The sequence below is a fragment of the Harpia harpyja genome, chromosome 1 (genome assembly GCF_026419915.1).
Source record: "Harpia harpyja isolate bHarHar1 chromosome 1, bHarHar1 primary haplotype, whole genome shotgun sequence".
In the NCBI taxonomy this organism is placed as follows: domain Eukaryota; kingdom Metazoa; phylum Chordata; class Aves; order Accipitriformes; family Accipitridae; genus Harpia; species Harpia harpyja.
Window position 1 is genome coordinate 101,351,929 of NC_068940.1, and position 72,089 is coordinate 101,424,017.

General features: G+C 43.2%; 2 protein-coding genes across 2 annotated transcripts in view; both read left to right on the forward strand.

Annotated features, from left to right (window-relative positions):
• Positions 1-17,883: 17,883 nt before the first annotated feature.
• On the forward strand, positions 17,884-32,958 carry XRCC2 (X-ray repair cross complementing 2). The gene is made up of 3 exons (XM_052807132.1): positions 17,884-18,000; positions 22,743-22,824; positions 28,568-32,958. The coding sequence occupies exons 1-3, from the start codon at positions 17,962-17,964 to the stop codon at positions 29,281-29,283; spliced, it is 837 nt and encodes a 278-aa protein (XP_052663092.1). The 5' UTR covers positions 17,884-17,961; the 3' UTR covers positions 29,284-32,958.
• Positions 32,959-71,866: 38,908 nt separating this feature from the next.
• The window catches only part of KMT2C (lysine methyltransferase 2C), a 201,057-nt gene continuing 200,834 nt past the window's right edge, over positions 71,867-72,089 (forward strand). The window contains exon 1 of the mRNA XM_052807044.1: positions 71,867-71,889. The gene's annotated coding sequence lies outside the window, so the exon portion shown is untranslated. The remainder of the gene's footprint in view (positions 71,890-72,089) is intronic.

Genomic DNA, 72,089 nt, shown 5'->3' on the forward strand with positions numbered 1-72,089 from the left:
ATCTGACAGTTCCTTCCCTCCCTCCGACTTGAACTCACTGGGAAACTTCAGCCAAGCTTGAGTCAAAGGTAGAGGCCTGAAAGATGTAAACATTTCCAGTAGCTGTGTAAAGATAATAGCCGAGAAGCTTACAGAGAAAGGCCAATATCGCCCTCACAGAGAGATTGCAGCATCAGCACAGCTATATTATTAACAAATAAACATGGCAGAGGCAACTTCCCAGGTGCCACTATCTAAAGGACTATTTGCTTAATTTGCCCAAAACGGCTACAGAAAGCCAGCAGAACAGTGCAGAACGCAGCAACACAGTGATGAATTTGTCATCGTTGGAGCACGTGTGGCCACCCAAATCTTTATCTGCTGGGGAACAGATGCATTACAGCCAGTTCCAAAAATGGCAATTCAGGCTGTTTAGACACACCAAGAAAGAGAGAGATTTAAGTTCTTCCAGGGGTACTCCAGGGTGCAAACAATAACACAGCTCCACACTATATAGAACCACCCCCACTATGAGAAGTGCGTCATTCAAAAGCAACTGCACACATATGTATATGCAGAACCTCCTATCCAATGGTTTCCATCCTTAAATAAAATTGCCTGCAGATTGAACTAACCCTCTATTACTGTAGCTTGAAAACTGCACATCTTGTCTCCTGTACACTGAATGGAATATTCTCTATTACTGTCTGAGTCATTAAAATACCATTCAGTTAAGTTTTATGCAATGTAGTTTTTATCAATATCAAACATGCTCAAGTTTCATGGTTTGGTAAGTTTCCCCTAACATGCTGTTCATAAAGTGTAGCTCTGTGTGTCACAACGATGCCATATGAAACCTCATCTGAGGCCCAGAAGAGTTGATGGTAATACAGAACTGATTTCTTCATACGGACTATGAAGCAAACAAGGGATCACAATAATCTGATGAGAGACGATCTTGACATCCTCCAGCCCAGCCTACCTCTGCAGATATGTCAGCTAGACTCGTTTGGACAAGCAAATCAGTTTGTTGTTTGTTTTCTTTTAAAATACATCAAATGAGTCAACACATCAACAAAGCAGCAACATATTTTTCCAGTTACTAAATGTATTTGTAATCAGCCAAACCAGAGATATGAAGAAGCCTCTTTGTGGAGATGAAGTCTTTGGTTCTCCAAGTCACCACAAGCACTGTCACACACAACACAAACATCATTTTGATCTAATCAGGCTTTACGAAAACATTCATTGTAGCAGAATACAGCTGTCCAAAATCATGGACATCCAAACTACACGTGACAGGATCAACCCCAGAGGCACAAAAAGTGGTCTGACGAAGCCTTGCCGCAGGAGCAGGGCACTAGCTGGTCTGAAGCACCATTAAAAGCAACATGACATTCCTCATGTCCTAAACCCCTGCTATTTATACCAAGTATCTTTCTGAGTCTGTTTTTAACTTTCTCAAGCAGCAGAACTGTTTTTAAAAAAGGCTTTTGAGGAAAATCTTGTGAATTTTTCAGGTTGCAACAAGTCACACACCAGAAGGGCTCTGAGGCTGGTACTGGCACACAGTACTCAGAGGTGGAAACCCAGCCTTCCATGGAGGCCAGGGGCTAGTTCTTTTCAGTAATACGAAAATCTTGGCATATTCTTTCTGCCATCAGGGGAATGGGCTGTTTCCTTCTCTAAGGCCTTCCCACAAAAAGATTCACAAAAACTGGAGCTGGACCTTACTTCAGACTTAAGCAAATATACCTTTATTGGGCATTTGCATATTAAAACTGGTGAAGAATCCCCCAGATCTCTAGTTGGACTTAACTCATTGCAAGTATTCATCCATTTAGCAGTAAAAATGCTGAGTATGTGGTGTTGTTTTGACTCTAAGTTCACAGGTCCAACATCCAACAGCTGTCACTTACTGCAGAGTGCTCAGACTTACGGTAGTCGCCCTACTGTCCATTGATTTACACTTTTTTTGCTTCTCTACCTCAAGCACCATAAAGGTTTATGCCAGCTCAGCGTTTCTAAGTTACACAAGCTCAGTCACCATCAAAACTTAGTATTTCTCTACATGAGATATCAAAGGAAACCCATCTTCCCAAACTATTATTTTCATCTTCTGCTATATGGAAAAACATCATTTTGTCCAATACTCTTTGCTGCTTCTTTCCCCTCAGCTCCTGTGTCTCCACTAATACCTACCTGCATCCAGCTCCGCTTGTTTTTGAGGGCTGAAATATACATCAACTAACAGACGAACCAGGTCTTTTCCATAAAGTACAGAATTTTGCTAATGAATTACAAAATGTTTTGATACGACTATAAAAGCAAACCCCCATGTTTCAAGTCACCTATATCACAGCATCAGCATTTGTAAAAACAAAGACTTTCATGTCTGTGGACACCTGGTTTCACACAATATCTTCACATACACCACAAAGCAACACGTCTGTTCTGCAACTGGAAAAAAAAAATACAGTTGCAGCACCTGTAAACATATGCAAACTGTTCCTAATCTACATATCTCAGCTATGGGTAGCAGTGACGACGCAGCAGCATGGAGTGGGCTGTGGGTGATTAACCAAGTGGGTGGCTCTTCCATTGATCTCTTCACCCTGCTTGTTGCCCAAGCAAAGTAGATCAAAGCTAAAGCAAATGTATTTACCCACACTACAAGCAGACCCCCAACTGAGGCAGACGTGCACAGCCACTCCACTGTTCTGAGTCCTTGCATACCAAATTTCCTCTTGCCTATACTCCCACTCCGAGAAACATTAACGTTTGTAGCAACTTTTTACAGCAGCTAAGGAAGTAGTACTTCTCTGGTACTTGTGTGGGTGCCATGCCTTTCCTCAGCTGGTTTTGTTTTGTTGTTTGTGGGGGGGGGGGTTTGCATAAAGTCAGCTATCGTTACGGTAGCTGAGACTATCACATCATGAGGTTGAAAGTAAGAAAGACTATCAGTAGTTGCAAGCAATGAGGTGAAGATTCAGTACAAATAATCTCAAAGCCTGACAACAAGAAAGTGGATATCACACACTGACAAAATAAGTAGATGCAATCGAGCAGCTGCACCCTTTACAATAGAGCAAGTTTTTCATCTTATCTATTTATTGCAGACCCACTATTACTTTTCCACTTAGCCAGGCACTCTAGCTCCCTCAGGAAAGGTATGGAATTGGCATGAAAAAAATAGGAAAGAAAAATGTTTCTTACTGTTTGAAAAATGTATCTGCTTCACAGCTTTACAGATGAAATATGAGATTCTAATGTAATTCAGGAGCTCAGAGTTACATAGAGTGAGGCAATAGTTTAAAGATTATCCAGCAGTCACAATCTGCCGGGCACACTGCAGGAACACAGCCACTGCATCATCACTTTGTAAACCCTTACTTACTTTCTAATGACAAAGTCATGGCTCATCTCTGTGCACCACACCCCTGCCCCCAGCCATTCCTGCTGGAAGGAGAATAAAGGGAAACACAAGGGGCTTGTTCTATATTGTACTTCTCGAACACAATTCAGTTTTAAAATAAAAAAAAAAAAAGCCTGCCTGATTTAATATCCAGAAGGCCAGATCCTCCCCACGTACATCACCAGCAAATCAGCCAGTTTGGGGGTACTCACTCTCAGATAGTGATTCAGACCACTTACTGCAGTACCAAATAGCTCCCAGAGGAACTAAATATATACATATATACGTGTGTGTATATATATGTATCAACTGTTGCCATCGCTTTGGAATACAAACTTACTCAAGGTCTGAAAAAGGAGAAACATGCTGAGCCCCAAAAGGCTGCCTCAAAATTGCTGTAAAGCTTCTGTGCTTCCTGCAAAACTCCCTGGGGAAAAAAAAAGTTTATCTTAGTATATTCAAGTGAGTCTTACACAGGAGTTTGCTGCAGAACACAGGTGGAGATGATGGTGGTAGCCTTTCGTATCATAACTCAGTGTCTGCAGCACACTCCTAGGATGTTAAAGACCCAGACTCCTCTTTCCCACAGCTCCCACTTCTCTAGCAAGATCTTCCAGCCATCAGAATACAAAATGCTGAGTCCCGCTCCCATGCATCTCCTACTGCAACTGGTGCACTGAGCTGCAAAGACGACAACATTCAACGGGCCAGTGAGAAAGTAAGCATGAATCTGACTCCTTACTGATGAACATCTCCAGAGGGCAGGAATCTGGTTCTTACTCAGGGAGTGCTTGTATTTTTCCATTTCAGAGTCCACCTATCATTACCTACCTTCCTAGAGCTCAGTATTCTGGATCTGTAAGGGACAGAGACATCCCCTAGGCAGTCCCAAGTCAGGCACTCGGTCTCAGACACATCTTCATCCATCATTTCTCATCGGCTAGCCCAAGAGCTTCTTCCTCAGCCCGCAGGCTTCATCACCCTATAGGTTCATTACACACAGAAGGAGAGGTATTGCCTCTGGCACACTGACATGCCCTCTGAGCTATCTGTCTTCACTTACTATGTGGAGACCCACAGGACTTGGGTCAGCTGCTTGGAATCACTGCCTAATGGTCAGGACTTAGTTTTGAAGCATTATTTCACTTTAACCCAGTGCCTGAATCTACTGGGTATATTCGAGTCCTTGGTTGTGTTTTCTAAAGCACTTGTGTGACCTCAGATCACCAGAGTAACTTTCAAACTGACTCATTGAAAACGTTCTCTACAGCCTCCACTTATCTCTTCAGGCCAAGAGGTAAGTAGGACTGAAAAATAAAAGAGGGGAGGAGATGTGGATGTTATTTTCCTTGACTTCAGCAAGGCCTTTGACACTGTCTCTCATGGCATACTCCTTGAGAAGCTGGCGTCTCGTGGCTTGGACAAGTGCACTCTTCGCTGGGTGAAAAACTGGCTGGATGGCCGAGCCCAGAGGGTTGTGGTGAATGGGGTGAAATCCAGTTGGCAGCGGGTGACAAGTGGTGTTCCCCAGGGCTCAGTGTTGGGGCCAGTTCTGTTTAATATCTTTATCGATGATTTGGATGAGGGGATCAAGTGCACCCTCAGCAAGTTTGCAGACAACACCAAGTTGGGAGGCAGGGTCGATCTGCTTGAGGGTAGGGAGGCTCTACAAAGAGATCTGGACAGGCTGGATCGATGGGCTGAGGCCAATCGTATGAAGTTCAACAAGGCCAAGTGCCAGGTCCTGCACTTCGGTCATGGCAACCCCATGCAGCGCTACAGGCTTGGGGAAGAGTGGCTGGAAAGCTGCCCGGCAGAAAAGGACCTGGGGGTGCTGGTTGACAGCTGGCTGAATATGAGCCAGCAGTGTGCCCAGGTGGCCAAGAAGGCTAACGGCATCCTGGCCTGTATCAGGAACAGTGTGGCCAGCAGGAACAGGGAGGTGGTTGTTCCTCTGTACTCGGCACTGGTGAGGCCGCACCTCGAGTACTGTGTTCAGTTTTGGGCCCCTCACTACAGGAAAGACGTTGAAGAGCTGGAGCGTGTCCAGAGAAGGGCAACAAAGCTGGGGAAGAGTCTAGAGCACAAGTCTTATGAGGAGCGGCTGAGGGATCTGGGGCTGTTTAGTCTAGAGAAGAGGATGCTGAGGGGAGACCTTATGGCTCTCTACAACTACCTGAAAGGGGGTTGCAGTGAGGTGGGTGTTGGTCTCTTCTGTCAGGTGGCTGGAGATAGGACAAGAGGAAATGGCCTCAAGTTGAGGCAAGGGAGACTTAGGTTAGATATTAGGAAAAATTTTTTTACTGAGAGGGTTGTCAAACATTGGAATGGGCTGCCCAGGGAAGTGGTTGAGTCACCATCCCTGGAGATATTCAAAAAGCGAGTGGACAGGGTACTCCATGACACAGTTTAGGGGGCATGGTTAATGGTTGGACTCGATGATCTTGAAGGTCTTTTCCAACCAAAATGATTCTATGATTCTATGATTCTATGATTATATATATATATATATGCACATAAACATAATGATAATATTTAACACCACAATAAAAAAGCCTAGAAAGATATTTTACAAATTACATAAACCATTAAGTTTCTGAGTACAAATGAGGTACTCCTTCCTCCTTGGATATAAACCAAGGAGACATTTCCCTTTTGGTAGATGATTCTCTAATGGTCCACTTGTTTCTCTTATCAGTGCTTTGAACTAAATGGCAGTTCCTCTGGTTGGGGGTAGCAAGGTTCAAACCATGAAGAGCTTCACTAGTTAAAACCTGTTATTTTAAACTGAACTATATGCCAAACAACAATATAAAAGATCTTGACTATCACTTGACAGTTTCTTCTAAATTCCCCTTTGATGCCCAGTTTGGAGTCCAGAAATTGTGAGCAGGTTATTTCCTCTCTGTCCTCACCACGCAAACTGTAATGGGGCTGTCTTGTCTCCTTGCAGGTGGCAGGAAGAAGTCATCACAAAAAGGAAATCCTATCATAGCCTGATGAGCATTATTTTCAGCAGCTCTGTCTGCTTAAGGAGTTCCTGCTCCTACATGATTCCTCCTTGTACCTCCTAGGTTGCTGCAAATAAATCAGAGCAGGGAGCTGAGCTGGCTAACCCCCCCCCCCCCCCCTTCTTTTTCAGCCAGGATTTTTTCAGCCAGATTAGTTCTCCCTTTGCACTTCACCACATGCCCAAATGCTTGTGCCAGCATAGCAGAAGGAGGAGGAAGGGAGTGGGAAAGAGTGGCTGGAAGTAGGAGGAGGTGAGGGAGCAGAAGGGACTGCTTCAGCGGGTCTGAGGCCCGCAGCCTAAAAAAATAACTACCTCGCTGGGATCAAGTACTCCTAAGGTGCCCTTGTGAGGATGGTTGTGCTGTCTCCCAGAAATGCTTCACTTGATGAACGTTTGTGTGCTAGTGAGTGCCTAATTCCCTGTAACGGAGAACTACCACTGAATGCACTCATTATTTTCCAGCAGGGACATTACCTGCTAACAGACAGAGGGTTTCAGGTTAACGCTGCCAACATCTCCTTCAGTGTGTTAGCCTTTGGGCCTTTGTATGTCTCTAACTTTGTCTTAGGGCACTAAACAGATTCTCACCTAAAGCAACACTGCAAGCGGGAGTACTGTTGCCTGCAGATTTCACACAGCCTACAGCGCAATCACAGAACCTGCAAGCGGCTCGGATATATTTAGAATCCCACATTGTCATTACTTTCATCGTGCAAAACGGAGGGGGGAAAAATAAAGAATAGAAGCAGATGATAAATGCACAGCTGGAGAACGTCAGCAGACATCTCAGCACTGGCTGGGCCTGGTTTACCTCTTGTTTAACTGAAAGGGAGTGCATGACCCTGAGAAAAAGAAAATCAACTTTTATTTCTCTTGCTGTGGTCAACACCTGGCTGCCCCTGTGAAGACAGTGTTATGATAATCCTCCAACCGTCGTTTTCTGTGCCAAGTCACTGCTGCCACTGAGGACTGAGCATGCCGGTGGGAAAGAACACAAGGCAAAGAACTGCCTGTGAAGAGGGAAGCACATGGCTGCTACCTGGTTTGAAATATCCCAGAGGCAAAGCACAGCAAGACAACATGCCATAAGGACAAAAGAGACTGATCATAAAAGGTGATAAAATGATACAAGAAAGCAGTGGTACAGGAGTTCATCTAGCCATACAAAGGTCAATGCATAGCCATATGTAAGCAGAGATGCTTGTAATTAATGATTTAAATCACCGTTGTTGACCAATTCCTTGGATTGTAAAATGTGATATTTTTTCCAAGATGGGATCCCAAGAGAAAGAGGACAATATTGAAGGTGCAGATAAAGTTTGAATTCTACCTCCAAAAGATAATTCCACAATCGCTCAAACTTACTGGGAGCGTTTCCCTTTCCTTCTCCAGGCCCCTAATTTATGTCTGTGTTAAAACATTAGCAGAGTTGCTTCCAAGGAAGGCAAGCTGACCTATCTGTGTTTGCTTTCACTGCTCCTGAGACTCCTCATCTGTCTAGCTTTGTTTAATTCCTCAGCGCCACCTCATTTCTTGAGAAGGTGGAGAACACTTGCTCATACAGCCTTCAGGCTATAATAATAGGTAAAATCACCCAGATTATGCTGGGTTTTTTACCTCCATGCTACCTTTTAAGTTAATTTTGGGGGATGGGGATTACACTAGTGAAGGCTTTTGTCTGTCAGGGCTTTGTTTGCCAATGGCAAGAGGGAAAGGGGAATGGAGAGAAAGATTCTGGATCTTTTATTTAAAGCTATTTTTGAAGGAACTATTAGGTTCGCTTTAGAAGGGCAGGCAAACACAACAGTCAGCTGAAGACTCCAGATTATGGGTTGAGAAGAGCTTTTCTGGGTCCCCATAACTCTGTCAATCTCTAAATAGTTCATGTTATCCTTAAATTCAGAAAAAAAATCATGAATATTAGTGGTTGTTGTGTTCAGTTAGAAGCTGTGGTGTTAATCTCAGAGTCCTAACCATATCAGCCCCAATTTTCCCTGTTTTCTTGCAAACCAGTCCCATTCTTTCCTAGTCCTTTGCTCTCAGCATCCTTAGTACCAGTCAAAGCAGTGGTTCCACTTAAGTGATGCACATATTTTGCAGATGTTTCCATGTTTCATTCTCCTCCTACAACTGCATCTCTTCCTGAGAAGCAGATCTTCTAGTTAACATAGACAGAAATCAGCTTGTGGGATGCCAGCAGCAACGGAAAGATTTGCTGGAAACTGCAATGGTCTCTCAGAAATATAGGGACCTTTGTCGATGTCTATAATGCGTCAGAAACCCTGCTCTTAATGGATAGGATCCTTGTAGTCATTTTTAATATTGCAGGTAACTTCTGAAATGCCATGTGGACATGGAGAGGTTCTCAGAAATCCATGGTCATGGGCTGTGCAGGTCCCACAAGTCTGCTACTACTTCCCAACTTTCCATGTCGTCTTAGATCATCACCTTTGTTATTGACCATCCGTTTAATAAATCCAAGCTAGCGTTCGTGTGCAGGTCACTGGGAAGCATTGTAACACATTTCTTGCTGCAGTTGCTATGTTGCATGAAATCACTCTTGTTGAAACTCTGCTGCTGTCAGAGGATTTATACAGAAATTATTTTAGCCTACAGATCTATCGCAATTCCCTCACAAATTAAAGGGTAGAAACTGCCCTGTGTTGGGTCAGGCACTAAAAACATTTTGGATCACCTCCGGCTGGCCTAGCAACAGGGTGTTTTCTTGTGGACACTTCATTTTGTGCCTCAGAATTTCAGGGTTTGTTTTTGAGACCGTCAGTTCCACAGAGGAGAAATTAACCTTTGAGATTAACCAGTGCTGTGAGGTCTCCCTGCAGCTGGCTCTGTAGTCACTTCTGGCCAACCTAAATACAGGCTGCCAGCATGAGACAGTCCTGCCCTCTCTCACCTCTGGCTTCACGTTGCTATCGCCACATCAGGGAACTGAGCACCGAAAACAAAACTAGACTCCTACTTCTCACCTCCATCAGCTCCCAGCTGGGTCGCAGGGCTGAGCTGGTTCAGTACACAACCACCAGCACAGCCCAAAGGAGGCAGCAAGAACATGCAGCCCAGAGAGGGATCATGTCTTGCAGCAGCGGTGTGAATTTATGTTGTTTTAAAGCAAGCAGGCAATTGCAGCCTTAGCCTGCACATTGAAAATCTTAAATTACTCAGATTTGTTTTAGCGAAGCGGTTAATTTTCACAGTTAATGTTTCAATACAACACTATTAACTGCTGCACTGCTTATCAAAGATTATGGCAGTGAAAAAGGTGACCATGTTTTCATGATCTATATAATCTGAGAAAGTATGTCAGAAAACCCCATTTGCAGAGAAAGAATGTTATCATATACTTTTTTCTCCAGAGACTACCATCACCAAATCTCAGTTCTAACCTTTTTTCAAACTTCTCTGTAAGAAGTCTCTTTTTGTAACCTACTCCTCAGCAAGTTTGTGATAAACATGCATCATCAGAAAATTCAGGCTGTCACTGCTTATGTGAGTGCACAGATCATACAGTTGATGAAAAAACTTGTGTTTTATGTATTTATATATATATATATATAAAACTCATTTTCTGCAGATATATTTGAACATTCACTTTACAAATTTGCTGCTTCAGTGAACATTCCTATCAGCATGTTACTGTGAGGACATTTGCAGAAAATCATGCATTTAAATAGGTATGAACACAAGCAAGGTGAATACATTTAAGAATTAGAGAAATGCTACTTATCCCAAAGTGACTTTTTGCACTAGTGTCAGGATGCACTGAATATAGGAAATCAAAATACAGGATGATGTTCCCAAGGCACAACAAGGCTATTTTGTGCCATCCTAACCTAATATAACATTAGATGGCTGTTTTCTTTTACAAACAGTAGGAAGAGGTTTCCCATCCTAGGGGAGTTTCAGTATTTCAAAACTGAAAGAGCAAAGTCTTGTTCTCTATTCCACCAGTGAGCCAACAAGAACATTTTTTAAATGTTTCATTTCAATTATGGCCCTTTTTCATGCAAGTATCTTAGTATAATTAACCTTAAGATCTATCAGAAAAATGTTTCACAGGACAGTTTTCACATTGAAATTGCTAGCCGATGATGTCTCAACAACTTCCAAAAAACCTCCCCCTGAAGTTTTGAAGATGAGAAATCCATCCAACCCATTTTCCTTCAATCAAAAAAGAGTCCACAAGAACTTTTGGTTTTCTACCAGTCTGTATTCTCTGATAGGAAAACTACTGATCAGTAAACTGTTGACTGACTCAATTCTATGTTGCTCCCATGACCATCTTCCATCATCATGACAGAAGGACCATGAGCATGCCAGGTGAACATGGGTGCAGCATGCTCTCTTTGCAACACTCCACACGTGCAACTTCATAAGAGTTACTGCAGGTTGCCTTACACAAGAGAATCTCTGAGGCTGATGTAACATACATCATGGATGATATAGCTTTCCACAGTACCAGAAGACAGAACAGCTTCTGACAGAGCCAGTGCAAAGCCATCTTTGATTTACACCCATGGTCACAGATGTCCAGTTTGCACCAATGCAAGAAACTTCTTAGCAAGAAAAACCTAACTGATCTGGGGAGGTCATAAGAAACTCACTTGTGACTCTTCTAGCTGCTGTGTGGAAATAGAGATTACAGAATCAGAGAATCTGGAATAAGCTCCTGAAGGCCATCTGAACCAACCTCCCACTCAAAGCCACACTGTCACCAACTCTAAATCAAATCAGCCGTGGCTTTATTTGGCTAAGTCTTGAAAACCTCCAAGGATCAAGATTCCACAACTCTTCCAAATAATGTATTCCAGTGCTGTACTATCCTCCTACTGAAGAAATTTTGCAAACATCCAGTTTGAATCTCCCCAGATGCAAACTGTGGCCCTTGCCCCCAAATTTGTCCTCGGTTTCCAGTTCTCACGGTAAGTTTCCTAGTCTGTATTGCTGCATGAGGTTATTCTGCTCCAGCTACCAAGCTTCACACACCTTACTGAATGTCTTAAGGTCCAATCCACAAGTGTTTCAAGATCCCTCTGGACTGAAGCTCTGTTGTTCAGGGTGCTAATAATTTCCCTTAATTTAGCATCACGCACAAGTTTTCTGAGTTTGCATTCTCACTGATCACAATGAAAATGCTGAACAATATCAGCCCCAGTATCAACCCTGGGGTACACAACTACTGAGCATCAGGCCATTGATAATTGTTCTTCGAATCTCATGGTCCAGGCAGTTTTCAACTGATTTAACTGTTCATTCAAGCTATACTTTCTCAGCTTCCAGATAAGAATGCTATGGTGTCAAAAACCTTACTGAAGAGAAGATATATTACATCCATCACTATCCTCCCATCTTTTTAGCCAGCCATTTCACCATAAAAAGCAACCAGGTTGGTCAAGTGTGATTTACCATTGGTAAAGAAATCCATCCTCACTCTTCCTTGTCATTACCTCCTTGTAATTTGTATGTTTGTAAATGGATTCCAAGAGCATGTTGCTCATGAAGAGCAGTCTTGAGCTTTAGTTGCAGTGTCAAGGCCAACATCATGCATCTAAATTTATTCACAGATATCCAGATATTGGGGTATGACTCTGTTGCAAGCACAGCAGTGCAGGTGTAGTCGAGTTAGCTCAGACCCTACAAACAGTCTACCCACAGCAGCACAAACTATAGCTTTACTGACCAAGCTTATGTTGGGGCTTGTAGCCATGGTGAAATAAGACTGCCATAGTAAATCTGTCTTCAGTACCAAAGATGGCCAGTCATTGCAGTAAATACACCCCAGTTCTTTCTAACAGATTTATTTCACAGACCATTCAGACTAAGTTGTGGGTATTTCCGGGGTGAGTGCACTGTCAAGCCCCAGTTTCAAGACAACAGTCAAAACTGAGGCATTCCCTGAATGGGTCTGGAGTGTCATTACTGAGGTGAAAGTGTGGTCTAGCTTGAACAAAAGTTTATAGCCTTCTGTAAAAACATACCTTTTTTCTATTACTACCGGTAGCAGATCTGACAGCTGTTATCTCTCTACTTATATTTTATGCTTCCTAATTCTAACCTATGATGGCACTTCACTTCCCAATATGCAATTGACATTCTTTTGATGTATCTTTTGGGCTAGTGCCTAAGCACATTTGCAAATAGTTTAGTGCTCAATTTAAGGCTGAATATATTCCCAGAATTCCTTTTGCAATCAATTATTTATTACTTACAAGTGTTAAGATCAAAAAGAAAAGAAATAGATGTATATTCCATGCTGACAGGAGTCCATGGGGATTACAGAAAACAGAAACTTTAATGCTAAATTTGTGTAAAAAGGGAAAAATGGGGATTCCCTAGTCAGTTTTAAAAAAAAGAAAAAAGAAAAAAAAGAAATGGCCTGGATTATACAGTTACTCTTCTTGGGCTTTATCTCATGGTTAGAAAGGCACGCTTGAACTGTACCATTAGTTCTTTGTACCACAGGGGCAAATTCTGGTTTGCTTTTGCCAAGGAATACTGGTCAGCTTAAACTCAGTGCCAACTACCTGGATGCATCTTTTTTCAGCGTACCCAGGGTAGCATACATAACGAATTAATTAAAATAGTGATTGATTCCTCTTGAAAGGCCTAGGATTTGTGTTAATTTTTCAGCAAGGTCATACTGCCTGCATGGCTTCTTTGTAAAACCTGGGGCTTGTAAAGGCATCAACATTCAAGCAAAGGGGAATTCACAAGAGCAGAATTTAGAAAGATTGTTCATACTTCATTGAACAGCTCTGCAGAACGCAGAGAACATTTTCACAAGCATGTTTGACTGGGGCAAAATTTGCATTATTCCCGCCAGTGGGGTACGAGCAGCGATGGAGGTTCACAAGGTCAAACACAAGACCTGTCCCTCCGTAGGCCGCAGGTCAGAGCTCAAGTACTCAGAACAAAACTTCATTTGTAGTCACCGCTGGCTATGAAGGTGTCTTTACAAGTCATGTGCTCTTCTCTGTAAGCCTTTATTTATTGCTAACCTTAAACTGTGCCCCAAAGACAAGCAAGAAAATACCCCTGGCCAGGTCAATGCAAAACCAGTCCTCATCTATGCGATTAACGTCCAAGTAAGCAGTATCTGGCAGCTTCGCAATGAGCCAGTGCAGAATTATTCAGACAGGACGGAAGAAGCAGCAGGAAAAGAACAACCTGGTACAAACAAATGAGGAGTAATTCCAGCTGAGGAATACAGGCTGATAAAAGACAACCTGCAGAAATAAGAAATCTAGACATAAATACAGGTGAATGGCTACACAGAGCAAGTTCATTCCTGATGTAAATCTGCAAGCTGAAATGTGAAGCAGAATATCCAGCAACCAGCTATGAAACTCTATCACAGATGCCAGAACTTAATAATGACCTGGACTGTTTTTTTCATGGCTAGCAGTCCATCTACCAATGGATTAAATTCTTTTCTCTTTGTGTTTTTTTCCAGGTTATGCAGCAAATCTATCACCTTTTCTGAGGTCAGTGAAACTATAACACCCTTGTAATTTAAGTTACTTATTTCTCAAGTAAACAGATAAATTAGACTACCATAAAAACCGAGATGTATCTAAAGAAAGTGGCAGCTCTCCAGGTAAAAAGAATCAGCCATCTGCTCTAAAAAAATCTAATAAAACCCTGTGACAGATCACTTCACTCACTGAGAGAAACTTGGAACAGAGGGGCTGAAATCAGCAACGTGAAACTGGAGGAGTCACACAACAGAGAGGTTGCAAATAATCCAACGGGCAGCTCATCATTTGCTTTGCCACATGCAGCTTCAACATCTACCTTAAGTCTTAATTATAATATTATTATTATTGTTATTGTTGTTGTTATTTTTAATCCTTTTTGAGGTCTACTTACAAATTTGAGATGGTCTTTAGCTGGTAAACCTTTGGGGTTTTGAGCATTACTACACAAAGGAGTAGATAAGACAGAACTAGAAAACAGGACCTTTCTATTTTATTTCTTGGAGTGATTCTTCTGTTTAATGACTTTTCATATAGTCAGTTTGTCACGTTTGGAGTGAAGGTATTTAAGAGTCTAGAGGTTAATTAGAAAAACAACAGCTGACTTTACTGAAAGAGTTTAATTCAACTATATGAACAGAGACAAACTGTTTTCAACCTAGAAGATCTGTTTGGAGCTGGTTTGTGCTGGAATGTCACCCACACAAATCTTGCGAGGGAACATTAAGTGACAATATGCTCAAAATTATGAAGCTTATGTTGGAGCAAAATCTCTGCGGCTGAAAAAAAACACTTAAAGGAGGAAACATTTACATTTCAGTTTCTAATTTAGCTATTACTTAATTAAATATAAGTGTTTGATGTATTTTTTGCAAACACCTTCACACAACCTGAATTTCTTGTCACCACATTAGTTTTCTTCATGCTTTTCCCTCTTGTTTAAGCTCTTACCTCAGGCCTTGTTCCAGGATAGGGTGTTAAGTCTTTAGACTGGCTCTGTATTGTAGACCAACTGGCAATTTAAAGTTAGGACTTTGCTTCTTAAAAAGAAATTAAATATTTCTACAAACAGTAGGCTTGGTTCTCCACAGTTCTGGGGCATGTGGGCTAGTCCTTCCTTCCCCAGACCCAGCCCAGTTTCTTTCTGTTGGCTGAAATTAGCATGATGAACATATGATTGAGCAAATACCCCCCCCCCCCCAAATAATAAAAATCATTTTGTTCAGGGCTGCAACTCCACTTAAAATACCTTCCTCTCTTGCACTGTCATTTCCTCTCCCCGCAATGAAGGTCTTAAACACGTACAATGGAAAACACAGCATCTCAGTCTGGAAGATGCTCAAAATCAAGATTGGGAAAGAGGAATTTTCTCCACAATACACATTTCATAAAGACGGAGATGCATACCCCTAGAGTCTGATCTTTCTGCTATTGGAAAAGTCATTGCTCTTGCTGCTGAATTGCTACATGAACAGTGCCTGTGGCTCGAGGGGCACCCTCAGGCTCCCCACATGCCAAACAAAAGAAGACTAATTTTCTGCCTGTAGAAACAGGAGTACTGGGGCATAGTCCCTGGATACTATAAGCTACTTACAGCTATACTGCATTAAGGAGGATTCTGCATTAAGGACGTTTCTGCTATTTAGGAAGGAAGAGTAAGGAGCGGGTAGGATCCTGTACTCTTGGATCACACACTGTCACTCAGAAACCCTGCAGAGAAATATGAAAGAATGCGATGCTGACTGCTGAAGTGCAGAGGGCAGTGGTTTAGATAGACAAAGATCTACATAAGGCTGGTTTGGGGTTAAAGTTTGAAGTGTGTATCATTGCCAAAATCTACCTTTTGATCTGCAAAGAGAAATGATAGTACTCACAAATAAATGAAAAAAGCACAATGTGAGTCTTTATTAAGGCAGAGTGCTGTCAAAGTAAGTATCAATTTTCTAACTGCATAATGCCAGCCACACTGTATGAAGCAAATGAATGCAAAGGTAACATATGAGAGGTGGTTACGGCAATCTGCCTATCAAGGCGACCAGTGTATTTGATTTACATGTTTCTGTTTCCTACTAAATATGTCAAGCAATTAACTATCCTTTTTTTTTACTGCTCAGGTGAATTCAATGTTTTTACCCTCTCTCTCTTGAATCTTTGTTGCTTGATCTCCATTGAACTGTGATACTTCATCTTGCATTAGATTGTAATACCAAAACTGTGTTCACCCATGCAGTAGAAGAGCTCCTATGGGACCCTACTGAGATACACGCAGTGGTAAGTGATGAGGTAGGAGTGGGTTTCAGTCAACTGGCATTTATGTGTGCTGTATATATCATGTCTCCAAATTCAAGCAGCAATCACTTTTTAAAAATTAGTGCAATGGCTTTAATTACAGGAGAACAGCAACAAAGAACCTATAATTAAAAAAAAAAACATGTGGTTGATGCAGTGAGTAGTGTCTTTGTCATAAGTCACAGTGAGTCCACTCTAGGGTTATGTTCAATCATCAGTCAGCTTCAAGGGCAATCGCTTCTAATTAACAAGTCTTTTGAACTCTTCCAGGGAACGTGGCCCAGACCTCTAAGGTACTACAACAATAGTCAGACACGTAGCTCTTAAGGTTGTCTGTCCCTTATGTTGACTTCTTCCAAAATGCAAGGCAGAAAATTCCATCAATAAAATTAAACCAATAGTATTATAGTTGCATTTTTGTGCCATGTGTCCCCCCCCCCAGCTGTCCAAGTCTTTCTCACTAGAGAACCCCCTTCCATGCCCTTGATAATTTTGCATGTGTATCCATACACAGAGAAGAAGACAGGCTACTATGGCTGTGCAGAGAGACCATCTCCCTCCTGTACTTTAATGAGTACTATTAGGGCTTGACACTAAAAGTACTGGTTTGAGTTGGGTTAAATCCAGCTGACCTTGGGGAGGCAGGTGTCATCCATCTAAAACCTCGAGTTAGAGTCAGGTGGCAACAACACGGTGTTTTGAACAGAGGGAGCAGTGTATTTTGGGCTGAAAGAGGGTTGAAAGAGTAAACAAAGCCACCGCCTTATGTCTGAGGTTAGATTTTTCTGATTTGTGGTGTATTCAGGACCAAGCTAGGAGAAACTCTTTTTATACAGACAGATGTGATACAGACAAACATGATTTCTTTGAAGAAACAAAGAACTCCACCACCCGTTTCTCCTCCAAACTGTAAGAACGTGCAGTATCACCGATATCCTGGCTAAACGCAAAGGGATGATATCACTACTGCTCTTTGATATGCAGATACGGGGAGCTGCTGTTCTTATCGTACTGGTTTTGCATTTAGCCTATGGAAAACACAAACAGGTTCTCCGCGTTCTCCCTGTGCTCGCCCCTCTCATTGCACAACAGCAGCGGATGGGCTGATGGGCCACGGTCCTCCAGCGGAGCAGGTCCCGCTGCCGGCCATGGATGCACAGCCGCCCACGCGAGGGACTCGCTGAGCAGTCGGCTCCTGCCCTGGAGCATCACACGCCACACAAGCCTGGTTCATTCAAGGTGCACTATGTAAGATATTCCAGGCTCCTTTTAATCCGAGCCATAATTGATAGCTGGCTTTTGCAAAGAGCAATTTCGCAGGCGTCAAGAGTTTAATCGCAGCCGCGCAGGCGAGCATCCCTTGAGTCACGTCAACCCCAGGGTCACAGATGAGCATCCCTTGAATCATGTCAACCCAGCCACCCACTCCCATTTCATCGGGAGCAGGAAAAAAAAAAACCCCAAACCCAAACCACCAACCTATAAAAAGACAGGCCCTTTAAAAACAAATAAACACCCGCCTCCCGACAGTGACCGGTCTTTCGCGAATCCCAGGCGGCTCTGGGCCGGCAGGCGCGACGTGAGTCCGAGGAGGGACTCGAACCCGCGAAGCGACAGCACCTGGACTCCACCCCACCCTCCCGGGGGCTGAACCACGCATGCGCAGAGCCGCCGGCCGGCCCTCGGGGCTGCTCTCGGGGGCGACGGCAACGCGCTTGCGCAGTAACTGCTGCCGGCCTGGAGCGGGAGCCGCGGCCCCCTCCCCCAGCCGCGCCATGGCTGACGCGTTCCGGAGGGCGGAGTCGGGCACTCAGGTGAGGCGCCGCGCTCCCTCCCCGCCCCGGGTTCCCCTCAGCCGCGGGGCGCCGGGGAGGGTGAGGCGAGGCCGCAGCCCGGGGAAGGGGAAGCGCCGGGCGCTCCCCTCCGCCCGCCCCGAGGGGGTTGGGGACGGGCGTAGCTCCGTCCCCAACCCCCTCGGGGCGGGCGGAGGGGAGCGCCCGGCGCCCGCGGAGCCTCCCGGAGGGACGTTGTGTGAGAGGAAGGAGAGGGGGGAGCCGGCCCGCAGAGCCGCGCCCTCCCGCCTCCGCCGCCCTTCCCCCTCCCGTTTGCTTCCTCCCCCTCCTCCTCCTCCTCCTCTGTGGAGGGCGGGGAGCGGGGCCCCGTCAGCCCGGCGCTGCGGGAAGGCACGCCCCGGGGGTTCGCCTCACGCTGAGGGGAGCTGCGGGGGCGGAGGGCGGGAGGCACCGCCGGGGGTGTTGGGTCGCCCTGAAACACTTCGGTGTTGCTGGAGGGTTTTGTCAGCGGGTGGCTGGCTGCTGGCTGAGGGAGCCGGCTTCGGCTAGGATAAGGGTAGCGTGGGTCTGTGTCCTGCTTTTGTGTTCCCGGCTGCGGCTCTGGGACTCGGGTTGAAATGCCTGCCATGGAGCTTTCTTGCAGCGCGGGGGGGGGGGGGGGGTATTCAGGTGTTGGCAGTAATTCCTTTATCAGTGTTTTCTTCGCTATGTTGGAGTGGATGCGGTAGGGAAGAAGAGCTGTGAGGAAGGGTTGGTTTAAATAAACAGTATGGAAGGTGAAGTTGCTTTCCTGTTCTTGGCAGAAAAGGGTTTTGAGTTTGGGGGTTTTGTTGGTTGGTCTTTTTTTTCTCTGCTGGGTGGTTTATTTGTTAGTGACTTGTTCTTGCAATCAGCAAGTTAATTACTTGGGAGGTTTGTATGTTACTGTATCAGAATATGCCGAGTAGTGCACATAAAAGCATAGAAACGTGTGATAATATTTATTTCTTGTTAAAGCTCCGTGTTTTTTCAGTGGGACTTGAGTTCTTCAGCCCTTTTGACACTTAAAAAAAAAATAGTAACAGCTGTCCACTGTCGGCAAATATATACATATTAAGGACATGAGTTGTGCTCTGTGTCCAAGTGAGTAAATGCATTTATTTGTCCACGTGAGCGGTGCACAACAGGGAATGCACATGGCAGCAACTGCCTGTGATGGAAGGGATAACCAAACCTGAATGAGGGAGGAGTTGATAACTGATGGGTTAAAAAAGGTTAATGTATGAGTACATCATCCAGAAAAAATGGTAAAAGCCCTTGAAACAGAAAATACTTAATTTAAAACAATACTTCCTCAAATAGCCTCATGCGTAAGATCAGGTTTTCCTGAGAGTTATACTGAGACCGCAGTCTTGTACTCTTATTATTGAATATAATTAATATAACAAATTAGAGCTTCTCACTAAACACCTCTGGTATATCACAATAAAATAAATGATAAATTGCTTGCATATGTCTTCATGCCCAAAGTTTACAAAAGCTCAGTCAGAGCGGTTATAGTGGTTGAAAATTAAATTTTGTCTCATACTCAAGATAGGTTTGTATGTGTAAATAGCCTGTAGGTTAGCTCACAGCCTCTAACAGAGCTTTATTTAATTTGAATTTCTTTAACATTTTAATGAAGTAATATCTCATTCCTGACAAGACGTACATGTATGCTTACATTTATGCATAGCTTTATTGAAACCAATATAGTATAAGCATATAATGTATTAGTCAGTGGGACTGTCCATATGCATATTTCTTTATTAAAAAGATGAAATTGATAAATTATAAGACATAGTTGAAATATTTGAGTCCCATCAGCCTTGTCATTAATGAAATTGAACCCAACTGTTGCCTGACTCTTGCTGTATAGCTTGTTTTCTACACGTAACTGCACATATGTGCAGTTTCTTGCTAGCATAATTACACTTGCAAAGAACACCTAAGAGCGAAGACCTACCAGTAGCAGGTTGCTAAAAGGTGGTATTTTGTGTAAAAGAAGATAAAAAGAGCATTATGAAAGAAGAAACTAGCATCTACAGTTAAATTATAGAATCTGAAGTCTCCAGTATGTGATTTGAAATTGTTTGGGTTTTTTTTTCTTTCCAACCTCTTCACACTCAAAGGCTCTTTTCAGTGGTGCTGTGCTGCTGTCTTCTGTATGCTGTCCATGACAAAGCCTGGGATGCCTGATGTCCACCATCCAGATCACCCTTTAAATGCTGTAGATTTCCCCCCCCCCCGCCCCTGCCACCCCATTTTACAGAAGAAAATGTTAGAAGGCAAAATGGAAATGCTTCCCCTGGAAGAGGGCCAAGGTGGCTTTTGCCCATTTGGAAAAACCCGCGTTGTCCCTGTCTTTCATATTGGCAGAGGTGAGGGATGCCTGTCTGGTGTCTCATCTCAGCTTTGCTTCCGTCACTACTGCTGTAGTGTGGACAAACCTTTGTTAGATATGAAGGAAAATTGTTAGCTGTTTCTGCCAGGAACCCCGTTGCTCCCAGCATGACACTAATGAGGCAAGTGCCTTTGGAGATTCTGCTTCAGAACTCGGAAGTAAATACAAGTTTGATAAAAACACAGGTGTGCTATCATCAGCAAATTACCATAAATTACCTACATGAGCAGTGCTCAGAGTAAGCACCTGTAGTTATTTAAAATGAATATATAAACTTGTCATTTAAATAACCGCAGGATCATATTTAAACGATAGCGATCAATCCACTGTGTATTTCCAAAGCTGTAGCAGTAAGCTGAAAGAGGTGATAGTCTAAGAAGAGACAGGAGCTCATTCTTTCCAGAAGAAATAAACTGTAATGGATGTATTCATTAGTGTACAAATAAATTTGAGAACAGGAGGCTGCAGAAATGTGTTTAGACCAGCAGTAGTTGTGAGTCCCGGCCCCAGCAGTGCCTATAATCAAGCTCCTGTGATCGCTGAGTGCCAGAGTGGTGCTTCCTTTGCTAAGAAATGAAAAGCATCAGAAAGCAGCAGCCTGCGGTGGTTTTCCTGTTTCTCTTGACTTCCACTGCCGGACAAGGGGGCGAAAGATCCCTGGCCTTTCTCCACAACAGGTGCAGCCTCTCCTCTCCTCGCCAGGGGCCAGGGCCAGGTGTAGGCAGCCCCTTGCATGGGAGGGCTGCGTGTGTAGGGTCTGCGATGGCCCTCTTTGTAGTTGCAAGCTCCTGGTTTATGTGCCTGAAGATACGCTCCTGTATTCTTGTGTACATATGTCCATCTGGATTTTTGCTTTGTCCAGTTTACAGAACCCTACTGATTCCCAAAATATTCAAGAGTTCACTGTGTGAGTGTTTTCTGCACTGTGCAAATGTGTGAAACATAATGGGAGGATCTGCAGATCCAGAGCAAGGTCAATTCAAGTGTTTTTATGGCCCTTCAGTGGACGTGTCAGAAAACTCTCCTGAATACATGTGAACAGGCAAACAAAGGCAAACACATTGACATTTTGTTAATGGAAGGGAATGTTAAAATGTCAATGAAAATGTCACGCTTAGATTCCCATCGTGACCACTTGAAGTAAATTCAGGGCTATTTAATGGAGTTTTATTCTACTATTAAAGGCAAACACACGCACACAACTGTTTAAACAACTTTTAAGAAAATTCAGAGCAAATGTTGCTCATTGATGTGGCAGGGAGGAAAGGCGAGATAAGGCAGTATGTGTTTAAAGGTGTGTGCTTGCTGCTTGTTTGGTGACTGGCTTTAAAGAGGATGGGATAAAACTATGTATTCATGTATGTATCGGTATTCATACTGATTTGGTTTTTTTTAACTCTTTAAATGACAGCTGGGTGTCTTGGCAAATGAAATATTTGGCATGAGGGTATGTGTTCTGGCAATGCTCTGAGCACCTTGATAGTATCCTTTCCCACGTGTGTTAATACACATAGGGAATAACAGTTCCCAGCACTGGGTGAAATGTTCATTCTTGGTTTACAAATGTGTGCCAGAACTACAAATAACACAAGTTATGTGAATACCTGTCTACTTGCTATGCAAATACCTGTCAATTTAAGAAATTGTCCATGAACTTTGGACTAATTTGTTTTATAATGGAGTAGCTTTACAAAGGGCTTTGGAGGAACTTGCTTTACAAATTCGAGCTTGCTTTAGAAAGGTTTTTGCAGAGCCACTGGTGGCTAATTACTTTTTGATCATTCTTAATCCATAGTCTGTTTGAACAAGTAACTATGATATAATGGGATTGTAGTCCAGAAGAGTCCTATATAACTTTTCAGATGAAATGTACATGTTTTTACTTATAAATGCTCAGAGGAACTGACTCAGGAGACTAATGATGGGTAATGTTTCACCTCTCAACCAGTATTTTGTTGTGGCAGTGATGGTTATTACAAATCGTCTTCTTTTCCTTTGTTCTGTCAATGTTCTGGCAGCACTGCTGTATACCAGAGGCGATCCCTCTTGCTAGTCTACCTATGCAGCTTTTTTTTTTTTTAAGCTTTATTTCCCCTAATGTATATCTACTCTTTACTGCCATTGAATCTGTGTGCTAATTGTTTGTAAGGATGGAACCTTCTGTTGCTGTAGTCCAGACTATAGGTTTCCATGTGTATTTATGAAAACATTTTAAAAATCAGACTAATCTTTTCATAGGGCTGTCATGGAAAACTCCCAGTTCTCAGAATCCTTTAAATTTGATTCCCAAGGTCCATTATGTTGAGTTAACAGCATGTCTCTTCTGTCTTTTCCTTAAAAGCTACTTGCACGACTTGAGGGCAGAAGTTCTCTGAAGAATCTTGAACCTTATCTGTTTGCTGAGGAAGCATCTCCTGTTCACGGTAAAAATGTATCTTTATCCCATTTATGGAAAAATGCTGATGTAAAAGTATTTTCAGAACAGTATTCCAGAGATAAGCATACAAGTAGATCTTTTTGCCCTGGATTCAGAATTGTAATTGTTGATATAGTTTTATGTGAACTAGATAAAGTGAAATAATGCAAAGTCACCATTCCAAACGTTATGAAATGGATTTTAAAAATCTACATTATGGGTATCAAAACACAGATGTAGGTGAGTAAATACCAAGCATGTTGGTCTGTTTCTAGTAGTTTTACAGAAATTTGTTCCAGATTCTGTCATTTAACCTTTTTTTTTAATGAATGGTCTAAAAAACCACCACAAAGTCATAACTGCAGAAGTTTGCAAAGAACTTGAGGTTCAATAGATAGCAAAGAGTTCAGTGATATGGAGTGGTCTGGATCAGTTAGGAAAAGGGGCATGAGCAAACAGTGTTTTTTCAATAAAGCCAAGTCATCGAGCCACTCAGTCTTGGCCTGAAAAATCCCGATTATGCTTAGATGGAACTTTGGAAACAATTCCATCATCAACATAGGTACTAATCAGCTGAATGAGTTTGCGGACAATGTTAGGATCAAAATGGCTTATATAGACCCTCAGTGAATAAATGAGAATATCAAATTGGAGAAATTGGGCTACCTCCCAATGACACTGGTACAAGAAGTTTAAGGTAGATTCTTCTAGCAAGAAGTTTTAAGATCAAGACCGGATGTTTTAATGAAAGAAATTACTGAGCTATACAGAAATTAGCACACTAAGTAATTCCTTGATTATTCAGGAAGTCAGACTGGTTTTCCAGATTGTGTGAAATGTCATGGGTTTCACAATGGAGGAGACTACTCAGATTACACAAAACTAGAAATATGTAGTAAAAAAGGTATATGAATGGCAAACTGTAAGGATCATGCTGTGAGGTACTACAGTTGTTCAATGTATGTATGAATGAATGGATTTCATATGAAAAGTATGTGGCTGCAGTGGTTATCAACATACTTGTCTGCAATTTGAATTTCCACAAATTATAGAAGGTTCAGAAGAAATAGCAGAAAAAGCAATAAAAAGAATCGGGATAATTGGATGAGAGATGATGCTTTGTCTACAAATGCAGTCACTGTGAGACTATTCATGTATTATTTTGCAGCACTTGAGAATACATTAGGGGTTTAGCAATATATGATTCCTGCCCCTGAAAGTTTCAAATACGATATAACAAAGATAAAGGGCAGAGAAATACAGGTAAGCCAGTGCAAACAGAGTAGAGAAGATTATTTAAATGCTCTCAATTCTGAAATGCTTTGTTACCCACAAGAAGAATTAAGAAGCAGTAGTGAAATTGGTGTATGCTTCACAAAGCTCCTGAATTCTTAACAATTTTTTTAAGAGATGAGATATTTTTGTTTTGAAAAAATGCAGTAATAGACAATGCTGATCTTTTGGGCTTGTTTTTTTAATGAATTTTACACACAAGAAACAAATGTTTGAGACTAAACTGGCCATGTTCTGGTAGAACAGACTATAAGAAGCCTTCCTTGGGGGTCAGTAATTGCCCTTGCCGTCCCAGTCCACAGCGTTACATAATTGCATCATCAAATTATCAGCTTTGATCTTAAAGCTATGTAGGTTGTTCATGTCTGTCCAAAGACTGTTCCAGAACCTCAGTTCTAAGATGGCTGGAAACCTTCTAAATTCACCCCTGGTTTTTCTGTGCCAGCACAGTCACTGAGCTTCTGAAGCACTTCTATTTTTCTTCTGCTTTTAACAGGTGGCATCAATTGTGATCCATCTTGGTCATGCTTTTTGGCTGACATTAATGAAACTGCCTAACATATTAGCACAGAACTTTAGCTATATATACATAAATGGACTTCACCTTTTGTTACATTTTTGCTTTGTCTTTTAATACCACAGTATTTATGTGAGTCCATGTGTTATTTTGATGTGTTCTCATTATTCAGTCTTAAATCCCTGTTGAAGACCTACCTCTCCATTTGTCATGAACTTGACTTTTAGTAGGTCACTGTGGAATACTGTAATACATTGTCCGTGAAGTCCGTACTGAACAGCTCTTAATCTAAAATGCTATGATTAAAGCAATGCAAAGACCTAAATTATTCTTTTTCCTGATGGTATTTGAAACAATCATATATATGAAGTTTCAATAAAGTATCCAAAGGTTATGTTGTAGTTAAGTGTTCATAACATGTATGTCAGAGTACTATAAAATAGGAACAGCTAACATAGGTACTGCTGTGATATTCTAGTCACTCCTTCTAATTATGATGATATTTAAGAATACATAAGCATATTAATTACATACCATTTAAGCTCTTCTGGAATGGAGCAAAAGTGACACGAGGTTTAAATAATCTTCCACTATTGCCAGTCATATTTCTCCTATGCCACTGGTATGAAGGTTTGGGTGTCAGTATAAAGCTCTGATGTTCAGCAATAGTATGACACCCAACGTTAACTTGGAATAAATATTAGGCCTTTCTACTTCACTTATAAATGGTACAAATATTAGTGGGAGCTTCTGCACAGTATTGTAAATTACTAGTCCAGTAACTTCAAGGTATCTGATGATGTGAAACCTGCAGAGTTATTGCTGAGTATTCTAATAGCCTGTTTGTAACTGCTGTGTAAGAAAATAGTTTAACCAACATTTGCTAGTGTAGTGATTACAGACAAAACTTTAGGCTCTTCTCATTCAAAAGATAACACTGAATTGATGACCAGGACTGAGGACAATGTTTCAGTTAAAAATATATTAGTGTTACATAAATATTTATGTTTATGCAACATCATTTAGTTTATCCTGTATGCTATTGCATAGCAGTGGACTATTGTACTCTTCGGTCTGCCCATAGTGGGCCCACGCTACCGTGAGCCAAGCAATGTGTTGGGTGACTCCTTGAAATGTACTTCTTGACTTTGTCAGTGCTGAATTTCATATGAAATCATTCTGCTCATCCACCTTGATCTGTTAAATCTTCACAATCTTAAGTCTTTATTAACCCAATTAGTTTGTTTTCTACACATTTTGCCAAGCTAATGGAACATTCACCTACTGAGATGTTTAACATTGGGCAACACCAATTCTAACAGGATAACTTCCCATTAACTTTCTTCCATGTTAAAGTGTCTGTTCCAACTCTGCCTCTCAGACTGTTTTCATCCTGTGACAGTATCTTTTTACTAGTCCTTACAAAGTTATTTTAACATTAATGGATGATGCTAGTACTGATCACTAAGTTTCTTCCATGAGTTATTGTGTCAAAGGCTTCTTGAAAACATTGCTGGCCACACTTCCTCCTCTGCTGTGTCATGGTTTGTCCTCTCTGATCCAGAAGGATGAATTTCCCCTTATCTTACTCTAACAGCCTGGCTGCTAATTTAGTGAAACCCTACATTTATAGATGTTGCTATAAACGGCTTTTGTTTTGCACCCATTCTTCTTGTGGGCAGCCTCTTTGATAATCATGAAGGCACAGGAATCCCCGGCCCTCTTGAGGTTTTTTTACAGTCCAAGCTGTTATTCTTTTCAGAGTAACTTAAGTATTTTGGTCAAACTACAACCCAGATGTGTATCTTGTTCAGCAGTGTTGAACAAGCTTGGAAGGGTGCTTAGTTGTCTTGCTGTTAAAATTTATAAACCACCACCACAAAAACTCCCAAGAATTATTTTTTTCATTCAACTTAGAATTTTTACTTAAATAAAGTTGTTAGTTCTGCCAGTAAAAGCTCATCCAATGTTATTCTGTAACACAGACATCCTGATAGAACATCTTCAAATGGATAAAGTCAAGCATTTGTTTCACAGAATAACTTTTTTTGAATCATTACCAAACAGCAGCTCAGGTTTGCCCACTGCTGCTTCTGAGTGACCATATAGAGTTGCTGGTTTTAGTTAAACAAGTCATATTTTGCTGTAAAGGTAGGTGAAGCAATCTCTATTGCATATTGGCCCAATTCAGTTACTGGTTTGGATTCAGAAATGCCAGTCTGGGTGGCAGAATTCTTGTGCCGAAGCCCGTGGCAGACAGAAGATCCACTTTGTTTCTTAAGAAGAGGTACCTTATGCAATTGTTCTAAAATATTTCAGTAGATGAAATATGAGGGAATGACGTACCCAGCATGCTTAGGAGGAGTTCTTCCAAGCTGGTATCTTATCCTAACAGGGTGCAGTTCTGTCACTAGCACAGTCTATGTGACAGCAGAACAGATGCTGGCTGCACATGGCAGGGTTGCCCATTGCGACCTCTGAACAGGAAGAGAAAATGAAGATTTATGTCATAGGAAGTGTAGTCATCTTTCATCTCAAAAGTGGGGAGAGCCATTCAGAACAGATAAGTAAGGGTTTGGGAGGCAATCAAGCTCTAATAAATTTCAAAGTATCAGAAATTCATAAAAATGGAATTGCAGTTGTGGAGCAGCAGGAATTTTATTATGGCGAGGCAGGCAGTCTGAGTGTCACTGAAATGGATAGAATTGTCGCATCAGGTGTAAATTGCTTTCAACGTTTGCAATGGGTGATGTAAGAGCTTAGTTCTTCCCCACCACCCTCCACCCCTCATCCCAAGATGCATCTTGACATTATACGCACTTATGAACAAGGACATCCTCTGGAAGTTGAGTAATGACTTGAAAAACCCTGTTAACTCAGGCAGGCACAAACATGTTTAAGTAAAGTTGCAATTCATTCTCTACTCTTGCATCCCCCCTATGAAAAGGTGTTATGCCATGTGCACTTGCCAAGGCCATAGAAATCTCTCACCTTCCTGCAGTTATAGTTGTGTGATTCTCCTTGCTGCATGTCTTTACCCTTCTGCCTAAAATCCAAAATGTCATAAATAAATAATCCAGTTTCTGAAATTAGAAATTTATAAAGAGCATCTAATAAATTAACTTTTTTTAGAGTCTTGCTCTGATATAAGACATCAGAAGACTTGGGAAAAGACTTCAGAGTATCTTGCATTCACATCCAACAAAAGACCTGGCTTTCTAGTAAAGCATAATGCTTTGTTTAATTAACATTTTAAATTTATGTGATATGTATTTTATTGACCCACATGGATCAGGCAGTTAGGCTGAGTCCCATTTATGGACAGAGATCCTTTGCTTCAGACAGTAGAGTCATTGCTTGGAGTTGAAGGAATCTGTGAGTCCCCGTTGTCAAAAGAAGCAGTTTCATATAATGATGACCATAGAAGAATGTAAGTGCTAAATAAATACACTGGCGTTCTCTTTACTGGTCACAGATTCCTGTTGGTATCCTGTGACACGTGCAGATACTGAACAAGCATATAGCAGACATGAAATGCTGAAGGACAGTCTGGGCTATAAAAATGTATGTGTCAACATGATTTGGACCTCTTAATATATCAACTTTTTTTTTGTTTTGCTTGCCCTCTACTTTTTTATTTATTTCTTAATTTTGTGTGCATAGTGTAAATAGATGGTTTCTTAGCCACTTTTGTGTAGCAGCTTCCTTTTCAGCCTTCATCTGTCTGCAATGATATAGATGAAATCCAGTTGCCAACCTTTTGTTGGTATTGGTGTCCTGGATGCTATTGGCAGGGGTTTTTTTCAACCTTTGTTATCAAACTTTCTAAAATGCATTTTCCAGTTAGTGGAGTAGTGAGTATTGGTTCAGTAAACACTGAAAACTGACTCTGAGCTATAAATGCTGTTACCTGACAACTTGCTGCTGTGTTTTTGAACAGGAGATGTCATTGAATTCCATGGTCCAGAAGGAACAGGAAAAACAGAAATGCTTTATCACCTAATAGCCCGCTGCATCATTCCAAAATCAGGAGGAGGACTGGAAGTAGAAGTCATGTTCATTGATACAGACTACCATTTCGATATGCTTCGTCTAGTTACCATTCTTGAGAACAGATTGGCACAAAGGACGGAAGAAATGATAAAGCAGTGCCTGGGAAGGCTTTTTCTTGTGAACTGCAATACTAGCACTCAGTTACTCCTCACTCTTTACTCTTTAGAAAACATGTTTTGCACTCACCCCTCTCTCTGCCTTTTGATTTTAGATAGCGTATCAGCTTTTTATTGGATAGACAGAAGCAATGGAGGGGAGAGTCTTAACTTGCAGGAGATGAATCTGAAGAAATGTGCTAACTTTCTTGAAAAGCTTGTGAGAGAGCATCACTTAGCCCTCTTTGCAACAACACAGACACTTATGCAGAAATCTACAAACTCTGCAGAAAGCTTTTTTCCTTTAAAACTTCAACATGAAACCGATACAGACTACAGACCTTATCTTTGTAAATCATGGCAACAAATGGTAACCCACAGGATATTTTTCTCTAAGCAATGTAATTCTGGCAACAGCAAAGGTTTTACAGTCATTTCTTGCCACCTCAAAAGAAACCATGTAGTAAAACGTTCATTTGGTGTTGCAGAATGTGGAGTTCAGTTTTAACTTCAGTTTGTTTTTTAAATGTGTAACAAATCCTGGTGCTTAAGGCCTGATTAGGTCTAAGTAGTTTTTAGTACCTTTTAAACTAGTTGGTTGTTGCTGGGTGATTAAGAATTTTTGTCACCGTTTTCTTAAAATTTAGTGAAGGGCAGGAAATGGTAACATTTTTGAATTACTGTAGACGTTCAGTCCAAACTAGTGAGGAATGTTGAAATTACTTGTTTGTGCTTAATGCATAAAGAGATTAAATCAAAATTATAACCAAAGACATTTTAAACTCCTAGTATCCTTCAGTAATCTAACCTCCGCGATATGCAGCCAAATGCACTGACTTCATCTCTGGGACTTACTGCTTGACACTGCTCCTCTTCCAAGCTACAGAAATAGGAGCCTAGTTGTCCCTGGGGAAGACTGCAAAAAGGCGAGTGTTCGCTCTTTATAAATACTGGTCTTGGTTTATTCCCAGTAGCCTAGGGCATATGAAATGCATTCAGGACTTTGCCCGAAGAGGATTCATTTTCACAGCCTGTTAAATAGCGGTAATCCTGACCATGCTTCTCCAAGCTTGCAGCCTCTCTGTTTACATTAGCACGTGCTTGGAGAAGCAAGGATTGTAGGTGTTTTGACCCTTACAAACATCTGGATTTGAAGAATCTACAGCTATCATAGAAATGGAGGCCTGATTTCTGTAACTGAAGGAAAACAAGACCCAGTTCTGGGTACCTGTGAGTTTGTGCTGCGTGCAGCAAACAGTTTAGTCTTTGAAAATAATGAAGTGTGGGTTATGGGTTGGTTTGGGTGTGGGGGGTTGTTTTTTGTCGGGTTTTTTTAGATGTATGCACAGACATACTTTTTTTTTCTCTGCCCTCCCTCATTATTCCCTCCCACTTCTTTCCCTTCCCCCACTCTGTCTAAGAAATCCAGGAATGCCATGCCTCTGGTCTTTACCAATATGTATTTGCCACATGTAGAACATTTGTGTGCAGGATTTGGCATGCAACATGTTGCAATTCTGGCAAAGAAGATTCAGAACTTATGGGAAATGCCCTACAGTTCTGGCAAAGAGTACCATATTATTTATTAACCTAGAGTGCCCTTTGAAAGCTTCAAAGTACTTTACAAGAAAGAAAATTGCACACAGTACATTATTTAATACAAAAACTTACATTAGCTTACAAATTTAAATTACTCAAACAAGGGGAAAATATTTCTCACAGCAATATTCGTTCAGTCATGTTGCACAGCACGTTTTATAGTTTAGATTGAACAGATTATTAACAAAAATGCATATTAAGAAGAAGTATCTAGCACAGTATCTTTTTGAGGAAGATGCCTAAAAAACTCTATTGTGAGACACTTACCTTTTAATTTCCTGACTTCTGAAGCCAGCTTTTCAAGCTGAATGTATACCCGGATTGCCAGCTGTGTATAGTTCAGTGTGCATACCCAGACTTCTGTATATAGAGCTAGGAGCGTGTATCTATACTGTTGTTTATAGAATTTGGCATCGCTGTGATTTGGCTGGATTTTTGCAAAGACAATGAGTGTTCTACCTCTAACAGCAGCCAGTACCAAAGGTTTTGGGAGGAGCGTGAGAATAATCAGTTTTCACTGGCACGGCCTCCCAGCCTCCCCCAGCATGGGGCTTAGGGAGCTCCTGACCAGAGCCTGCGGTCAGACCATCCTCCATGAATTTTTATCCTCCATCCATTTTTAACTTACTTACCCTCTTGAGTTCCACCATGTCTTTTCACAATGAGTTCAGTTTCATTATCCTTTCTGTGGGAAAACTTCCTTCCCCACCCCCCCCCATGTTAAACCTTCCATCTGATCACATCTTCATGCTGTCAGTTCTTTTACTGTGACACATGAGTGAACTCTGCCTTTTCAACATCCCCGCAGAGGTGATGATTTTACAGACTGTCATTTCATTTGTGCTGCTTCTTCCATCAACACCAATATTTATTTTATTTCAGAACTTGCATAAGTACACAAATACATGAAATACATACAACTTAACCATTCAGCCTAGACTGGACCCAAGTTAGATGGTTTAACGTGAGTAGACACTTCCACTGGGAATTATTCTAAAGGGCATACTTGAATTTTTTGTGAAAAAAATGGAAAGATTCAAGTAGAACTATAGAACTTTTAAATGTGAAAATTATAGGACTACATAGTTTCTACTACAAAAAAACAACAATCCCCTTTTCTATTGGAGAATATAGCTCCACCGAAGATTAACTGCTTCATAAAATCATACTTGCTAAAAAATATGTTTGAGAAAAAAACAATGGAAATGTTCCGGCATTCCCATCTGGAAAAAAGCTTTTATATTATTCACAATGTAGTTTATATTTTGCATTGTACTATAAAAGAAATGCCTAAATTGAAGTGAAGCCAAAGTTCTAATTGATCAAAAAGAGCACCTCAGGAAATTTTGAAATTTCCCAGTTTTATTTTTACTTTGAATGCAGACAGATTTTTTCAATTCTCTTGTAATTGTAATATTCATGCTCTGCACATTTGTTTCAGATGTATAGCAAGCCTAGCTTTTGGAGATGTTGAGCATCTGCATATCCCTGTAAGTCTGCAGGAGGGATAGGCAGTATGCAATCTGGGAGCACACTAACCTTATCCTCTGCCAGAATTATGCCGTTTGGAAAAATGAACCTTTAGGATACAAGTGCAGGAAAGATGCAGTGATAAAGAACCTGGGAAACAGCAATTTTGTTTGTACCTTAATGAACTGTGGGTATTAAAAGATAGTTTTTACCATTTTTTTTAATGGAGAATTTTCTCCATTAAACTACGTAGAAATCATAGTTAGTGGAGAATGCAGTTCTTCCTCATGAGCCAGGAACAGTATATTAAACACAGCATTATATTAGTATAGAATATTAAATCCAAATTCTCCTCTTTCACCTAGACCTCAGTTACTGCCCAGTCTCCAGCCCACTGTCTAACCGGGAGTGACCTGTGCTGCTGGAGCTCAGTCTCCCAGGGAGGAAGCGCATTTTGGGTTAGTAGGTCTATGCTGCTGGAAATCAGCCCTGCAAAAGATAAGTGCCACCGCATACCATTAAGTATGAGGATAGAGTGCATGTATTCCTAAACTCTTAATTCATCCTGGTATTTCTTAGAAATGAAAACCCTTTCATGTCAGTGTCATTGTTCTTCAGCTCAGTGTTGTATTACTAAGGCTTTTGTAGGCATAGGAACTTTTTACATTCCTTAGAATTTTTGTTTGTTGCTTCATATGCAACTTCAAATTAAAGTAGCAAGCTTGAAATAAAGAGGAACTAGTTCACCCTTTTTTCCCCATCCTTTTTATAATGAGAGAGGTTTTTAGCAAAACCAAATTAAGGTATTGTGCAGGTTTTATATTTATTTTTAAATAAACCAGTATTTCTGTGGACACCTGGAAAGAAAATGTCTTTTTTATATTCAGCAAAAAGTTCTTCGTATTCCTAAACTTTTTTATAGAGCAAATAAAATACAAGTAACAGTGTGCTTGGTTTAAGTTTGTACTTGCATGTAAAATTCAAGTTTCCTTTTTCTTACATAACTGATGCCAGCCACTTAATTTTCCATAGAGTTTGGAAGTGGCAGAAGATAAGGGTTCTCACGTGGAAGCATACTTGCAGTTGTATTTTTACTGGAGACTAATGGACAAAGGCAGAAGGCAGTACCATTTTGATGGCTGCTGGATGTAATGCTTGGACCATGTCCTAGAGAGGAACATAACATTTTAGTTATTTTCTGTAGCTGCTCCAATAATTGTCTCTTGAACCTCTTTATTCAAATATATTTTTGATACACGGATATCATACTGAGGCAATGGGCAATGTCATTTTGTGATCAGCAAGCCTTATGCCAAACTTAATGCTCACCTCAGGTGAAAGCCATGCCACGCCACCAAACTTGAGCTCGTGTAGGAAGTTGCAGTGAAGACTTGGCTGCGTAAAAGCTGCAGACAGTTTTAATGTTTCCAACAACTACGCAGCAGCGCAGGACTTGTGCATTTTGTAAAAAAGGGGAAACACTGGAAGAGCTTGGAGGACTTTGGCAGTGGAAAAAGCTTTCAGACAGGGAAAGGAGCATCAGTACAATGCATCTACATGATCTTCTGGATAGAAAACTGTGATGCCCTGCAGCAGTCTCCGAAATAAAAGTCTGGCCATCCCTGTGCCTGAAAGAAGGCAGCAGAATGGCACTGAGCTATGAATAACATGTAGTATGACAAAAGGATTCTTGAACTGTTAACTAACGCGTCTAGCATGGTAATGCTTTCAAATATAAAGCTGGCCATAGTTGACCTGCAGGTTCTTCCCACCAATGGATGAAACTGGTGATGGATTCCACTCTGTAGATGCTGTATAGCTTGCTTATAATGAAGATATAAAACCCTGCTCCTCTGGACCCAGGAGGAATTAAATGTAAAAACAGACTTCCTGTTTTTATGTTTGGTTTTTCTTTTTCCCCTCCAGCTCTAGACGCCTTCCCAACAGTCAGCACTTAGCTCCAAAAGCACTCACAGCTTTCTATGTCAGGACCATGTTTTACTGGAAGTGGATAGTTTTCTCCTTTGCTAAGAGTTTATGTATACGCTCTTTATTACCAGCGCAGACTGGGATACCTGAATATAGAAGACTGAACCCATGTGACACATCAGTGAAACTGGTAAATAGCTTTGGAGACTTCATTCTGTTTGCAATCAGGAGTAATGTCGCATTGGATTAGATGATTTTGAATAAACGTGGCTGTGACTTGCCTTGGGAAAAGTTTGGCAGTCTTCCCTCTGCTTTCCCACACTGCTTTGCATCCTGCCCCAACCAACTGGTCCGTGTACCTGTGTGGGCCTCAGCGCTCAAGGAGAGCAGTGACGAGATGTCACTGCCTTGCCAAATGCTGGTGAACAGCCATGTTCTGGATGGTGGCACTCTCATACTGCAGGACTTGGCACAACCACTTAGTTTTTAATTTAAACAATTTGCCAGGCTTCTTCCTCATACATCTAGCTGGGCCTGTGCTAAAGACCTCCTAGCCCTGTGGGGAGATACGAAGGAGAAGAAATCTCAGGTTTTGAGTATAAGAAGGACAAGATTTTTAGGCCATTGCTACAAAAAGAGGGCAAGCAAGGCCATGAGGTTCCTGGCAGCAGCAGATAGACGTCAAGGCCTCGAAGGTGGCTTGGCAAACATCGAGGAACAGACTCTACGTCTCCCTTACCAACTGTCCATATTGTGAAGGGGTGAATAGGATTTTTGACTTACAATGTCTGCGTACTCTCATACTCTATCGTACTGCTGAGAGAGAAGACCATGCTACGGTGGGGAGTACAGTCTCCGAAGAGCATCTCAAAAGCTCTGCTCGAACTCCACCACTGACAGTTCTGTCTCCAGCCCAACATCTCCGTGGACTCCCAGCCTCCTCCTCCATAATACAAACATCAGTGCTGCAGAGATCAGTGAACATCATCACGTTTGCCTTTACTGGACGTGAGTGATACTGTGTGGATTGGTAGATGGTGCTGGGCATTGTCATCTGGGGCAGGTTTGAGCCACGCTTTCCAACTGTAACAGTCCTCTGCATAGCCAGTGTGATGACACTGGTCAGTGAAAATGCAATAGCAAGTCCACACCCTTTGAAGGGCCAGAACCTCCAACTGCAAACCCATCCTCCAGACTCAGTCAGCACTTCAGTATTACCACCTCTGAGCCCCCAGCTGACCCTCGGTCTCTTGTGCTGTGTGTTCACCAGGTTCAACGAAGAATCCTTTCTCACACAAGTGCACAACTTCAAGTATTATCCCACAGTCATGTAACAAATCTATGCCGTATTTGGACCATGCAACGAATGGGTTTAGAAAATCAGTGTACATTAGTGGAGATCTCGTCAAAGCGGGTTAGTTTCTCCTCAGTAAAATCTCAGACAGTTTTAACAACTCCGAAGCTGCTTTTGACTTGCAAAATACTAGCAGAGTGTTTTTCTGATCTGGTAAAGAATGACTGCAGAAGTAAGTAAACAAGACACCACATGGCACACCACAATTCACAAGGCACAAGTAAGATTAGTCCCAGAGAGACCCACAACTTGCTATGAAATAGCATTAGCAGAACTGAAAAAAAAATACCATCTTCCCAGGGAATATAAAATGGGATTTTTAGGTACAGAAATTACTCTAGCATGTCCCCAACATTATAAAGTCAGTTCTCACTGCTTTGCACAGTGGCAGTTGTGCCATTCCAGCTGCACAACATCAGGAGGTGTTAGTCTAGTGAATTCCAGCAGCATGTCACTTGCTGGGTTTGCCTTAGTTTTCCTCAAAAAGCAGCATGCCTTTACTGTTTTGGTTCACGGATAGGGTCACGCCCTCCAATGAATGTATTGGCTGTAGCAGTGCAAGTATGATGACGTTTCCTAACTGGACTTCAGTTAATCTGAAGGCTGATCACATACTGCCTCACTGATGTGAAATGCAGTGCAGTGGAGGAATAACCCAGCTTGTCTCGGGCACCTGAGGCCACCCCTGAAAAGATGGAGGTTTCTTCTACTCCAGGTTCAAAATGCACAGAAGGGCAGCTGGGAAAGAGTCTCCAAGGTAGAGCTATGCCACAAGTGGGAAGAGGCTCTGGGGTATAAAACTGTGAAGAGTATTTTATAAAAATGGTCTGTTGCAAAATTGAATAATGAATAAGAGCTTATTAATTTCTCATCTAGCAAGGCTATCAACTCACACAGCCAAACCATCCAGAAGCTGGGTGTTAACTACTGCCCAGATTGAGCAGGGAAGTGAGAGGGGACGGAGTAGAGAAGAGGGGAAGCTGTTCGGGGAACTCCTCGAGGCTTTGCTAAAGCATGGGAAAAGGAAAGCCATATGGTCATCGAAAGTTGGCAGGCAAAGGGCTCCGTTTCACTCAAGAGCCTGTAGAAAAATGGCAAGGAATGGCTTAGCTGGAAAAGCAAACAGAGTCTAAAAAGGTCAGGAGTTTGCAGGAGCAGCCAGTGGCCACCATGAAGGGGAAAACCTGGCTGGAGAGGACATGCCACCAGAGCTGCTGTTCTGCTCCTCTGTACTCTTCTGAGCATGCCCTGGTGGGAGCAGCACATTGCCACTTGAAGCTGCTGTCACAGCTCCTTCCAGCTGGAGACAGGACACAGTTCAGCCCTTTCTGGCAAGTGGGAGGCTGGTGGGAGGCCACCCTGTCCCCACAGCTGCTGAGCAGTCTTGCCCCATGGTGGGGAGCTTTCACTTACAAGGTCATGACTGAACTTGCCCTCATCCTTTATTTTAACGCCTTAACTCTGTGGTTCTGCAGTGAGACTACTGCCACTGTTTGCACTTTGATTACCGTAACTATCATCAGTGGCACTTTTCTGACAATGAAGTCACAGTTTGTGAAATTATACAGGTGCTTGTATTTTCACCCGTCAGAAAAACATGATGCTATTTATGAATACCCTAAGCAAATTATATAGACCAGTTGCATAGGCAGTGAGGTTACAGAAGCCAGTAGAGTCAGATATTTGAATAGCCCATGCAGTTAAAGCTCACCGTCTTTAAAATCCATGGAGGCGTTCAAAATATGATTATTCTGCAATCCTATTCACAACAAACCTTGCAGGCTGACGCTACGCAACCCTTCCCGTTGACTGATATGGCCTGCACAAGCGCTCTGAGCATATTAAGCCTTAAGTCCCTGGCTGAAGATAATAACTTAAACATCCCTGTCCCTCAGAGCAGATGCACAAAAGTATTTGCTAGCACAGTTGATTTTGTGGAAATGTCCTGCGGGATGCCATAAGCATCCTAACAACTGGCTGAACTTCCTCCTTCGCTCCCACAGGTGTGGTTAAATAAAACAGCAGTCGATGCTAGCTGGAGGCAGGCAGGGTTCAGCTGCTTGGTGCCTGCCAGAGAGTGCCCATGATCTGCTGCTCGGCCTCCCAAAGGCACTGCTGGCTGCTAAATGCTCAGGAAAGGTTTCATCTCCCACCACAGCAGGGGAGTAAGTGAGACCCCGCCCTGGACTAGGAAGGTAAATCCTAACGTGTCTGATTTTCATCATGCTCGCTGCAGCAGCAAATCAGCCTTTCTCAGCGATGGGAACGGGAATTTCTGACGTTTCTCAAGTCTTTGCTGGTTGCAGATCAACTCACACTGATGTTGGTAAATCACCCCAGTGACCGACCACCAGCAGCAGAGCCCAAAGGAGAGTTTCACCTGGAGGTGCCTGCTGGGAGGTCCAGCACGGCTCCTGGAGGGACATTGCTCCTGGCACGGTGAGAGCAGGCTCGTCTCCTCTCTAGGGCAGAATGCTCGAATGTGGTAGCAGTGACTCCTAACCACTGTCCCAGAGTACAGAAACCACCAAGTAAACCCCTTTCTCTCATACTGCTCAAATTCCTTAGCTCTGCATGTGGCTCTGCTCTGGCAGGATCTCGTGCCTGTGTTTTGCGTTGAAGTCACTTTAGTTTTGTAAAGAAACTCAAGTGGTTTTGCTGCTCTGAATGAAGGGCAGAGGTTGTCTCTACCAGTTTTGGTGACATTTTACCCACCCCTAGCAGTATTGGCCATGAACTGAATGTTAACGAGTCAGAGGAGCATAACAGAGCATTGAGATTTCAAAATGGGCTTTTCTTTTTGTGTTTGTTTTTTATTGCCACTACAAATACCTCTTCCAGGAAACAAAATTTCCCAATACTTCCTTTTCTGGTAAGTCATATACTGTGTGTGGTATCCTACCCACAGATTTGAGAGGCAAAAGGCAAGACAGGGACACAGTCTCTGGGTTTATTTTCTGGACAGAAGCCATACTCCAGTTTGGACTGCGCATTACACAACAGTGTTGTTCCGCTCATGGATTGATCAAAGATATCATGGGCAATGGGATAAGTAGGAGGGAGTACTAGAAGACAGTGCAGGTGGAGCTACAGACAGAGGGGTATTTAAATGAACACACTGGATATAAAGAGAACAGCATTCTACAGCATCTGAAAGCCAAGAGTAAAACTTTGAACTAGTCTTCCTGAATTTGCACTTTTACATATACGGCACGGCTGAGTTAGAGTCTGAAGATGGAAACGTGCAGACACAGAACAACAAGGCTGATTTTCTACATCTTTTGATCCTACAACCTCCAGGTTTTCTCCAGGAGCAAGGTCTAGCTTCTAAGAAAATGAAGGTAACACAAATGAAGGTGCTTTCTGTTAGGATAAGAAATCACCAAATACCAGTGTAAAAGTTCAAAATGTGCTAAGTTCCCAGTATTTGGAATTGGTGACTAGCTAATCTCGGCCTTGGAGGATTTCAGTGTCACTTGTCCTGCCATTTATTTGACGCCAAAACCATTGTTCTTGGGAAGCAGGTAGGTTTTCAGACTCTCTTTCCAAATAACATTGCATGTAATTATGGGGTAGGAGGTACTAAAACTAAAATGTTAATTCATCCACAGACTAAACCATACATTTAGCTGCCTCTAGGATTCTTGTGAACAACAGCAACACACAGACAGGATAGAAGGCATTTCATCTTGCAAAGCCATCATGGTATAAAACAGAACATTCAAAGGGAATGGAGAAACCCTTTAGCTCCAGCATGTTTAATGAAAAGTGACTGCAAGGTACATTTTCTTACACTGTGGTCTCCCGTCCCAGATTTCCTCCCTGTCTGAAACAGTGTGCCAAAGCTCAGAGCGGTGAATCACCCCTTGCCAAAAGAAGCCCACTGTAAACCAGAATAAATACAAGTAGAGATTGGAGTAGAGACTGGAGCCTCATCTGATTTTGGATTTGCCTTGTTTCCCCACAGGTCTCCTTCTCACTAGTTCATTGGTCTTGATACTCAAAAGCAGATCCTGATAATCCTGGGTAGGGTGACATTAGGTTTTGAGTACAGAAGAAAAGAGAGGTCAGAGTGTAGTCTTGATACAAAGAACCACACCCCCCCCCGCCAATCCTATGCAGTTGTATAAAAGCCTTAAGTACTCCTGAAAAAGGAGTTGCCTTTTTGTAGACTTATAGCTGATGGCCTTGTTCAAGTACCCATTTTTAATGCATGAAAGGAAACGTGTAAGATAGCTGAGAATGCAGCTTGCCAAAACTTCTGCCACAAAACAGCAAAGCTTAAAGGTCTCTTTTAAGGTGATTTAGCAAACACAAGTCTAAAAGGCTTGAGTATAGTGCAGCTTTGCAAAAACAAGTGGCCTTCAGCCACAAAATGGATTCGATGCTGCTGTAGGCTGGGTTCGTGTTCATCTCCAGCCGCTAGCTCAAGTCACAATATTGCTTATTTGCTGGAAGTTTGTGTAACTAATATTCACAAACATAGGCAATGGTGACTCCAAAACAACCTATAGATTTAAATGCTAATGACTACAGCATAAGCTAAACAATAAACCTATCAAGAAAAACAGACTTGAAACAATGTGAGGAAACAGATACAGACAATAAAAATAGAAACATATCCCATGTGAATATAAAAAAAAAAAAATAACTAGAGGCTAATAACTAATAGAAGAAGTCTTAATAGTCCAGAGAAGCTACACCTTGAATGGTAACTTGTTATGCATCACCAGACTCTGGATATCTTGCCCACAACAGACTGCTTAAGTAATGTAAATCTTGTTTATTTTTATCAGTTCTCTTTGTCAGACCCTAATGGAATTGTTTAAGTTTGACTTTGCACAGAAGCCACCAACAGAAATGCATTACCGAGTGTGCTGCTTTGTTGGCGTGACTCAGGGTTGTCAACGCAATGAAAGGATCTCAGCTGCACAACCCAAGTTAAAGTTGCCTCCTGCCAATCCGCCACATGCTAAATTCCAGAAATTGCTTAATTAACGTAACGAATGCAAACTGCACTCTAGTCTGCACTATAGGTAGCTGGAAACACCCTCTAGTACATCAGCAACAATGCCTTGTCCTTTAACAATGTGGCCTAGATTTTTATCTATTCCTAAGAACTCCTATGTGCACACCCCTTGTAAATTTTCCTATTTCATTGTACAGAAAGTACTTCTGGTTAACTATTTTGGTAGTCTCATTTATATCCCTATTTCTAGAAAGGCTCATGGATATGTTTAATGCATGAATAGTTCCAGGGAAGTCAACGGGAAAATTTCTATCTTTAAAGTTAAGGGTGTGCATACATCTTTACAAAGTCAAACTGGACTTTGCATTCTATACCTAAAGCTTTTCTCCAGCTGTGTCTGCCAGAACATACATAACTGAACCAGATTTCTAACACTAGTCCATTATTCCTCCAACTGAAAACTCGAAATCCACCATTGACTGTACAATCATCATACATGGCTGTCTTCCTTTTTTCCTACTTCTTTCCCAAAATACTCAGAACACGGGGCATGAAAAAATTATTGTGGTGGCTAGGAAGGCGCATGCACACACGGAGCCAGTTGACGATGACTGGAGAAGGAAGGCAGGCCATGCTGACAGTTGCTGTCATCTCACATCGTGATTCAGAGGCCTGTAGTGGTACCCACAGGCTCACTGCACAGAGGCCAGTGTCCCGTTACCAGACTGTGATGACTTGCACTCAATTCCACCTTGTTCTGGATCAAAATCCATGATCTAAACATCTCCTCTTGCCTGTCCCCTACACTCTTCATACCCTGGTCACTTGCAGCCCTTTCCCATCAAACACATCAGTCATCATGGTGATGGCTTAAAACCACACTAGTCTTTTTGGTGTAATTGTTCCACTCAGAAAAAAACCCCAACAAAATATAATAATCTGTGTCACGGAAAAAAAGTAGCTGCATTTTTCTTATCTCGGTTTCTTTTTCTCTACTGCAAGGATGGGCCAGTCTAAGACTCCATAGAGTGAAGTATGCTCAGTAGAAAAGCATAACTGCTGCCTATGTAATGTTAAACTATCAAGTAGAAACAACATTTTTTGCTCGGTGATTGCATTCCCTCCCACTCTCACACAAGCCAAGAGGAGTCTCTTGTGGTTAAAGCCAGGGAATGGGAGACAAGCACTGGGCTGCTCTTGGCTCAGCTCATTTTTTTGTTTGTGTTGGACACATGGTGACAATCCCCTCCTCAGATCCAAGGTCCTAGAAGCAATTTGTTTCCATTTAAAAACAGAAAAGGCAGTGCTTTCTTACCAGCACACACACTGGGGAAGGCTGCCCTGCTGACAAAGCAGCTGTCTGTCCTCGTGCTTCAGCTTAGGTGCCATAGGTCCCATGGCTCCCACCCAAAACTCAGGCGCATCAGAAAAATATAAACACAAACTTTCCAACCTTTTGCTATCAAACCAGCTGTATTGCCGGTTTGGCAACTACAACGCTTGGTTCTCAGCCTTATTGGGCCCTATCAGAGCCACGCGGACACAGAGATCTGCTCACACAGCCCCAACTTGCAAGACCGGTGCCTCAATTTGTCATGCTCATATAATAAATCAATTTATTTCCTTTAACTAGGGGTTAGTCAGCAAACTCTTACTCATGCATTTCTCATACAGTAAGTCACACTTCCCAGTAGCATTCGTGTGAACGCGGTGTCTGACTGTGGCTTTAGGAGAAGCAGTGAGATGAGGTTGGTTTTCCTGATATCGATGCTCTTGTGACTCCTCACAACCAATACAGACCTAACTTTTCAACCCATGGTGAAGAGTTATTAGACACGTGGTCTACGCTGTGTCCTGCACACCACAGTGTAGGAAAGGGATCTTGTCCTCCAAGCAATTGGCCTGACCTGGATGCAAGAGGCCAAGAAGCAGAGCTGCATTTCACTTGCAGCCCCTCCGCCACCCCCCGGTACATGTCCCAGGGCCATATGCAGAGCCTTTTCGTGCCAGAGCAGTCTGGGACACTTTCCCACTGAGCCGTGGGAGATCTCGTCTGTCCTTCTGGGCGAACAGGTTGTTGTGGTAAGCAGCAGAGGTCTATCAGTGATGGCATCTCTCAGTTTGCCCCGGCGGGGCTGTGTGGGAGGGCTATCACTGGTTATCAGCATCAGCAAAGGCACCGCTGCGGCTCCCTGGAGCCCCCTCGGCCCTGCTCGAACGACTGCGCTCAGGCGAGAGTTTGCGCGTGGTCCGGACCAGGGCTTGGAGCAAGAGGACGGCGGCAGAAGTCCCCTTGGCACTGCTCCTCCCAACCTCTGGCTGATGGGACTGAAACATCTCCAGGTCCGTGTGCTCAGCCTGACTCGTCCAGCTGTGGGAGGACTTTCAGCTGTGGAATAATTTCTCAGAGGAAGCGTCTACCCATGAATTAATGTCTCTAACAACTAATTATTGGGTAAACTGTATAAACAGTCCCTGGAGTGCCTCTTCAGTACTCAGCTTTTGGGCTCAAAACAGACCAAGCAGGCAAGAAGATTTTCAAAGGACGGTCTGTCTGGGCAAGGTGATTCAGTGGTTTTCTCTCTCACAGTCTAAAAAGACAGAAGGGTCCATGGTGGTCATTTGGGGTGAAAATTTATAGCTTATTAATTAAAAAAGAAAAAAAAAAAAGCCACTTCTAGGCCAGATCATAGATTCTAGGCTGCCATCCAATGTCAGGAAATGCTCCCCTCCCAGCAGGGGATCCAGGCTAAAAGGTTATTTAATACTTTCTGCTTGATTTTGTATTTGGAATAACTGCCTTAAATGATTGGTTTTGGCCTGAGAAACTGTTTGCTTACCTGGCACCTGAACTTCAGTGATAAACTTTAATGTCCTCCTCTGAGTATTCCCACAGCACACAAAGAAGACTTCGTGCAGTCCCGCTACCTATAAATCTCACCTTTTTTTAAAAAAACCCCACAAATCAGATGTTGCTCATTATCTTTTCCAACTCCTATCTATCCGTCAACATCCAAAAGTTTTAAAAGCCCTGCTTAAGCATGTCTCCACTCCATTGATGGAATATCCTTTAATATTTTATAGCTCTGACTTGCACTTCTAAAAGTACTAATTAATCTCACTAGATAAAAACTGGCACAAAATGGCACAAGTGAGAATGGCTCCATCCTTCCTCACAGCAATCGTGTGCCAGTTCATCTTGGAGCTTGTAATGATTTACTGTAATAGTTTTAGGCCCGTAATGGGGCCAATAACTGGCATCTGGAAGCTGTGAGGCTCTTTCCCAATGGATGCCATTCACATACATATAGTTATTTAATTAATTAACAGCTCCACTAGCATAAGCCAGTAAAGGGTCCATTAAAGTTTTTTTAAGTATCTTCCAAAGTAAGAACATATGCTGCACACTGCTTTTCCCTTGGAGAGTGCTTAATGTTGCAACCTGTTTATCTTATGACTGATTTTCAAATTCCACCTTAACCAGCTGCGTTTTGCTCGACTTTAGGATTCAGCAGAGAGCGAACTGCCGAGCACTCAGCAGGAGCAGCGGAATAACATTCTACCTGCATGTGCTCATTCCCGCGCGAGGTGCCAAACCCCTGCAACGGCTGCCTGGCTGCCTCCGCGCTGTTCCCAGACGTTACACGTGATGCACTTTCACTTGCACATTTCTCTCCTAAACAAAAAAAAAAAACCCAAAACAAAACAAAACACAGCAACAACAACAACAAAATCAAGGTGTAGAGTTCATTTGGAATAAGCAAAATATCAGTGGGAAAACAAACCCCACCAGACACTGAAGGGAGTTGGTCAAGTTTGTAAAAAGCATTTGAGAGCCCGGTCCCATGTGAAATGTGGAAAAGCTATCAGGGGCCATAAAGCCAGCAAAGATGGGTTTGGTCTGGTTACAGTGCCAAAGGATTTTGCTTCCCAAACGATGAGGATTCCTATTCCTGAGGTGCAATTAAATGCAAACCAGGTCCTAGTGGGTGCTGGTCTGCAGGAGGGTGAAGGGCTTGTCCGTAAGCCTCCCTCCTTCTTCGAGGAGCTGAAGTAGGAGATAAGAGTGCCTTCCCTTGCCGCTGTCAGGGCACACACACGTGCAGCGTGCAGCTCCGGCTTGGTGCCACGCAGCAGGCGTTCTCTAAGGAGCTGCCCCATAAGGACGTAGTAGACATGAAATTGGAGAACCTCTGACAAGGCGGGGATGTCATTTAACAACTGCCTAAAGTAAGCACTGCTAACATGGCACGGCTCAGTGTTAGCTCCCCGATACTGGATCGTGATATATAGGGCATGTCAAAAGTTACATAATCCTTGATGCAGAATCCTTTTCTCTTCTCTGGCTGTAATGTGTTGTGTCGTTCCTCCTCCTGCTCTCCCTCCCACCTGCCCACAGCACAGCCTTCTGCCTGAAAGGCTTTTACCGTGGTGTGCTGCAAGGCTTTGGAAAAACAGCAGTGCCCTGGAGCAGCCGTCACCTAGAGCCCTTCAGCCGGTGCCTCATCCCTGTGATCTACCATGGATCATCCAAGGGCTGTCAGAAACCCAGGGGAAGGCCAGTAAGAGCTTGGTTTGACACCCGTGTGAGAGAGATGTCAGGTTTGCTTTGCCTAGATGTCAGGTATGGATGAGTGAAGAGGCAGCTCTTTAACTTTTTGACGTTTCATGCTCCTGCCTAGGTCGAACCTCAGGTTTCGACAAGCCTGAAAAGTTCGGCACCCGGCTCAATTCCAAGTCCATCTGGTCCTCTGAAATTGCTCTTCAGCCTAAATCCCCTAAAGCGACCAGTCTGTCAGGGTTTCTGTGTCATGCCAAGACCTCAGTGATAGAGTCTTCTTCCTTACAAAAGGTAACAGTAGTCACTACTGCCTCGCAGACAGAGCAGGGACTGCAGCGGAGGTGGCTCCTGCTTTTAGGCAGTTGCTTAATGGTAGAAGCACTCTCCAGGAACTGGCGTGTGGACTGAGTTCCTTCTCCTGTGGGAGGACGTTTGAACACGCGTCTCCCACTTCCCTCAGCCATACCTCACTCCCTATGATAATGCACTCTCCTGGGCAGGAGGAAGGAGGGAGACTGTGCATTCGTTACTGCTGGTGTCTGTAGGACCGGTAATTTGCACAAAGTCCATCAGAAGTCCCTGAAGCAGAGGCCAGAGCTCAGGCTCTCCCCTCCCAAGAGAGTGCCATAACCAATAGGCCATGCAAGGTCATCTCGGCTAACTTCACTTATCAAGTAGCTAGATACCTAGATGTCTCATCCAGGCGGCAGAGAAACAGGCATTTCCTGTCCTGAAAGGAGACAAGTATCTCTCGAGTTCCTTTTCCTCTCCACTGACTGTACGTGGAGCCTGGGATGACTAACACAGTCTTTGAACTCCAGTTGTTCAATATCTAAATCAGGGCAGATGAGTTCCCCCTCTCCTCCCTCTACCCCTTTCCTCTCTTCTATCTCAGTAAACCTTTCATGTTGCCGCAGCTCTAACAGGAAGACCTGGGAGCGCACGGTTATCCTAAACCCCTGCAGAACAACCAAGAGTTAGGGGCTAGAAGGCTCGTCATGGAGCTGTGGGCTCGAACCATCTCCAGAAGTTCTCCTGTGACCCAGCGACCCCCCCCCCCCCAGTAAAGGAGGTTCATGAGATGTGGTTTCTTTTCCCAGCTTACTTTAATAGACAAGACTGACCACTTCTTGGTTCTTTGCAACAGATGCTGTAGACACCTATCTTCTGCAAAGAACTGCAAAAAGATTATTAATTAATATGGTAATTAATACCCCGTGGGTGCTTTGTGCTTTTGTGGAAAGCAAAGCAACTATAAATTGTACTGCTCTAGTACTCCAATGAATATACTCTTTAAATGGGATTTAGGCTTAATATAACTCATCTTCAAAATATTAGAAGTATCCCACAGTAGCCATGACTTCAGGTTTCTTGATTTGTGTTAATTTACAGATAAATCATCTTAAGGTGGAATGAAGGTTAAGCACATATATCAGGAATTTAAAGTAAAACACCTCTAACAGATTTTGCAACTAAACTAAAACCAAACAGCAGAAAATCCAAAGCCCTCATACCTAAAGTTACACTTAAAATCCAAACAAGTTAAGATCAGAAAGGGCATTCTGTAGCAAATATATTCTCTGGCAGAGTTTGTTTCCTGAGAAAAATCCATATTCTATCATAAGCCTCAAGAAAAAATTTTGACCAGCTACAGCCATAGATTTTGACCTCTGCAAGGTTATAGGCAAGTCCAAAGACCCCATGTGGGACCTTTGTGCGCTGACTTCCTACCTCCACATCCAGCCTTTAGACCAACTTTGCGTTTCTTTTTTAAGTTTGCAAACACATTAGACCGAACTTCTGAAAATATTAAGAGGTTCTTTGATTCTCTGCTGCGGAAGAAAACCCAGTTCACAGTCTGAGAACTTCCTGGGATGGAAACACAGTGGTGTGATTTTCTGTTTCCAGTAGTGTCACTGGAGGATCAGTGAATATCGTTAAAACCATACGACAGAACTTTCACTGGACATATGCCATATAATATAAAAACACTCAAAGGATTAACAGCAATCAGGGGATATATCTCTAGCTGTGCACACAAAGCAAATCTACAAAGAAGGGATTAGAGATATAGGATATGAACCTGCAAGGAAAAAAATACAGTGGAGCCAGAAATGAAATCATAGGAGAAAGGTTATTCCTGTATTTGTAAAATTTTATACAAATCCTTGTGTTACATGATGGCTTATTTGTATTGCAGCAATAGGTAGAGAACCTGCAATAAGAGATCAGTCACAAGATGCTGGGTTTTATACACGCTGATCATGAAAAAAGAGTATATGCCCTGAAGCTTGCAGTCCAAGAGCTATTTCTTGCACGTGCATCCACATGGTTGTACTGTCGATGTGTGCAAATCCAGTCCCAGGCATTAGCCCAAAATAGTTATTTAAACAAGAAGAAACGTCTTTATTCTATTGATGCTCATTATTAAAATAAAACACCCTTATTACAAATTTTAACAAAACCCATGCACTCCCTAGCTAGCTTCACTTCATCACCCTCTTATCTAGAAAGTTTTTCCTAATGATGTCAAACCTAAATTTTATTAGCTACAAATGAAGCTGGTTCCTTCTTTCCCTATCACCCAGTGGCCACGGGGAAAGATTTATCACTATCCTCCTTACAATAAACTTTAACATATTGCAAGATTTTTATCATGTCTCTTCTTTAGACTCTGCTGTTCCCAGACTAAACAAACAATCCTTTCAACATTTCCTCCTAGGTTGTTCCTTCTATGCCTCTGATATTTCTAGTGTCTCTCTCCTGGAGTCTCTCCAGTTTGTCTACATTTTTCTTACAGTGCAGTGCCCAAAACTGGACACTGTATTCCAGCTGAGGCCTTACCGGTGCCAAGTGGAGTAGAATAATTATCTCCTATGTCTTAGGTTGCAGTCACACATCCTGTTCTGCCTGCAGCTGAGCTGGGTGAAAAGTTTATTTCTTTTCACCCACTCCAGCTGCTTATCACCACCCCTCAGCTGCAGGCTCTCCCCCTCCCAGGTCAACCAGCATAACTGCCGTATAATCGCTCCCTAACGCAATCTGGGTAAATGATCCAGGTTAGAGTCAATAATTCAAATAACAGGTCTTTTCTAATCATCAGTTTAACAGACCCAGGTAAGGCTGAGGTTTAAGCAGGTATGAAGAAGCTGAAACCTGAGATGGGAGGAAATGATGAGCAGTGGGGTTATGGACGGCGGCTTTCGCTGCTGGAGTAACTGTGGCCAGAAAAGGACATCTGATACTGTCCTTATAGTCAGCCTTTAGTCCACTCTGCACCCCCAGTCCCTCCCGATGCTGCCGCCCAGCTGGGAGGTCCTCTCTTTGCATTTCTCCTCCCAAAATGCAGTAATTCACACTTAATCATCAGGCTGATTTTGTAACATTTTTCCCCATCATCAATGCCATTCTAAACTCAGAATTTGTTGTCCCGAGTAAGACCACCCCAAACAGAGGTATTTTGTAAGCACATTCACTGTTCTCGCACCCAAGGTGGTTATGAAAAGGACAAAGAGAACAGTGAGGTCTGTCTGAAATGCCATCCTTCATAGCCATCACCTACAGGTTCTCATCCACTTCTGCAGCCACCTTAGACTGACAATGTTTTGTGTCTGCTCACAGCACCGCACAGAACAGGGCCATAAGGCTTCCTAGGGTCACCGTACAAATTTCTATTACTGTCCTCCACTTGCTCTGCCTATAGAGAACACCATGCAGGCTTCTCACGCTGGCAGGAGAAATACAACCGAACAACTCAGCAATACTGTACTGATCGGACTGGAGACAAGCATTTTTCTTAACCTGTGGCTTCTGCAAAGATATGATGGAGGCCTGAGTGAGTTGGCTGCTGATCGGTCTCGCAGATCCTCTGCTCCTCTGCAGAACAGCGTTTCGTGCTCTGGGGAATGAAGACTTGGGAAAACAACAATGCTAACATACTCGTCACAGAACAGCACAAGCTGAGGACTAAGGGCATTTCTATACCAACCAGGACCACCAGACACAGTGAGACCATTCAGGGAAGTGACCCTGCGAGAATCCCTTCCACAGCTGACGTTTCCTTCTGCCGTTTAGACAAGAGTTATACTCATTTCGGTTTATTGCCTTCAGCTCTGGATATACCTGCATCCCACTCTGCTTATCCACGCATCCTTTCCCTGTCCATCCTCATTCCCTATTTCTCCCCTTCTTGTCTACATTCCATCGCCTTCCATTGAAACTTCCCTCCAACAGCTTCCTTCTTGTTTTCTCAGGCTCCCCTCTGCCACCTCGCCATTCTCCTCTTGGCACCACCACCACAGCCCCTATTAACTGCATGCATGCACTGCTCTGCCCCGGCACAGCTGTGATGACTCTGTTCGCGCCACAAACCCCGTCTATTTTCTCAGGCTCTTTGGAAGTGGAGGGTTAGGTAGTGCGAGCTGATGGCAGGATGAAGTAATAGGAGTAGAGATGAGGTGAAGTTCTTGTTCTGTCTTGAACACAGACTGCCAATCATGCCATAATAGATGGTGGTTCTAGGCAGGGAACAGCTTTTCAGCCCACCAAAATTAGACCATTAAAAGGAATTTCCTCTATGGGATAATCAGGATTTGAACCCATTTCTCTGGAGATAAAAGGCACAGCTCAATCTCCTGATTTGCGAGGTCATCTGGAATACAAATCAACTTTCATGTATTCATTTGAAATGTTTTTATGTAAGGGATTTTTTTTTTTTCTTAATCTGCTTGTTAGTGCCTTGTGCCTAAACTGGAGCTGTGAAGTGACTTTTTCTCACTAGAGGCTAAATAAAGTACTGTACTGTTTTTATAAATGTCCTAAGCTTTGCCAGAAGGCTGGCAATGAAAGAGGCTGGCAGGAGACAGGCACCGTCTCTGTTCTGTATCACGGAAGTAAGCCCAAGGACGCTGGCCAGTGCCTCCCATCCGCGGGAATGTGACCAATTAACGCGCAGATGATGTCATTGGATGGCAAAAGCACTTCCCTCGCAGCTCTCCCTGCTCTGCCAGCTCCAACCTTCAGTGTATTTTCCTCAGTCTGGTCCATGTACTGTAATAACTAAGTCAACTGGAAAAAATATTGAAGAAAAGACTGAGGAAAAACAGAGTGTAGGGGCAGCTGGAGCCAGCAAAGAAGGCACACTGAGAGCTATAAAGAAGCTTTGTGCAGCAGCTTCTCTCAACTTCAGGATATTTAGTTCCACAGGAGTTGGAGAAGATGGGTAATAAGCTGGCCTTTATTTTAAGGGATATCCCTTGTAGTCTCAGCTGCATAAAGATCAGTCTTCGGGTATGTGGAAACAGCGCTAACAGTATCTCTCTTTCAGTACCTCCTGCTGCTCACTCCATTGAATGGCCTTGGTCCAGCTAGAGAGGAAAATAGCCTTCCATCCCAAAACAGCCATCAGTCTGAAGGAAAAGAGGTGATGAAAAGAGGCTGCGAGTGATGAAGTTAAGTAATTATTTATAGAAAGATACATGGCCACAGCACTCAGGTGCCTGCTCAGGAACAGGGCCCAGTACTGCTAATCCTGAATGTGAGGAATACGTGCCCGTGCTTCCCCAGCCCCAAAGCGCGCACGGCGTGCCGCCCCGGCGCAGGCGAGGAGAGCACGCACGTCTCTTGGCTCCACGCGCGTGAACTGCCCTGCGCGCGGGGTCAGGGACCGCCAGCCTGGGCATGGGATGAGGCTGCTCCGAGATCAAGCCGGGAAGGCGAGGGTCAGAGAGGGACGTGCCCAGCCTCGGATGTAGCTGCAGCATCGCCCAGGCAAGGACCCGGGGCGAGGGCTGGAGCAAAGGCAGCTCCCGAGCGAAGGGGTCAGCCCCCGATGGGGCTTCTCCCAGCTCGTCTCACGCAGCTCCTTTCCCAGCAGCCTGCTCCCAGGCTGCAGCCACGCGGCGTCCGAGCTGGCCTGGAGCGCCGGCAGCCAAACCCTCGGAGAGGGGACGAGGTTTTGCAGAGGCTGTCAGTGCACCAGGGATCTGGACGTACCTATGTAACTACTTACAGAATTGGCCTACAGAGGTAACTGCTCTACACAAACCACGAGTCCAGACATCCAAACGGCCATGTGCAATTCAGGAGTACATACATATTTGCAAATTGATTTTGTATTACTGTGGATCAATACATGCAATGCTGATTATGCATATATATAAATTCAAATTGGCTTTGTGTTATTGCGAATCAACACATGTAGTGCTGATTACGCATATATACAAGTCCAACTGGTTTTGTATTATTGTGAATCAATATATGTATTGCTGATTACACCTATCCAAGTTTTTACATTTTATAGCTGATGGGGGAGAGCCAAGCTTTGAGGACGGACGGGAAGAAGAAGCAGTCTTACAGGCATTGAGCAGAATGTCCCAGGGACCAATGTGTTAAACTGATCAAAAAACAAGTTTAAAATTTTACTTGGAAAGAAATTCAAAATAAAATTGCCTTGAATGTATCACAAGGGAAGGCCGCTCGAAGTGTTCTGTTGTGCTAGGCAAGCCAGCAAATGTTCACACTTCCTTTTAACCACAGTCACCTGCACATAGTTAGCGAACATTTTTCTACCCTCATCATTTTGCTCCCAAGCCTATGCTTTCCTGCTCTACCTCCATTACAAAACTGGCTTCAAATCATGTCTCAAGTCTGATGTGACAGAGATGAAGAGCAAAAAGATGCCAGATTGCTGGTGGGGGCTCTGGCTGACTGGGAGATTGCTGGTAGCTGGAATGTGCTAAGACTAAGGGAGAGCAAAGGAGCCCAAGTTTTTCAGATGCAATTGGAAGGTTCCAGGGGACTTATCTCTGCCTTGTGAAACACTGCAGCTCTTCCAACTGGTAAAATGTAAAGTGACACTAAGTGAAATAAGGTACTTTATAATTCAGCTATAAGTATCTTCAAGAACCATATGACCGAATTACAAATTGTTTAATAAAATAAAAGTCTTCTTGTTCTAGAAGGGTTTTCTCGTTAATGGCTACTTCAGATGTTCAGTTCAATGTATTGTGACCAATGTAATCATCATTTGCTTGCCTGTATCTCAAAATTGTCTAATCAAGCACTAGTGGGCTCAGTAGTTAATATGCACAAATACAGTGATATTGAACTCTTTTCTTGTGGATTTCATTTTCCACTTCCACTCACCAGAAATACAAAAAATGTGGAGACAAGGGCTAGATGTAAGAGTATAATAGGTAAAACTAGCCTGGAATAAATACAGGCTCAAAAAACAAAAGTAAGGTTGGGCATACCTTTACTGCAGGAGGACAGGAAAGCAAATCAAGTGGAGAAAAAAAAAGGAAAACAAGCAGAACTAACTACTTTTAGAATGGGAGTTTGCTTGTGTAATGAAAGGGATTACATCATGTTTGTCTGCAGTAGGGAAGGGCTGAACTCGGTGACCTCAGATATCCCTTCCAGCTTCTTGGGCACACAGATATCATTTCACTGAGCACAAAAGAAACACCTGACCCCACTTCCTTCTGCAACTGAACCAAACAATGCAGGCTGTCTTTGGGCAGGAGAAGCAATTTATGTGTTGACTGCTTTTTCAGAAAGGTACTCGGAGTGTTATCCCTGCTCCTTAACCTCTGGATTTAGGCAGAATTTAGGTGCCTTAGTTCCAGAGGTGCCAAAGGGAGCACTACCTAACCACCATCATTGCCTAAGCCCCGAGGGGCCCTTCTGCTCAGCTTGAAAGCCTGGTCGGTCTCCCACCTAAGCTCTTCTGCAACCCAGATTTAGGCCAAATCCTACAAATAACTTGAAAGATTACTGGAAGAGCACACTCAGAAGATGCCAACAAATGCTAACAGAAACACAGTGATGAAGGTGAAATCTCTCCCCATCTTTTTCACAGCAATTTGGACACACGCTCAGGAAGCAGCAGAAGCACACTGTAGGCTCTGCTCAGCCTAGTGCCACTGGTTGTTTCTTAAAAAAGAGCAAACCCGGCTCAGTTTGGCACCCAGTAGGAGAGGTTCCTCCAGGGTCAAGAGCCCAAAGGACGGCAGTTCCCACGGGCAGCCCTGAGGGAAGGGCTGGAGCTTCGGGGAGTGGAAGGGAGGGGAGCGAACGCAAATGGAGCTTTTAGCACTGGCTACATCCTACCAACACCTCTTTCACCTAGGAAAGCAGACTGTTTTTTTGGCTCACTCTCTGCATATGAAGCCTAAATGTCCAACCTAGGTGACCTGGCTTGTCCTGCTGGAGTCAAGCCACGTAATTTCAGCTGTTACAATGACTAATGGGGGACCTAAATTAGGTGGTCTTTTTTCCTGAGCTCAGTTCCTTAACCCAACTTCCCTGGTATAAGGTGTCTTGCAATTAGCAGCACTGTGACTAACCGGATAATAATAGGTTCAGGTTGTGCTGCACTGATTTTCCACGTATTTCAAAATGCCACTGAGCTTTACAGTGCATTGCTTTTCCCTGCAGACTGAAGGAACAGCATCCACCAGCCCTATGTACCAGGTATGTCTGTCAGCAGTGTTAATTCACCGTAAATACCGTTTCCCCCTTTGTGGATGCCGTCTCCGTCTCTCCTTCAGGATGCAACAATCACACTGTGTTGCCCATTCCTCGGAGTAGCTGGTATTCAGCAGAATACAATATCCCTTCTTTGGTATTTTGTATTGCTACTTCTGTATTGCCATTTTGGGAAGAAATGGGTGTATGGGCCGCCTGCAGAAACTCAGCAAGAGCCGTTGTTCCTGCTGAGTTCCTGCAGGCAATGTGGAACAAGCAGGCTCCACAGCCTCTCTTTCTCTTGCAGAGGCAAGATCCAGCCCAACAGCTCCCGCCGTGCACGTGGCTGCACCCCAGCATCCCCCCGAATTCAAGCACTCCGGCTGCTAACGCAAGGTGGATTCAGAGGTGCTCATTTAGGTTCTCTCCTGTTTCTTTTTCCACCCTGATTTTTAACTCTGTCAGCACAGACAGGTGCAGACAGATGTGAGCTCACCCTGCCCGGACTCCAAGCCAAGCGGACTTGTGCCAGCCCCTGTCTAGAAGCCACAGAGCTATATTAGCATGGCTCAGTGCCGAAGCTAATATGCCTGCTGAGAAGGCATGGGCAGAAGAAGCTTGTGTCTGTCTGCACAGAGCCTGACAGGCCTGCCCTGGAAAGCTGAGGACCAGTTACCTCTCTTGAACAACAGACAAATTTTTCTTAAATATGGATACAGGCATGGAAGCAAAGGGGTCTGATCATTTCAGGAAAGGCCCCGTTATCTTTCTTTAAAACTGCCACGGATCGATCCAGCAGAGACCCTAGGAAGAGTACAGTAACAGCCAAGACGCTGGGGAGCTGGCTGCCTCCTTACCTCTGCTCTGGCCCTCCCAGTCCAGATTGCCTATGTTTACCTCTCCTTCCTTGAGGGAAATGGAGCATAACGTGCACTTTCCTAATGTAATTTTGGCCAGCAGCTATTGCTTGAAAGCTCTGTGGTGGTCTGACATTAAAAAATTATAAATCTGTTAAAAAAGGTAACACTTTTCTAGAACACAGTCACACATTATATCCTATTTTGATAGAAAGAGAACTGTACCAGCATCCTTCAGCCCATATGTACGGATGTCAAAGAAAAAGAATCATTTTCAAAAGAAATTCCTGGCTGCTAATAAAAAGTTTACTATCTGATCCTTTGTATATCAATACGGTGACTCAAAGCTGTTTCTGTTGCAATATATAAATGCATTCAGTGTTTCTTTGTGCAATAGCTACTTGGCTTACCATGCTAAGACATAACTTCCAAAGTTTGTGACCAGGTGGAAAATGTCCAGCAAAAAAAGTCCAGTGCCAGTGATGTGCCCAGTTTTCTCAGAAAGATAAGGAGAACTAGGAAGGGAGCTCGCTCTTAATTTCGGCTACCTTCACATAAAAAGTTTCTGACTTAATTTGGTAATCAGTTTGGTATTTGGTAATCAAAGGTCAGCAGCCAAATCTACTTCTCCATTCTAAAGCTCCCATGAGCTTCACACCCAAAAACCACCTTTTTTTTTGGTTCCCTTTCTCTCTAACCATTATAATCCAATAGCAGCATTTGGTGGAATGGGAATGACAGACAATTCTCATAAATTAAATAGAACTCATGAAGAAGATCTTAGGATTATTTTGAAAAGCAGCATGTTATCCTGTCTGGTATGTCTGATAGATGTTCAAAGTTTCACTGATGTTTTGTTAATCAGAGGAGCCTCTCTATTGTAATCTGTCTCCATACAAGCCTGTCAAGAAGGTAATAGGAATAAAAAGAACTAGCTGAAATCTTCAAGTCCTTGAAAAAAATCAAGAGTAGAAATTGCAGTTGCTGGACGTTTTCTTTCTGCACCTGAATGGGTCAGCATGGAAGTGGGAGCACCTGGAACAAAACCAGTCACTACTACATCATTGTGATTCCAGAGGCTGCAGCTATCATCTTGTTGCATATCCTTGGGAAAGTCCATACTGAAAAGACTGCACTACACTCTGCTGAGATGCTTAAAAAATTATTTGGGTTGTGGCATGCAACAAACATCTATTCATGAAAGTCTTGCAATTGTGACCCAGCCCTTCATCTTGCACAAGATCTATAAAAAAGGCTGAGTGACTATAAATGTGTCCCTTGAAGCAAATTATGGAAGACATTATAGGAAGACTGGTTTCTAGCCAGCTTTTCCAGCTTAATGAATTCCTTTCAAGGATGTGCGAAAGCTCCATTGAGACCAATGGTGAGTATCCTTGGACTCCTCTAGGAAGATTTTATATGGGGTCCCAACTATTGTATTCTTATTTTTCTTCTATTTTCAGAGAGCAGTTAGAAAATAATGTGAAATGGTAACGCTATAGTTCAAACACTTTTCACTGTGGGAACAGACCTAACCGATCCATGAAGAGTCAGCAAAGGGCTCTTGGGCAGATTCAGTTTTATCTTGGTAACATTCAGCATGCAAATTATTATAATTTGTGTGCTGCCCATTCTGGAAGAGATAAAAAAATATTTTCCTGCATCTTCCACATTAAAACCCCACTCGTTTAATTAATGCACAGATCTGGACTTCCAGTGTGTTCCTACAGACATCAGCTATACATAGATATTGAATGAGATTACTAAGAGTCAAGGAAGATTTTGCTCAGATCAAATACCTGTAGGTACCTTATATTTATGATACCTCTTGCAGCAAAAGGACTTTCATCTACACATTTACTATGTTAACAACTGACTTCACACATTTTCTGTTTCTCCATTAACAGAGAGAGAACGATAATGATCTGTAGTGTTTCTCTAGAGAGAGGAACACTACTCTAGAGGATGGTTTGCTCTTTCAGAAACCATTGCTTCAATCACTCCTGCCCAAGATGTCAGGACGAGTGGAGGAAGTGAGGGAGAGAAATTACGAACTATATGGAGAGAACCCACTAAGGGCAATGAATAGGAAAAAGAGGGACGTTTCATGTGGGAAGGAAAAGGCACAGGGCAATGGGGAAAAAGATGGTAAAGAACAGTGTATAACATGCAGACAGAAAGGATGGGAGATGAAGTAATAGAATAAAAAAAGGAAAAGGGAATGAAGTTTTAGCTGAAAAGTTCATCACGAGTTCTTTATTTGTGTGTCTTCCCATCAAGTTGTACAAGAATATCCTGATACTCAGCTTTTCGCTTAGGTACTAGAGCAAGTCACAAGGCACACAAGAGCTAACAAAGTATTACACACACCAGCACATGCCAGACCAACTGTATATACTCTGCTGGACCTTGTCAGATTAATTCCCGCAACTGCGGTTGGTATGCTTCTTTGTAAAGTGCTACAGAAATGGTAACTCTTGTTATCATCCAAAGAGATAAACATACAAAAATAGGTGTTGTCACATGTAGCAGAAATTACACACACATACTAAAATACATGCCATTACGTATACATGCCAAACAACTAACCATAGAGGTCTACAGGCTGACTTTCAATGGAGTTGCCAACTAGAGGTGCTTTTGTCTTTATCAGTAAGGCCTAATACGTTATGTCTTTGTATAAAAAAGACACGCGCATCAGGAGTATCTTGCTACAGTCTACATTAATGGGCAACATGCGAGAACCAGTCTTTCAACCAGTTTGGAAAGCCGAGCCATAGATTCTAAGCATTTCCCTATTTTATTGTTCTTCAGACTACAAACAGAGGAAAATTAATTCCCCATGTAATTCCATTGAAATCTAGTACATTAACCGAGGGACTGCATTTATTTAAGCCTGTACCAATATTTATGAGATGAATTTAGGCCCAGAATGTGTTGGCTGATGGCCCTTTATTGGGAGATGAACTGGACTGCTTTACTGGGAAGACTCCCCAGCCATTGGGAGTGACAGTGGGGAGTGGGGAGGAGGAAAGAGAAGAAAAGGGCAGAACAGAGTGTTGAGACCACAGTAATTAATGCTTAGTGAGGCAGAAAAGGAGACAGACTCACAGGACGGCAATTCTAGCATTTTAATTCATATGTTGTGGAGTTTCAAAGTCAAATCAATGGCTTAAATGCAGCTTTATCTACACAGAGCTGTACCACAAGGAGTTTAGACACTTTCCATTATTTAAAAAACAACCACAACTAGCATTAAATTGTCCTGCCAGAGCAACAGAAGTCCTGCCACAGACTGCAGTGGAAGCAGGAACATTACAGGTGGGACAATCTTTTAAACCTTACTCATTTTAGATTTTAGAAATACACCTGACTTTGGTATCACAGCAGCAGAGGCCTGCATAGCTGAGAATAAGAGACAGTTCATTTCAATACAGGGATGATGATTTGGGTATATTTGAAAGTAATTAGAGATAATAGAGCTCTAAAAAAGCTGGAAAAGACTACAAAGAAAAAGGGGGAGCATGAAGAGAAAGTGCAGTTCCTCTTCACAAAAACTAACATAAGAAAGATGTAGACCCTTCCAATATTTTGTGTATCCTGGAGATGAATTTTCAATTTCCTTTTCCAAGTTATTTAGAAGTTCCTAAGCCTGAAGAATATACCTCTTGCAAGACACAGATTTTTCCGCAGTGCTTTAATATAGGGATAAAAAATATAAGTCCATAGCCTTAAATAAAGTGGGTCATGATGCACAAAAATGTACGTGCCCTTTGAAACACTCAGCAAAGGGATCAAGATTCAATAATGGTTCCTTCAGCTTTCTACAGGGGAAGCAGTTTAGAAGCAATGTGGCAGTCTTATGGAAATTACAACATGGAAATCACTGCTGATTTCAAGGTCAAAATTAATAACAGAGTCAGTATAGGATCAATTGAGCTTCTTTAGTTCAGTTTCAAATACTACTTATTTAAAAATATCAAATTTTAGTTTGTCACATATGTTTATATTTGTGAAACATAACATCCCTATCTATTCTGTTTACTCATGTAGAAGTTGGGTCTCAGAGACTTCCACCTCTTCTTTGTGGTTAGACTTTGCCACAAATCTCTGTAATTTTGTCAACTCCAGAATGCAGTAATGCAGATTACACAGTAATTTGGGGCAAGCAGAGAGGGACCTTTGGGACCACCAGTCTGTGGCCTGCAGAGAAGTTTTGACCAATGTGCCCATAAAACACTCAGGCTCCACTCACTGCTTTGGATAGCTCTTCAGTTCTAAGTATAATTCATACTTTTAGAGATATACTGTTAAGTCTTTGATAATTTGGAACTCCATTTAAATATCGTGCCTCCTTCAAATCTGAGTTGTTGCTGTTGGGAGCTTGGTCTTCCAAAACCAACAGCTGAGTATTTTTGGTCTGTACATCAAAACCTGCTCTTGGTACCTTTTGGGCTCCTTAAGTCAACCCAATCATTGTCAGTGTTATTGCATTTACATATTTGCATTTGCTTGGTTGGTTTGCCCCTTTGTTGCTGGATTGGCAGGGGTGGGGTATTCCTAGTTTGTTGCTGGACCTTTATGAAAGGCAGATCACTGGAGGTCAGAACATTCCTGGTTTTACAGGTGTTAAGCACAGACGTGCCAGGGGACTAAGAGTGCTGCAAAACTTTTGCTCTGTGTTAGTACAAGCGAGCAGTATGAGCCCTCCAACATCAAGCAATATGGTTACGCACCAGTATGATCCCCTCCAGCCCAGTCAGACTTGGCCTGAACCCTGAGATGCTGCGTAACAAAGTAAATAGGAAAATGTGCATGTCTGAAAAGAGAATTATCACTGTTGGTATGATGACTACTGTGCTTCCCTGGAAAATGCAACATATTGTGCTACTTTGTACAGGCACTTTTTTTCCCAAGTTGCTATTGCCAGCTCCAAATGTTCAAGAACTACAGTTTGACCCTCAAAATCATAAGTCTGTCTGTAAAATGATAAATGTGGAGCTCTTTTACTTTGCTTTCTGTTTTTTTGAGCCGTTAGGGTGCACGTGGGTCACATTTGCAAGCTTTATACTCTAACCATTAGGACTAGAAACTTATTTTAAATTAAAGAAAGAAGAAAGCTGAGTTTCTAACCTTATTACACAACTCTAGTAGCTGGAGTGTAAGTAAGTGAAACATCAAACATCACGAGACTTGTGATAAAATCATGAGTGCTGACAACATCAATTTAGAGTAGGAGGTGGATAGCAGGGGAAACTCAGGGCAAATGGATTTACTTTTTATCTTAATGTTTTTACAGGCTGTCTACTTTTATCTTTAATCAGAAGTTTTCAGTGGCAGTTCTTTCTTCGTGTATCTGTGCATGATATTAAACTGTCACTTCTGCATTAATATCTGATGCTATTTGCTAACTGCATCTTTCTATCAGCGATACCATGAAAAGGTAGGTGTACTGATGGTACACCTCGTGCTAATATCACAGCAAAGAGCTATTATGGAAGTACAGGTCATAAGTGCATGGCTGAAATGGTATTGAGAGGGATTCCAGTCGCCTGTTGTGTGTGTGAAGAATACAGGATGTCTCTTATGGCTATGGTATTTACTGCCTGAGTGAAGAATATTGTATTGAGAATTTACCAGTAAAGCTCCACATTTTTTGTGAAACAGGTGGTTGTAAGGCATTGCTTGCTGTATCTTTTATGCCTCAAAATTATCCCAGTGAAGAATAACATGGAAACTTAAAATCTACATATAGTTAAACCTTTCACTAGAAAGAATAAATTAGCTGTAATTAAGCTAAGTAATTAACAGATCACTATGATTACAGATCAATAGACTGGCCAGATCAAGAATTCAGGTCAGTCTTAAGTAATGCCAAAGTGGCAGTGGTGACAAAGTGGTCAGCTGTCCCTCCACTATTAGACTTAGTTTCCAAACCATGCTTTTATTGTTTGAAATCCTCCAGTTAGAGGGAATTGTATACTCATCAGTCCATTCAACCACATGCAATGGGTTGTCGTTGGTAGGGTTCTTGGTCACCCACCTGCTGTCATTAGTCTGATCTGGCACTGATCTGAAAAATGCCAGGGCTGCACAGTGGTCAGTTAGGAGGCAGCTCCAGCACAATGAATACTCCTGCTCTATCATCATGATAATCCTGTGATTTAAAGTAGGAGTTAAGCCTGGCCCAATTGGCCAGTTTGCTTCAGCTGCTTTGCACAGCTCCAGTGGTACAAGCAGAGCGTGCAAGTGAATTTCATGGTGACAAGCCAAAGCTTTTTAAGTGACGTAATGCTGATATTATATATCTTCCACTCACTAAACAGGCTCCAGTCCCATCTGGGTGGGACCGAGTTCTTCAGTTCATGTTCATGGATGATTATGTTGCTAATTGGAAGGAGAGGCACAACCCCTGTGTGAACCGAGAGGAGGTGCTGAGGGTCTGCAACGTGGCCCTTGTCACAGCAGAAGCCCTGTCCCAGCAGGAGCAGACCTCTTTCTCACACTGCGTCACTGAGCCTGGGCTCCACGCTCATTGAGAAGGCAGCAGGGCTGTCCAAGCCCTCTACAAGGTGCATTTTTGCTCAGCCTTTCAGCCACAGTATTGGCACTGCTCACATGAAGCTGTAACTCTGCACTAGTATCAGCACTAGGACAGGAGACAAAGGCAGAAGTTAATGCAGGGGAGGATCTCCCTTAACCTTCCTCCTCCCTTCCCTGTATCAAAAGTGTATACTGAACAATGAATTTTCCCCACAGAAATGATCTTAAGCCGGAGTTATCTCAAGAAATCGGAATATTATCATTATCCCCCCTAAAATGTAACAAACTCAGGAAATGCAAGACAGGTATATATGCACAACCTTGCAGTACAGAAACGCAGAATTCAGAAATCCGAATAACCTCCAGTTTGCTCTGACGTGATACATAACCATGTGTAACTCACAAGCATGAGAGAATTTTACAGTTCATAGTCCGAATTTAGTAGAAAAACAATTTTAAAAGAGAAATTAGTTTTAAAAATATGTTTCGGTACATTTTTGTTCCACATATTGCTACAGGAACAGGGTTTGACCCTTTCATTCTCATGCAGGTGATTTGGTGTTCGGTCTAATTTGATAGATTCCATCTTTCTATAAAACTCTACTGCAGAGGTCAAAGAAGGAAATGCATTGTCATCTCTGCCTGCTTTCTTGGGGGAGCATTGAGGTTAGCTTTCTGGATTTAAAATCTTACCACAGAGACAGAAAACAAGATTGGCTAACCACAATGACTTGACTCAAAGAATTAGCAACAATGACATAATGTAGGCATTCCTGAAAATCTAAAGTCAGAGTTCTGCCTACTTTTTTAAACAAGTAGCAGTCCAAAAATCTAGGGCAATAAAACTCCATAGGCATCTCAGAATTTTATTTCAGCCAACATCAATCTTCCTTCTTTTCAGGCAAGCTGAATTATACCAGTAAATCAGCAATGTTAGATCAGTGAAACCAGCTGAAAGCAAAAGCTGAGGGAACAGACCAAATTTGTACTGTGCATACTGAGATAAAGGAAAACTGCTCATAAAGTTAAATCTTAAATAAACATGAACCCTTAGAAAGAGTACACAGGGAAAAGGAAAGACTACAGTCTAAAACTTCTGAGAGGCCTGTGATTGAATGTACAGTGAAGTGGGAAACAGAACTGGGTTTCTCTGTACTTTGGAGGCTGCAGTTTATGTAGCCAGAGCTTTAAAGGAGCTAAGTCAGACTTACTAAGAGGACAGCGATAGAGCCAAGGAGAGCCAGGGCTAACCACCCAGGAGCACGCCCGGTTTGATGGATTCCGTAGCTGGCACTGCTGGAACAACGCTGTTAGAGGCACATGAGCTAGCTTGTTCAAAGCATCTGCATAAACTAGGCCACTGCAGCACGGGCACTCCTGGGACTCACGCTCACTACCCTTATGGATTTCACTGCAGTGGCTGAAGATGTGACATCCCTGCCTTTCTAGTGGAGGACCCCTTACTGCAGGGATGGAAGATGCAAATGTCTGCTAGTTGCTGAGTCACTGATGCGGCTATTAAACTTCCCTGTTAGTTTAAACCGATTTATGTTAAAGATACCAGACTGGGAGCTGCTGAGCTTCAGGAGCAGTATGTGTTTGTTTCTGCTGATCACACTATAGTTTCAGCGAAGACTGGGTAATGGAAGCTAACGCAGCTGAGGAACTGGTACCCATGGAAATGCTAACCACACTGCAGGGTTCTGTATCAAACCCTGTGAGACTCGAGGTTTAGGCACTCTTTTCACCAAGGCCAAGGACCTCGTGTCTTACAGTCAGCCACATCTCTTCCGCACAGACCCCTACATGTGCAGCTCCCAAACCACATGGGACATGGGTTCTGAATGCTCCCATACGACCTTCCTCAAGCTTGCCACATCTGTAGGAATAGAATGTCACTGCTTTGTAGGTACCCTGGAATAACCTTTAATCAAAGCAAGTATTAGAGAAACTATAATAAAAGAATACGCATGCACATATAGACAGCACAGCCCAGTAAGAAAATCATGATTTTCTCCTCCTGTAATGCAGATCAGCTCCAGGAGGCCTGTCACTGTTTTGTCCAGCGAGCAAGCTGTGAACTGTTCATGGCTAGGATCCACCATCCCCATACAATGGTTTGGATTGAGGTTTTCCCAAGGAGCGCCCAGAGATGAGAAACTGAACTTCCCTTAATGCAGAGCTCACAACAGATCTCCCTCTGCTCTACTCCTATTGAGCAAGGGACATCTGAACTTGTCTGTGGAAAGCAGCTGAAAAAGAAGCTAGAAAGGGGGTAAGAAGGACTCAAGATTACTCATCCTTTCACTTGGGATTTGTTTGATTTCCTTTCACAATGTGATACAGCAGAGGTGGAACAGGTCTACTAGATCAGTGAGTATGTCTTACTTGAAGAGCAGGATTAATATCTTCCCACAGCCATCCACAATGAAGAATGCTCCAGCTGCCAAAATAATTCCGTGCTGAATAGCGAAATCCACAGGTGGGAAGCAACTCTCAGTGAATTCGCTTTCTGGGGTGCTTAATACCACACATATTTAACATCAGCACCATTCTCTCAAACAAACTAGAGCATTTTTTCTGTGGTGCCCTCCTGCCTGTTGGCCGAAGGGATCAGAATCCTAAATTCTGTCCCTAAAGGCTGGATCCACACTACCAACTGGTGGGTTGATCCTTGCCAACACATTTTTGGAGGAATTATAAAAATCCCTCTTAGAGAAGGGAATTATATGTGGTACTTAGGCAAAACAGGCATTCCATTTATAAATATAATTACTTTTGCTATTCCACCAAGAAAAAGAATTTAGTAGTGAGCAATACAACAGAGAAAATTATTTATGTGTTGACACTTACAATATAAATAGAAAACAGATCTGGCTGAAACTAAGTGGGAAATGAAAAACATGAGAAAATATGTAACTGAGATTACCAGTTGGGGGGATAACTTATGACCACTCTAGTGCATTCCTTCCAATGGAAGTACAGTCCCTCATTTTGCTTTATGTTGGGATTGTAATTATGTGTGCACTTATTTAACAATAAATGCACAACCTTACTTTGCATTTATCAGCAAACTATCTTCTTCTGACTGATGACCTTGAAGGCTGCAAGGTGGGCCCTCTTCTGCAGTGCAAAGTAGGGAACGGGATATGGCTTGCACATAGCCCCTCTGCTTTAGTGTGCTGTAGCACGGGCTAGGGAAGAAAGGAGCGAGTACACCATTCACACTCACATACAGTGACTGGATGCAGTGTTATCACCTAAGGAATGATTTTGACCCCTTCTCTTGTATTCATACACATGCTCCTTTTACTCAGGCTGCTTGTCTGGGTATGTCCATTACTGCACGTCTTCTGCTTTAGATTTGTAAAGAGTATTTTTATCCAGCATCTTCATTCTTAATATTAATGATTTATCACATATGGTGCACTATATTTTTATAAAGCTGTAAGATACCATGGTGATTAACACCATATGAGAACCTAAATAGAAAGGAACAGGATAACAGAAATGTCCTCCCAGCAGATACAGGGCTTTTGCTTGGTTTTAGGGAAAGTATATCAGCTGCATGATTTTGCTCTGTACATTAGAATTGTAACAGTTCCATAATAGAAGACTGTACTGTACTTGACAATGTTGTAGAGAGAACAAGAAACCTTATGTTTAATTCCTCTGTAGCCTTAATTAGGATTTTCACATCAATTATGCAAGGAGAGATTGATTATTATAGCTCTTTTGATCATACAGATTTATTACTTTGATTTAAGAAGGCAGGAGGAAAAATGTAAGAACCACAAGTATACCCTTGTGTTTATATATGTACATATATATCTCTCCATATTTCTGGTAGGAAAAGAACCCAGCTTCAAATAGGCTTGCAAATTTGTCCTGTCAATATCGCAGTCCACACACAAAATCTACTCACGGAATCAATATGGTAGTGAGAAACTAATCACATTTTACTTACCCATCCAAACGCTGCGAGAGCCTGGAGACACTACAAGGCTGCTTCAAATGAATGCATTACTGCTGGGCACACCGCAGGCTGCTCAAGCGTGCCCGCAGCCCTTCTTTTCAAACAGCTCTGTCCTCACCCACCTGGATTAGGACTGCCACTGGGAGAGCCGCTCCCCTCTGCATTACTGGATCCAAAGCAAGGATTTTTCTCAAGTGTGGCAGGCCGGCAAAAAAGGGAATTGTCTCTGGGCACTGGCACATACCAACCAGCCAGCTTGGGGGCTGCTGGAAAGAGTCAGGCTGAAACCCATATGGTACAAAGGGGCCAAACCTGAACTTTTGGCTCCTGCTGGCCTCCCATGAAGACAGGCGGAGGGGCTGTGGGGATGCCAAACAGCTGGCTGCAGGCTGGGCATCCCCCAGTGCCGTTTGATCCTCCAGGCCCAGGGCTGCAGGGACTGCCGGGAGGGCTGCAAGGAGCGTGGGGAGATGAGCACTAGCATCTTCCCCAGGGCAGTGCAGCAGAGGTTAAATAAAAAAAAATGCATCGGGGAAAAGGCCATTTCTGCAAAACTGGTCACTAGCAAAGAAAGGCAGCCAGGCCCCCAGGGATGCTCTCCTTGCCTAAGGATGAAATGGGATTACAATGGTAATGTTTGCTGCACTGTAATTAAGGTGGTGTCAAGACTTTCATTAAAAAGTGTGTTTTTGTTGAGGGGCTATGGCTTGGAGAAAATTTTTGCTTGAGGCTGAAATATAACATTGTTCTCAGCCAGAAAACACATGCACAGCCTTTATTGGATATGTAATTTAGAATCTCAGTATAGTCTTGATTGTGGAGGCTCTGCTATTGTTTCCAGATGGGTATGTAGCTAATTGGTTTAAAACATTAGTTATTAAAGAAGTAAAGGACTGGATTCTGGCTGGACCTCATGTAGGTGACATGTCCCCATTAATTGTCTGCAATTAACTTCAAAAACCAAAGGCCAAATTCTGCCCTTCTTACTCAGACATGTAGTTTCATTGAAGTAAACAGCTGCAAACAGGATTGGGCTCCTCTTGTTTACCTGACTACAACCCAAGGCACCTGCCTCTCCCACATTATAACAATTCCATTAAAAGTGAGGCCATCCCATCTGGGACAGAGCTTATTTCCTCACAAAACTGGCAATATATGACAAGGTTATTTCTACTAATAGTATCTAAATTTCTATTATCGTAGCACCCAAGGTCTCATATAAGGAACCAGGACCCCTGTGTGCTAGGCGCTGTACAAAACACAGAATAAAAACATAGTCCTACTCAAAAAAATGTATGATTCAATGCACACAAACAAATCCCTTCCCCTGTTTCATGGCCAGGTTTGTATTATTTCTGTTAAGTAATCTGAGTGTAATGCACCACTCCTGCAAACAGCAAACACTGCTCAGACATTTATTTAACTTTCTGCATGATAAAGTCCTAACTTTACACCAGTCTATTGTCTTTCCCCAGAGGTGCACACAAAGTGGCCAGCTACTGCCTGCCCTGTGTGCTTGCTACTGGCTGTAGGTTTCTTCCTGGCTTGCATATATCTGCAGTGCAGCCAGCATTTAGCACGTATTGGTTTCAGATACTAATTTGATTTTACTCAAACTATTAGTATTCTACCTTTTTGGATAAAAAAATCACGCAACTAATAATATGTCATAAAAGATTATTTCTCTGCTGCCCACCACCATGTATATGTCAAAACTAAAACTCAGAATATTGAAGTTTATAAAATTACAGTTTCATAAAGCTGTAAACAAGACATTAATTGCAATGAATTAGGCAAGTCACAAAGAATGGAGCTGAAGTTTGTAAGTAACTTGTGGATGCTTTATGTGACTTCACACAGATGCTAACAGAATACAACATAGCACAATCCATTGTTCCTTATAAGAACAAATTATATAAATTGCTAGTTCAGGGAGAATTTAAGCATTTCTGCAAATGCTTAAACACAGAACAAACTTTATTCAGGAGACAGTTGTCTTCAATGAAACTATTTATGCATTTAGTTACTTACCTGCCTAATTTAGCATCCCCAGGATCACGGCCTTGGTATGGAATAACTTAATGAATTCCAGTATAGCGCATCAGCTACCACTTGTTAAAATAGGAAGATTCAAATGTAAACAAGTGATGCTCTTATTAAGTGCAAATGTGCAAAATTAACACTCCTAATAGACAAAGCTTCTCCACATAGGAAGGTATTATTAATAATACTACCAGAGTCAGGCAAGCGTAATTTCTCATGTGGACAAACTCACTCCGATACAAGTACCTTTTCTGATTTCATTTCAATGAATTAAAGAAGTTAATCTGAAAAAAAAGCCAGAAGATGCCAGAATGAATGAGTCTGCATGAGGGTTATACTATAACCACTAGTTTTAAATTCACACTTTGGCGTGCACAAAAAGAACATTTTCTTAAGAAGATAAAAGCCTCCGCGTGTAATAACTCGATATATAGACAAGCCCTAGGGGCTTGCATCTTGAGCACTTAACATTTTTGGCCTCCTCTTAATGGATAAAAAAGGTGTGTTTCTCAGTCACATTAGCCCCGTCAAAGTAGCTTAATATGATGAAAAGGCCTTAGGCTTTGGTGAGACTAAGGTGTAAAGGTGTGAGGTTAGCACATATATCACAGCCTGGGCAAGGCTGCCTTTAACACATACTAAACTAATCAAGTTAAAGCAGGCAGGGGATGGGGAGCCTGGACTGTATTAGCCCGTGTTCATACAAACTCTAGATTAGTTTGTGTGGGGAGTAGCTGTTGTAGAATATAAGTCAGGATATTTCATGGTGGGGAGTGGGTGAGAAAATAAGAACTAGAATGAAATGTTTTTTCCTCATAGACTGTGAACTATACTGCCTCCAAAGAAAGCAGTTAGATGGCTTTTAGGGGGACTGGCCCCCCACACTAACTGTCCATTGCTTCGCAGCACCCGATAACTGGAAGTCTCCAGCTGTCTGGGAATGCTGCTCAGGATGAGAAGTGAGGCTTATTCCCCACCATCTGCAGCAACAAGCATCTCACCAAACTGCTGGGAAAGTCACCGCTGCTCAAGGGTATGTCGTACCCACTATCCAGGCCATACTGCTGCCTAAAGTAAGACAGATCTACAAGATGACAAGTAAGCAAAACTGATGAAAAGAAGAAACAAACATTTCAAGTTTAAAACTAGACTTCTACAATGCATTCGTTAGCAAATGACAATTAACATATGCTAACTTTTTTTTAGTCCAGCCAAGTTTAGTACAAATAAACTAGGAGTCACGTATGATGTAATCCTGATTTTGCCACTTAATTTAGGCTTTGTCTAGAACTCTTTTAAATTATCTTTGGGTTGGTTTTTTTTTTAATACTGAGAAAACAGTTATTCAGCTATTTCTGAACTACTTGGGTGAATGCGATGGAGATGGGAAAAACTACCATGGGCAGCTGATGTAGTTACTACCCTCAACTGCCCACTGCACCATTTTCCTGCAGTTTGCTACTCTTGCAGCAAGGAGAGCAGAATGGGATGTGCACCGGTACCAAAATCTCCCCAGTTTTCAGAGCAGCATATTTAAGTAAGTAGATGTTCACTACAGTCAATCGTCAATTTAGCACAGGTTAAAGACAAAGTGGTTCAATATACTGAACATTTAAAATGTTAGCATTTCTTCTTAAATGAAGGCTTTGTGATAACTTGGTGATCTTTTCTGCAATGGCAACACATGTGCAAAGAGAACAAAAATTAACCTTTTTGTTTTATGTACAATAGTGAACGATCATTAAACTGGCAGAGTTCCGAACTAACGTCACAAAATAGAAAGTATCTGGGCCCCATTCTTGATAGAATCTGGAATAATTTTCTCATTATTTCTGTTACATACACTGCTTTAGTTGTATAATGGTACAACGGTATTTGTATACCAGTTGTCATTTTCCTTTAATTATTTCTATAACAGGATCATTTTCCTTAACTAGCCAATTTAAGACAGCATCCCATCTTCAACTTGTTCTATTATGAAAGTACCACTCCTTGTCATTAAGCACACTGGGACAACTTAAGATGTTTTGAAGTTAAAACCACTAGCAAGCGTTGTTTAATCAGTACTGCAAGGGTCTCACTATAAGTCTCACTATAAGTTTCAGAAACAATTCCAGAAACACAGGAATGTTTATTTTGAGGAAGGTTGGAATGTAAAAATTTAGTTGAAAGTTTCAAAGCTGCCTGTCCTTGAAAGTTAAAAAAAAAATCAGGTATGTCAGTTCACCTGAGTTAGTTTACAATGAACTGGAAGAACTCTTAACATTCAGTAAAGCAGAGGACCTGTTCATTTAATATTGTATCTTTGCTGTATAAATGTGTGTTTTCCATCCAGAGATAATTTATAATAGGTGGCTAGCGCGGGCCAGGTATAAATGTAAAAATGTTCCTGACGGAGCTGTTCAAATGTCCTGAATCAACAAAGCACTCCTACCCTGGATTTATGTTTGGCGACACTGTTTCTCCTAGCTTGTCCCCCTGCCTTCACTGAGTGATAAATAATGCTAGCAAATACAGTTTCCTACAATTCCATTTCCGCTTTAGGTTCCTGCTCACAAGTCTCTCGCAGTCCTACATAGCTTTTCACACCTTTGATTGATTGCCACAGCAATGGCTGCAGCAGTTCACAGAACAGCCCTGCCTAGCTTTGTTCGGACAAGCAACGAGATAAGGCACAGTAGTATAACTAATAGGCACAAGTCCCTTAACATGCTCTTGATCTAGACCATGCTACACCAAAGCTAACTTCGTCCTGCCTCCACTCTGATTTTATACAGTGATAGCTACATATAGTTAATATAAAAAACAACGGGGAAAAAAAAGTTAAACAGAGTTAAACACACATCTGCTTTTGCATAAGCCCAAAGCTCAATCACTTACAGGTGATCCAAGGGTATTAAACAATGTTTACACGGGAGGACCGGATGAACCGTGTGTGGACAAGTGAATCTAGTGATTTCACTGAACGCGTTTCTGCTGTGGGATGTGACAGTTATTCCCCACACACCTAGCAGTTGATCTGAGCCCAGAGCCTGCTCATGTGTCTCAGCTCAAATCAATGTGCACATGCATAGTAGCTCTGACACATCCCAGGCTCACCCCGGCCATTGCGCATGTGCAGTAGATCCGCACATGCACAGTCAGGGTTTCAGGAGATGACCATTTTTTTCAGCAGACCAGATGGCAACCTGGCAACTCTAGCACATGCCACACCAGCGATCCCACTGTGCAGAGGCTGTGGCCTTTTACTTCCCTCTCCCTCCCCTTCCCTGCTTTTTTCCTCTCTACTCCACCCAAGTCTGGGCCTGTATAGCATTAAATGTTTTCGGTTAAATTATGCTAACTTGCCAGAGTTAACAAAATTCAAAGGCACTTTCTTCTTCTGTGTTAGACAGCAGATAAACAGGTTAAGTTCCCATATCTGAAGTCATATGAGCAGTATACCTGTGTTGTCATTTGCAGACTTTGTAATACAAACATTTAGCTCGGGATATGTATTTTAATTTTGCAGAAATGAGTACATTTTCAGTAATAGGGCCAAGAAAGTCATGCCAACAATCCAGCTGTTGTCTTTGCATGGCTGAAAGGGATGGCTTCATGTAATTTTATATATATGTATGTATACGAGTATGTGTATAAATGGAGATAAACGTATTACCCCTCTCCACATACAGGTACGTAAATGTCACAAAGGTCCGATTTAATTACTCACAAACTAAGGAAAGGAACCAATGAAGGCTTTTTGTTATGAAACGGTTCCTAGGAAAACTGGCTAGCAGAAGTCGTGTTTGCCACAGCGTGCCATTTTAATTTAGTATTTTTGAAGCTGACAAGTGACAAATTTGGGAAGAAACAACAGCGTAAAGGTCTGGATTGCTCTGTGTTTATTTCTACGCCAAAAAAATAGTGACTAACATTAGCTCCTCCTTCCCTTGTTGTACCTGTGTCCTACCCTAGGCCATTTTGTCAGCTGGGATCCGCACACAGCACAGAAACCTAAATGACAGGGCAGACACACTTCGTGCAGGGCTCTCAAGGTGTACGTGCACCTACTCGGAGTCGTATCGCTCCCCCCGATTTCTGCCAAGTCCGGCGAAGTTCTCAAGGACGCCCGCCCCAAACATGAGTCACCTACGCACGCCGCAGGGCAGCGGGCTTCACTTCTCCTCTGTCCCTACGACCCGTTTCACGATTCGGCATCTGTGCACCGAACTGCTCCCTTGTACGCGCCGCTCCGCCTCCGGGCAGCGGCAGCGGAGGGACGCCCGGGCCTGGGGGCGAGGGGCCCCGCGGCGCTGCCCGCCGCAGGCAGGCAGGCAGGGAAGGCCGGGGAGGAGAAGGCAGGGGAGGAGAAGGCAGGGGAGGAGGGGAGGCCGCCTCAGGGGCTGCCCTCAGGGCGGCGCCCGGTGCGGAGGCGCGGCGGCGGGGGGCCCTCGGCCGGGCGGGCAGCAGCGCGGCCTGCTCGCCGCCGGCAGGCCCGCTCCGCTCCGCTGCCGCTCCGGGCGGTACGCGCCGGGGCAGGGCCCCGTAGGAAAGTCCGGGGGCGCGGCCGGCTTCCTCGCCCCGTGGCCGGACTTTTCTCTGGCTGCCAGGCCGTAGCGCTCCCCCTCCCCTTCGGAGCCGGAGTCCCTCCCGGCCTCCGGGACACGTTAAATCCCGTGTAATGAGGCTTAACCCCGCCCCGAGCTGCCGCGCAGCCGGGCGGGCAGGCGGCCAGCTAAGGCCCCTGCCCGGGGGAGGCCTCCCCCCCCTCCCCAGCTCCCCGCCGCCCCGAGCGGCCGCAGCTGTTCCAGCCGGAGCTGCTGGAAAGCGGCCACGCTCCCCAGACTTTGTCTCCCTCGCACACAGCGCTGAACTCTGCTCCCTCCCCTCCCCTCCCCCGGGGCTGCCGCGGCTCCCCGCCGCTCGCTGCCTCCCCCTCCACCGCCACCGCAGACGCACGGGGGGGTGGGGGGCTCCCCGCCTCCAGGCTGCAGCCGGTCCCGGCTCCCCGGGGCTGGGGAGGAGCGAGCACCGCCGGGCAGGGCACCGTGCGCTGTCCCCCGGAGCCGGCGTCCTGGGGAGCTCGGCCCATGTTGGGGGGGGACGACGGGGCTACTTTCATCCTGACGGGGCGCTTTTCCCCCCCCCCCCTTCTTTTCCACGGGGCCGTGGGGAAAATAAATAAAAAACAAGGGCGGGGAGAGGGTGGGGGAACGAGCGAGCGGGCTGGCGGCTCCCGCGGGGCGCGGTACGGGGGTGGGTACGCGGAGCGCCCCGTGGCGTCGCCTCCCGTCCCGTCCCGTCCCCCCGGTCCGCGGTTCCGCGCTTTCCCCGCAGCCCGCCGCGGCAGCCAGCCCGTGAGGTCAGTGTCGGCGGCGGATGGGTGTCTGCGCCGTGGGACGGGCGGTGGGCGGGCGGGCCGGGCAGGCGCAGTGTGGGGCCGCGGCAGGGGGAGGAGGAGGGCGGCGGGCGGGAGGGCTCTGTGTCTATGTGTCGCACTGGCGGTGTGGGGGGGGGGGGTTACACACCAGGGCAGCGGCGGCAGCGCCGGGATCCCTTCTC

What these genes read in the sequence shown, in the direction of transcription:
- XRCC2 (XM_052807132.1), top strand. Translation starts at nt 17,962, where the DNA reads ATGGCTGACGCGTTCCGGAGGGCGGAGTCGGGCACTCAG. An exon ending in GGGCGGAGTCGGGCACTCAG is followed by an intron (nt 18,001 to 22,742) that starts GTGAGGCGCCGC and finishes TTTCCTTAAAAG; the next exon opens with CTACTTGCACGACTTGAGGG. An exon ending in GGAAGCATCTCCTGTTCACG is followed by an intron (nt 22,825 to 28,567) that starts GTAAAAATGTAT and finishes GTTTTTGAACAG; the next exon opens with GAGATGTCATTGAATTCCAT.